General features: G+C 44.3%; 1 protein-coding gene across 5 annotated transcripts; it reads right to left on the bottom strand.

Moving 5' to 3' along the window:
• Nucleotides 1-11,793: 11,793 nt before the first annotated feature.
• Nucleotides 11,794-67,683, bottom strand: RPP40 (ribonuclease P/MRP subunit p40). 5 transcript variants are annotated; one of them, XM_075316479.1, is made up of 10 exons: nt 67,601-67,683; nt 57,426-57,570; nt 53,586-53,654; nt 52,127-52,222; nt 51,917-52,042; nt 43,729-43,921; nt 35,912-35,989; nt 25,884-26,018; nt 22,133-22,242; nt 11,794-12,238 (listed from the first exon to the last, which is right to left on the bottom strand). In XM_075316479.1, exons 1-10 carry the CDS (start codon nt 67,664-67,666, stop codon nt 12,069-12,071), a joined length of 1,188 nt encoding a protein of 395 aa, XP_075172594.1. In that variant the 5' UTR covers nt 67,667-67,683; the 3' UTR covers nt 11,794-12,068. The 5 variants fall into 5 exon arrangements, with proteins under 5 accessions (XP_075172594.1, XP_075172591.1, XP_075172595.1 ...); XM_075316476.1 differs by lacking the exon at nt 67,601-67,683 and adding an exon at nt 65,549-65,781; XM_075316480.1 differs by lacking the exons at nt 35,912-35,989; nt 67,601-67,683 and adding an exon at nt 65,549-65,781 and having other exon boundaries at nt 11,795-12,238.
• Nucleotides 67,684-72,089: the final 4,406 nt, after the last annotated feature.

Genomic DNA, 72,089 nt, shown 5'->3' with positions numbered 1-72,089 from the left:
AAATAATACAGTATTTGAAATAAATAGGTCGAGCTGTAATGTACGTAGCGATACCAATTTTATGTATTTTTTTATTTTGATGATTTGGAGACATTTTTTAAAGAAAAAACACTTTTTTCAGTTTTTTATTTTATCTTTTTAGGATAATTTATATTTCTATAGAGCTAACAATTTCACAGCACTTTACCATTTTTATATATTTTTTAACTTTTTTTTGTTTACGTTTTAGTTTACGCTTACGAGGGACCTTCAACTTCATTGAGCTTGATTGCTCATATAATACAGCACAACACTTGGGCCATGTGCACACTTTGAGTATTTGGTGAGTTTTTCCCCTCAGTACGTGTAGCCAAAACCAAGAGTGGGTAAAAATACAGAATTGGTGCTCATGTTTCCTTTATACTGTACTTTTCCTCTGATTGTTCCACTCATGTTTTTGGATACAAGTGGTGAGATGAAAAAAACAAAACAAAAAAAACCAACACAACACACCAACTACTCAACATATGCCGTGGCCTTAAAGGGAACATGTGCTGTCAATCTGTAGGTTAATAGTTTTCCAAAGCTGCCCTGTTCTGGCACCGAGAGCCTCCCTGCCATGAGGAAATTAACTTTATTCATCTTGGCAGCCTCGTTCTTTCAGCCAGTGGGGTGAAACCAGTGTGGTTTCAGTCACAGCTCTGGGTATAGTGAACAATGGCTATAATTGGGTCCCAGCTCTGACTGGCAACTGGATCTAATGAAAAGCCAGCTGTCAGTCAGTGATAGGAGCGCAGTTACATCCGCCACTCACTAAGCAAAGAGCGGTGACTGAAGCCACACTGGCATCACCCAGATGGCTAAAAAACTGAGGCTGCCAGGAGGAATAAAGTTAATTTCCTCATGGCAGCAAGGCTCTCAATGTCGACACAGGGAAGCTTCAGAATTCTATTAACCGCATATCTACAGGTTAAAAGCATTTTTTTTTAACCAGACAGGTTCCCTTTAAGCATTGCAGTGCATTAGGCTAGCCAACAAACCGCTGATAGCCATGCTTTTAGATCATAATTTTGCAATTTGTCTCTTCAGTGAGGAAGTAGACAAACTATAGTGCCACCTATTGGAGGTAGCAATCCTAAAAGTCAAAAGTGACCCTTTAATGTGCCTTGTCATATGACTTAGGATTTATGCCAGATCAGAACCTCAATTTGCAGGCGCGTTGTTTCAGGATAGTTGTCCCTCCTCAGTGCAAAGTATGACAGCTGATCTAGTTGTATAAGAGGCTAAGAAAGGGTCTAAAGGGAAAGCTATTCTCTTTACAGAGAATGACACTCCATTCCAGTATGGGAGTGGTAAGGAGACTAAGTTTCAATGCTCCTCTGGGAAATATGCAAACACAGACTTTTAAATAAAAAAAAATCAAGTGTTCGAGTTTGGGTGCTTTGCGTGTGCTGACCACTCGATCGAGTATCGCTGTGCTCGGGTACACTTGGTGCTTGGTCAAGTGCAAGCTGGTTGCAGTGTCTGAATGGCTCTCAGTTTATGTCTGGATGTATGTGCCCGGAGACCCGAACTTCTCAAAGTCTTACGTTGTATATCACTTCAAATCCAGGTCCTCAACTGAAATTATCTAAAGTACGGCTGAACCCGCCGAACCCAAACTTCAATAGGTCTGCTCATTGCTAATCAGAAGTATGTAACTTTAAAGACTTAAAATACTTCATTTTCTTGACGAGTTGAAAATTTGTTTGTTTTATTTTGTACTTTTGTTGTTTCCTCTCCTTCTTCCAAGACCCATACTTTGGTTTTACCTTTCATCTATGACAACATCTGAGAAAATCAAGGACAGGATCCCTACATAATAAAAGAGGGAGCCTCTCCAAAGCATCAGTGGTTTCCTGTCCTTGAAGAGGAAACCAGCACCCTGGGTAATTCGGGAGATTTTATTATCCCTGTTTGTTCCAGAGAGCCTTCTCTTGGCAGTCAGTGGCGGCTTACTGCTCTGAACTAAGTGGAGTAAGGTGTTGCACTGGTTCTGTGTCGGAAGTCCATGATGAGGACTATGAGGAAGTTCCCGATGTAGGTGCCTCAGTGAAGCAGGCTGGAAACTCCGTGTAAGCTGTGCACACAAACCGCTCTGGGAAGACTTCAGCAAGCTGATGGGAGGTAACGTCCTTGTGAAGTCAAAAGCTGGGCTGAAAAATGAAATATGGCAAGATGGGGTGGGAACAGTCAGGGCCAGCAACACATAAAAAGCTTCCCGGTTCCTTATTTCTTGGCTCTCTTGCTTTGGTGATGTTGAATAAGCTGTACTTCATTGGTTGGCTCCAGAGTGTAACCTTTTCAACTGGTAAGGATGAATGATCCATCAGACTCAAAAGGAGACGACTCAGAATATCCAAATCCTTCTATCTGCATGGATAGATGTTGGAAATCTGTCTTAGAAACGAAACATAAGGATTTGTAGCTCTGTAAAATGAAATTGCCCATATGATAAGCAATTATGTCAATTATACATTGAATCCCCTCAACACACACACAATCTGAAAAAACACCTGTCCTTTAATCATAAATTTAATATCCATGTGCAAAGCAGAAATGAGAAATTAATTTAGAAGGAATCTGTCAGCAGGTTTTTGCTACCTCATCTGAGAGAAACATACTATATTTTTCGCTTTATAAGACGCACTTTTGTTCCCCCAAATTTTGGGGGAAAGTAGGGGGTGCGTCTTATAATCCGAATATACAGATTATATACTGCAGGGCCCAGGGGAGGTGGGGGCAGCTCTGGAGCGGTGCTGGAGGCTGAGGCTTGCTGGTAGAGGCTGGTGAAGGCTGCAGGAGATCTCCTGCTTCCGCTCATATAATATGCACTGCCGCTGTCCATCACCGTGGTGCTGAAACCACACCGCGATAATGGGCTGGGGGAGCGGCGCATATGATATGTGCCTGCGCCCCCCTTTGATGGCACATGCCCCCCCTGTGTTAGATATGGCGCCCATGCTGCTGCCCATAGTAAAATAAAAAATTTTTTTACTTACCTACTCCAGCGTGTCTCCCCGCTGCCGCTGTGATCAGGCACGCAGAGATGATGTAACTCTGCTGTGCCGATCACATGCCCAGCACCGAGAACCAGGAAGTGCAGGAGCTCAGCAGCACGGATTGAGATACGAGGGAGGACAGCGCTGGAGAAGATAAGTAAAGAGTTTTTTATTTTACTATGGGCAGCAGCATGGGGGCCATATCAAACACAGGGAGATGTGTGCCATCCATAGGGGGCCATGGGCCATCCATAGGGGGCCACGGACAGCACAGGGGGACGTGTGCCAGCTGTAGGAGACGTGTGCCAGCACAGGGGAACGTGTGCCATAAATAAGGGACGTGTGCCAGCAATAGGGGGCTATATTCAATATAAGGGAGCCAGATCCAGATTAAAGGGGACTAATTTTAAGATGGGGGGCTATGAGGGACATATACCCTATATGATTTGTTAGACGGACACTGGCATTATAAGACGGACCCCATTTAACATTTAAAAAAAAATGTTTTCTCTTTTCTTCACCAAATTTGGGGGTGCGTCTTAGAAATCAGGTGCGTCTTATAAAGCTAAAAATACAGTAATGTGGGCTAAGAGACTCTGAATCCAACCTACAGCTGTTCAGATACAATTAAGGGCTTGTGCGCACGTTGCATAAATTCATGCATTTACGCTGCATTTAGCACTGCAGCATAAATGCATGCGTCCTGCGTCCCCAGCACAATCGATGTAGATTGTGCATAATCCATCCGCACGTTGCTTTTTTTTTTTTTTTTTTTTTTGAACGCAGCAATTTGGATGCTAAAATTTTGACCCAAATCCATGTGTTAAAAAAAGCAACATGTCAATTATTTTGTGCGCTTTGGATGCAGCGCCCACTCTGTCTATGGTGGGGGCAGCATACCGAGCACATGAACTCAGGATTTATTCTGCTGAAACACTGCATCCATTACACAATGTTTCTGCAGCGATTTGAAGCGCACATGTGCTGTCAAATCGCTTCAGAAATGTCAGCATTTACGTGCGCACAAAGTCTAAGGCTGAAGTAGAGCTGAGAGAGCTGTCCCGCCAACACCAGGATCTCAATAGAGATTGTACATGGACAGTGAGATGTCAATCACAGGACGGGGCGTGCCAGACTGCCTTAGGCCTCTGCCACACTCACGTGAATTTCACGCACGTGCCGAGAGACACGTATTTTCCCTGCGTGTTGCGTGCAGGTAAGTACGTGTCTCTGGTACGTGCGTGACACGTGTGTTCTACGTGTGCTATCCGCGATAGCACACGTAGAATCAGTAATTATTATACTCACCTGGTCCTTCCTGCTGTCCGCGCTGCTGTCCGTGGTGCTGATCCTCGGTCTCCAGCCCTCCCGTCTCCCCGCTGCTGCTGCTGCCAGGCAGTGAAGTGAATATTCTATGAGATTAATGAGCGGCGGTCGGCAGCAAGAGGCAGCAGCGGCAGAGACAGGAGGGCTGGAGAAGGTGAGTTAATGTTTTTTATTTTTTTCCCTGACATGTGTGTTTACTCCGGCGCGTGTCACACGGGACCGCATCCACACTACACCCGTGTGGTACGGGTGCGGGCCGTGTAACACCCGTGCTGCCGGAGAAAACACTGACATGTCAGCGCTTTGAAAATCGCACACACGTACAAACGCACACGGACACACGTTCCATGTGGTTTTACGTGTGTGTGCCTGCTACAATAGGGTAGCATTGGTTAAAGTGTCTCCGTGCCGCCGGGACGTGTAAAAAATGACAAACACGTACCGGAGGCACGGATGTGTGGCGCAGGCCTTAAGCTGGATAAGAGAGGCATAGTTGATTTTTGTTTTTTAACCCCCACAGCATGCTGTCTTCTGATTACAGAGCAAAAACCTATTGCCAGATTCCCTTTCATGCTCTTGTTTGTCCAAAGAATATATATTCACCTCAACCAGGCAGAAAATATGTATCTCTATTTTTCTGATGTGAAGAAAATGATGGAGGATTCTGTTGTGTTATACATCTCGCTACCTTCATCTTCAGATGATTGTGAGTCAGGCAGGTTTTGGATACCAATAGACGGTAGTTCGAATCACGTTGAAAAGTGTAAAAAAAAAAAAAAGTCCTTTCCCCTGCACAAAAAATGTTTTCTCTAATAAAAAGGAGAATGGTAGGAAGAAACTAGACAAAATAGGTATTATTCCTTCTGCCATTAAATGCAAATATACCATTGAAGAGGAAATAGTGCACCCAGTCTCAACAGTTTCCAGAGAATCATTACTTCCTTTTGAAAACATGAAGATGTTAAGGGAACCTTTAAACAGAAATGCTAATATGCGTATTTGAGGAAACTAGGAATCCACAGCGAGTACCTTCAAATTAACCACAGCAGCCACCTGCACAGAAAGGTCCTTAATTGTCTGGCTTAAACAACTTTAACTTGAACTGAAGCACAAGTAAAAGTAAAGTGCCAAAAGCAAATATTTTCCCATCTCTTCCTATGATTCAGAGAAGCAGACTCCTTAGCGGATGTCTCAGCAGATATAGTATGTCTAGCGGAGCCGTTCACAGTCTTGTCTATTGCAGCTTGTCAAGGCTTATGGGCTAGGAAGAGTATATTTAATTAAAGTGCAGATTGTGCTCTATACCATGCCAGGAAAAGTTCCCCTTTAGCTCTGTCCTAGATTAAATCTTACAGAAGGTGGGAGACAGGAAGAAAGATTTGCCTACTCTAGTCTTAACAACTTTTAAAAATTCTTCTTGGGCCAAAAGGAAGTATAACTAGGAAAAACTGCCAAAATATAAAGATAATAGGTGGTAGGACACTAGAAGGACATGTAGCGCCCCTGAAGCCATCAGGAGCTACAAAGAACTGCATCCTGTCCAAGATGCAGGGCCTATCCCCAGGGACCCAGAAGACCAGTGGCGGTAACACCAAAACATATATAATCCCTGTTTTTTCCCTTCCCCAAGGACTGGTGACAGGCTAGGGTTGGACCCAATGGATGCCCACCTTGGGGGTGGAGCCGATCCAGTGCACTAGACGGCAACATGGAGGAGGGGTCAGACAGTCAGTTAGTGGAAGTGAAAGGAGACGGACGTAACCGTACTGACGGGAGTGTGTAACAGTGACCTGTCATGCGCAGGCGTGTGGTTGCCGAAGGAGTACAGAACAGAACACCGACCCTACAGGGTTCAAACTGCCCGACGTACGGACTAAAGACTGAAAGACTACCAGGAGAGGACCCCCAGACTCTCCAAGTCACAAGGACCCACCAACCAGAGACAGGTGCAGGGGAAAGAAGCTATTAGGATACCACTAAGGGGACTGGTGGTGAGGACCAGCTGCCTTCTTCGGGTTGCAAGCCATAACACTGAGTAAAGAAACCAGTTACACTGCAATCCCTTGTGTGGCCTACCTTCTTTCCGCGCCTAACTCCATCACCTACCCCCTGGGGCCTGGCCCTACTTGTGGAGGACCCAACAGTCGGGCTGTCATTAACATCAGCCCTAGCTGTGAGAGACATTGCAGCGGCGGCTCCATCTACCTAGCCGCAACCCGCAAGTAGTGTCACGACAAAACCTTTATTATTACTCCACTGTACATAACCCCTTTCAAGCGACCCCCAGGATCATGGAACCGGGCAACAGCCACCCAGTGAACTGTCCCTGTAAATATACGGCCCGGGACAGAGTACCTCATAGCCCTGGGGTGAGTCAGAAGCACAGAGGTTTTATGACTTTTGAGAACAGAAAGCCATTAACCCACAGTGACGCACTAATCCGGGTAGGAGGAATATTAAAAAAACAACAAAAAAAAAACAAAAACCTTTTCTTCCTCCCTGGATAGCAATATCCTCAAACCCTCGAATCCGATACTATAAAAGTAAGGCCTAAAGCTAGAATTCCTCTCCATGCCCCCTCAAAAATGTATACTCACAAATAATCTGAGGTCTTGGGAAAGGCAATTAGAGCCAGAAAAGGAAGTATAAAAACTGGTCAAAGAAGACTGTATTAGTAGCAGCCCCCAAAAAAGGTGGCAGCATAGGTTTCTATACCTTTCGCTTTCTAATAAGAAAACCCAAAAGGCACTTATTGAATTATTATAAATCTAGAAATCCTAAAAGTATGCTTAGAATTCAAATTGTTCAGAATTGAGTACAAAATAAACTGCAAGTCTTCTTTATGAAGATTTTTATGGCAATAATAGATTTGGAAGACACTTATAATTACATTCCTATTTTTCAAGATCATCAAATATTCCTGAAAGTGGAAAGTTCTATTAGGAAGAAGTTTATCATTGTGAACTTCAAGCTCTCCCATTCAGGATTTCCATGGTGCTTCGAGGATTCACAAAGATAACATACAAAATGTCAGCTAGTGTGATTGGAAAAAAAAGATGTGATATTTATATTTTGCTTTGACAACTTCCTGGTAAGTAGGAAAGTAAAAGTTACAGTGTCAAGATGGACAAGACTGTTTTGATTTGTTTTTGGCAAATATGGGAATGGACAGTTGACCATAAATGTAAAGCTCATTTTGTGAAAGTACAAACATATTTTAATCACCTTTCATTCCAGTCACCAGAAATGTTTCTTTCCATGAGAAAAAAACTAGACCTACCGGAAAATGCATTTACATCTTTGAGGAAAGCAATGTTGGTGCTTGATACCCTGAGTCAGTTCAGTACCTTCTGTCTCCCAGCGGCCGCCTGGCCAAGAGATACTAATAAGTGGGAACAAGAAATCTGAAAAGGACACTTGGACCCAAAAAAATCCTATCCACCTCAACTCTCCAGTCTCCAGTCTCTTCAGTGGTGGTTGCAAGAGAAAAACTTATCTAACGCAGTCTCCTCTAAAAATACAAATCCAGTAATCATAATGACATATGCAAGTCCTTCAGGGTGAGGAGTGTACAGTATGTGTGAAGTCTTTTTCGTTGAGGGAGTTTGAAACCTAAAACACTTTCTGTAGCAAGATCAGTATTTTGGGAGATGCTTAATTTGGTCAAAAACTGTTGGTGTAAAAAATCCTATCAGACAACAAAACAGTAACTTCTTACATAAATCACCACCGGGGGGGGGGTAGGGAGGGGGGTGTGGGGGGAATCTAGGTCTTTCATGAGAGAAATTAAAATACTTCATTGCATAGTAGAAATTAAAGGGAGCCAAACACCAGGATTTCATATATACCGTATATACTGGCGTATAAGACGACTTTTTACCCCCTTAAAATAATGGCTACAGTGGGGGGTCGTCTTATACGCCGGATATACGGGGGGGGGGGGGGGGTGTGTGTGTGTATATATATATGCACACTGCAGCGTCCAGGGGAGGTGGGGGCAGCAGCTCTGGAGCACAGGGGAACGCTGCGGGCTGCAGCCTTTGATCTCCTGCACCCGCTCATATAATATGCACAGCCGCTGTCCATCTCCAATGGTGCTGAAATCGCACGCAGTGAGGGGCTGGGGCAGCGGTGCATATTATATGAGCCTGCGTCCCAGTGTGATGGCACATGCCCACCCCTGTGTTAGATTTGGCCCCCAGGCTGCTGCTCATTCTAAATAAAAAAGCTTTACTTACCCCTGCAGCGTTTCTCCCTGTGTCCCTGCTTCCACTGTGATCAGGCAGGCAGAGAGCTCAGCCTGCTGTGCCGATCACATGACCGCACTGAGAACCAGGAAGTGGAAGAACAGAAGCACGGAGGGAGACAGGAGGGAGCTCAGCGCTGGAGGAGATAAGGAAAGAGGGTTTTATTTTACTTTGGGCAGCAGCCTAGGGGCCATATCTGACACAGGGGGACTTGTGCGATCTATAGGGGCCATGGGCAGCACTATGGGGGCGATATCTGACACAGGGGGACTTGTGCGATCTATATAGGGGCCATGGGCAGCACTATGGGGGAGATATCTAACACAGGGGGACTTGTACGATCTATATAGGGGCCATGGGCAGCACTATGGGGGCGATATCTAACACAGGGGGACTTGTGCGATCTATAGGGACCATGGGCAGCACTATGGGGGAGATATCTAACACAGGGGGACTTGTGCGATCTATATAGGGGCCATGGGCAGCACTATGGGGGCGATATCTAACACAGGGGGACTTGTGCGATCTATAGGGACCATGGGCAGCACTATGGGGGCGATATATAACACAGGGGGACTTGTGCGATCTATATAGGAGCCATGGGCAGCACTATGGGGGCGATATCTAACACAGGGGGACTTGTGCGATCTATAGGGGCCATAGGCAGCACTATGGGGGCGATATCTAACACAGGGGGACTTGTGCGATCTATAGGGGCCATGGGCAGCAGCATGGGGGCGTTATCTAACACGGGAACGTGTGCAATCCATAGGGGACCATAGGCAGCACAGGGGAACGTGTGCCATCACAAGGGGGCTATATTCAATATAAGGGGGCCATATCCAGATTAAGGGGGCTAATTTTAGGATGGGGGGCTATGAGGGACATATACCCTATATGATTTGTTAGAGGGACACTGGCATTATAAGATGGACCCCATTTAACATTAAAAAAAAAAAAAATCTCTTTTCCTTCACCAAATTTGGGGGTGCGTCTTATAATCAGGTGCGTCTTATAAAGCGAAACATACGGTATATATCATACAGCAGGGGTCGGGAACCTATGGCTCGCGAGCCAGATATGGCTCTTTTGATGGCCGTATCTGGCTCGCAGACAGGGCTCCTACCTGTCTATGGGCAAATGCCGGGGCCCTGGAGAGCCGGGGGGGCCCACTCGGCCTCGTCAGTTCTCCTGTCCCTTGGCCGGGGCCCACTCGCCTTTATAGTTCTGCTGCCCCCGGCCGAGTTCCGGGGACCGCAGTCCTCGGCAGCAATCTGCGGCGCCGTCACTTTAAGGCGCGCAGACATCCTGTTTTGAATTTCATCTGTGGGCGGAGCTACCGCCTTCTCAGTCCCACAGATGAAGGAGGCGAGCTTCTGTCCGGCGCTGTGTGGGCCCCCTCTCCACCGTGACCTAATCGGGTAAATGCCCTCCCCGCCTCCCCATTGTGGGCCCCGGTGAGCTGCTTCTAACCCCCCAGATGTATGCCCTGCCAATCCCCCCCCCCCCGCCGATGCCGCGGGTGCTGTACCCGCCGAGCCGCGGGTGCAGGCCCCACAGAGCAGCAGAGTTGTGTGTATTTGTCTGTATGTAGCAGAGTTGTATGTGTTTGTCTGTATGTAGCAGAGTTGTATGTATTTGTCTGTATGTAGCAGAGTTGTATGTGTTTGTCTGTATGTAGCAGAGTTGTATGTGTTTGTCTGTATGTAGCAGAGTTGTGTGTGTGTGTTTGTCTGTATGTAGCAGAGTTGTGTGTGTTTGTCTGTTTGTAGCAGAGTTGTGTGTGTTTGTCTGTTTGTAGCAGAGTTGTGTGTGTTTGTCTGTTTGTAGCAGAGTTGTGTGTGTCTGTTTGTAGCAGAGTGTAGTACCATTGTTTCAGTCCAGTTGTGGCTTTATACAGCAGGGAGGAACATTCCTTGCTGTACTAAGTGAACATTGGAGCGATTGATCTGTCAGTGGCCCTTTAAAAACATATTGTACGGCTCTCGCGGAATTAAAATTAACATGTTGCAATCAAAGCAGACTTTTTTTCATTTGGGAGCGGGGTAGTCTTATACAGTGAGTATATCCCAAATTCTATATTTTTAGGGCAGAAGTTGGGGGTCGTCTTATACGCCCAGTCGTCTTATACGCCGGCATATACGGTAAGCTAAAGCCAGTGCTATACTGGCACCATCAGGCTGATTCTCTACATACCTGTAGTGTACACAAGAAGCCACAGCCACACCATGATTTACCAGATACATATACGACCATTAGGCACCATGTTATGCATAAGGAACTGGATGGGGACTGAGGATAAGTCGTAATAATTATAAATCAAAGAGAAAACACACGACCAAAAATCCAAAGTGCAAAGGTGAAATCTTTATTGACACAGGGGTAGGTGCGGGGCGGCACGTAACAAGTGGGGGCGTGGACACCAATCACTGATCAGAATATACATGCAGTTATCACAGATTCCTTATGAACTGATGTTTCAGTCAATCCATAATACAATAAAATCATGTACCATCAATTATTTCTTGTATATATATATATAGATTACACAATGGTAAATATATAATGGAACCATGAGCACCATTAACAACCAGGCAGGGCCATGTCACTATCTAATAGAGAGGAAAAATTTCCTTCACTTCCCATCCGAGTCCCTGATAATAGCTAGTGGGGAGGAAAATTTCCTCAAGATTCCCATCCATCAGGGTCCCTAATCAAATTAGGACAATGTCATGGCAATAAACGTAGCAATAGCATGTCAAGAAACTCAGAGGAATAAAGCTCCAAGGCTATGTATAGATATGATAGACCGGTGGCACGTTTTTACCTGGGAGGCAATGGTGGTCAGAGAGAGGTGTGTTTCCGCGTCCTTCCTGGTCAGCTCGGATGTATAGGTTTTGAAATCCAAAAAAGTAAACTTTATAAAATGAGCAGCTAGTTGAGTTACAGCAGCTGAGGATCAGATAATATATTCATAAATATCCCCTCTCCCTGTTAGAATTACCACTTTTGTCTGTGGGAGGACCTGTGAGGTCATACACATGTGACCAGAAGGGGCAGGGCCTCAGCCACTAAAGCTGGATACCAGGTCACATAAGTATGATCTCACAGGTCCTGCAACAAAGAGAATTAGCATAAGCATTATAAAAACAATTCAAACAGGGGGAGGGAATAATTATGAATATATTATCTGCTCCTATGCTCATGTTACTCAACTAGCGGCTCATTTTATAAACTTTACTTTTTTGGATTTCAAAACCTAAACATCAGAGCTGACCACTACAGGTATGCAGAGAATTAGCCTGATAGTGCCAGTATAGCACTGGCTTTAGCTTATATACAAAAATCTTGGTGATTGGTTCCCCTTAATCTCTTATCCCGGTCTCCTCTTCACATAAAAAAATAAAAACACTTTTTATATTGGTTTTAGCCATGAAAAGATGAATGGGCATTAAATAATCCATATTCAACCGAATTATGGACCAGTAGTGTATCCAAGAGACAGATTTATTTGCAAAAAAAGAATCAGGAAGGTGAAACTTTGTACCCAAAATCCCAGGGAGAAGCCGCATGTAGCGTACTCTTCTGCTAGAATGGAAATTCCACTTGGCCTACGCATTTTCATTAACACTAATTCAGGCGGTTCTGAAAGATATAATTAAAGAAAAAAAAATAAATAAAGGACCAGTGAAATTCAAGCAACAATAATCTTGGTTACCCCCATCTGGACAAAGAGACCCTGCTTCTTTTGTGTAAAGATTCTGTCAATCTACAAACTGTAGGTCCTTTCAGAGGTACAACAGCCATTATCTTAAAGACTTAGCTAGAGAAGGATCTTAAGATAATTGTCATGCTACAAGATGGAGGAGAGAGACTGACAGACCCACTGTTCCCAGAACCAGGCTTACCCCAAGAGGGGTGTGCCTAAGTGCCTACCCAGTTTTCACCAGAACCTCTGATGTTGACGTTGGACTTGTCTGATGATAGGCACCAGCTACCACTCCAGGGCAGCTCCTGGTCATTGTGCGCCATCAAGGTTGGACGGTGCAAGGCAAGATGGGAGAAAGATATACTGACACTAAGGAAGGATAGAAAGGGACAACGCCTGACACATTCCCTAAGCAGTCATAAGCTCCTTGACATCTTTAGATGGGTTATTTCACCCCGTGCAGTGATCTCGTTCCTATCCCTGTCTTTCCCTTAACACAACCCTGTCTAGTGCACACAGCAGCGGTTACAATAGTCCCACTCTAGGTTAGAGACAGAGGGGATAAGACAGACAGGGGTAAAAGTAACAGCAATCATACAAAGCACACTAAACTGCAGGAAGGACTAAAAGGAATGGATAAATGAGGCAAACTAAAAAAGGGATTAAAAGGAAAGGAAAATACCACACAAACTTCCACGCAGCAATCTTCGGCTACACCTCCAAAAACGATTTTAGTCCACAGCTCACAAGACAACTCCCTGAGCTGAAAGGAGAGTAATTACAGCTGAGGTCAGTGGGAAAATCAGAACAGCTGAGAAGACTTTTCATCCTAAGGAGACCAAACAAAACTGCTTAACCGTTGCAACACTAAACCAAGGAGAAGTTGCATAGCTATCAGATTTAACCCGTATAAAGGCCACGTCTCACTAAGCACCATCGCTAGCAACATCGCTGCTGAGGCACGACTTTTGTGACGCAACAGCGATGTTGCTAGCGATGTTGCTGTGTGTGACATCCAGCAACAACCCGGCCCCTGCTGTGAGGTCGTTGGTTGTTGCTGAATGTCCTAGACCATTTTTTAGTTGTTGCTCTCCCGCTGTGAAGCACACATCGCTGTGTGTGACAGCGAGAGAGCAACAACTGAATGTGCAGTGAGCAGGGAGCCGGCTTCTGCGGACGCTGGTAACCAATGTAATATCGGGTAACCAAGAAGCCCTTTCCTTGGTTACCCGATATTTACCTTCATTACCAGAGTCCGCCGCTCTCACGCGGCGAGTGCTGGCTCCCTGCACACATAGCCAGACTACATATCGGGTAATTAACCTGATGTGTACTGTGGCTAGGAGTGCAGGAAGCCAGCGCTAAGCGGTGTGCGCTGGTAACCAAGGTAAATATCGGGTAGGTTACCCGATATTTACCTCTGTTACCAAGCGCAGCATCGCTTCCACGCGTCGCTGCTGGCTGGGGGCTGGTCACTGGTTGCTGGTGAGATCTGCCTGTTTAACAGCTCACCAGCAACCCATGTAGCGACGCTCCAGCGATCCCTGCCGGGTCAGGTTGCTGGTGGGATCGCCAGAGCGTCGCTTAGTGTGACGGTACCTTAAGAGTGTGTGTAGTCATACGCTGCAATCTCCTGCTGCCTGAAACAAAGTCAACCATGCTCAGTTGTGCTACCACCGTAGTAACACCATACTACAGGAAAGTGAAAAAAACAGTTACTACAAAAATCTATGGCAAAATTTAGGAAAATTTCTCAAGCCAAGATCACAGTGGATAAAACTACATTCTTTTAAACCTTATTTCAGAAAATCTTTAAAGTGCATTTGAGTAGAGTTTGATTCGCAGAGCGCTAATATACCACTACTACCACAACTGCCGCAGATTTTAGGCAAAAAACCCTCTTTGCCAAGAGTAAAAATAGAATAAATTAATAAAGCTTTGCTGTTTGGAGTTTAAAATAAATAAAAAATGAAAGTTTAAACGGTAAGAGTATAGTAATATCTTAAATATCTAAAAGTATTGATCCCCTCCTCCTATCCAATTTAATGTCAGGAAGAGCGGCTAGTCTGCTCAGGATTGAATTATTAACTTGGGAGACTAGTTAATATTTAGAAATACATAACTAGATATAAAAGCATACAATTGGTTGGTTGCTCCGGCCGGTAGGAAACCACTCAAATAAAAAATCAATACAAAACAAGAGATAGGACAGAGAAAATGATGAAGATAAATGCAATAAATTAATTCATATAGGTTCATATAAGTTCACAAGGTCCGTGAGTTCAAATTAGTTCAGACAAGTACTGAAAACTGTATTGGATTATCCACTTGCGGAAAAAGCTCTGCAGCCACCGAATAAAACTCTGCAGCCACTGAATATAGCTTAGAGTTAGCTCCTATTAGAACCATCTAATATATAAAGCTAAATGTGTGTATGTATGAGTGTGTGTGTGTGTGTGTGTCCGGGATTGGCATCTGCACCGTCGCATTTACAGCCACAAAATTTTGCACACTCACAGGTCTGGACCCCAAGAGCGTTATAGGCTATGTTGTAAGGCGAAATTTTAACGCCACATGTTCCAATTTACCAATCAATTTTGCCCCTATCTACATAATGGGGAAAAAGTGAAACGAAAATTGTATCCGCACCGTCGCATTTACAATCACAAAATTTTGCACACATCATGTGACCCAGGGAACGTCATAGACTATGTTTTGACAGGAAAATTTAACCCCGCGCTTTACAGTTACTCTCCAAAAGACATGTCTTCATTAAAGTAAATGGAGCCTGGAACTACAGGTTATTAGTAGGAGCTGTGATTGGTTGCTATAGGAACAAAAGACACTCATAGTATAAGAAGCTTATATGTGAGGTAATAAGGTGTCGGTGGGGAGACAGAGACAGACGGGCAAAGAGACAGAGACGGGGAAAGAGACAGACAGACGGGGAAGGAGGAGACAGCCAGAGAGACAGACAAAGATAGATGGGGAAAGACACAGACCTAGATAGAGACAGACGGGGAAAGAGACCGGCAAAGACAGAAACAGGGAAAGAGACAGACCTGGAAAGAGACAGATGGGGAAAGAAACAGAGAGATAGAGACAGACAAGCAGACAGGGAGAGAGGCAGACAGACGGGGAAAGAGAAATATCTGGAAAGAGACAGACTGAGCACATTACTTGGCCAATTTAGTTAAATCTGTGTGGAATATCTGTGGTGTTAAAATATATGTTGTGAAATGCTTCTATTAGCTTAGTTTTTGCCTTTTAATAATTACCATTTCTATCTATATGTTTTGTGGTTTTTGTGTGCAGAATACATTTTTGTTAATACATTCTATTTTGTTAACAGCAGTTATTAACCCGGGCGAAGCCGGGTAGTACAGCTAGTTACTCTTAAAAACTGTTCTATTGCAAGCGAACTTCAGCCCATAGGGTTAGTGACACTCAATTCTCGTCAGCATTTCCTCCTTTTACTGGTTATCTTGATGACCAAGTAATAATGAAACCAGATCCATCTTACCTTGCAAAAGCATCCTTCTTCCTTCATACGGTGTTGATAATCACCATACTTTGCAGGATGGGAGATAATGCACAGTCATCAAACTGTGCTTGTGGAGGGTACTGTCAAACTGTGTTTGGAGACACTTGCATTGACATTCTTTAAGGAGTCACTTTAACCCCTTCACGACCAGCCGATTTTTCACTTTACGTTTTTTTTTCCCGCCATTTTCCGAGAGAAGTAACTTTTTTATTTTTCAGTCAATATGGTCATGCGAGGGCTCATTTTTTGCAGAACGAGCTGTACTATTAAATTAAACCATAATGTTTTACCATATAGTGTACTGGAAAAAAGCAAAAAATTCTAAATGCAGAAAAATTGCAAAAAAAAGTGCGATAGCACCATTGGTTTTGAGATATTTTATTCACTATATGGTAAAACGGAAGTGTGGGTGTGATGCCTCAGGTCAGTGCAAGTTCGTAGACACCAAACATTTATAGGTTTACTTTTATATAAGGGGTTAAAAAAAAAAAATGAATCCGAAGTTTGTCTGAAAAAAGTGGCACGTTTTATGCCATATTTTATGACCCGTAGCATTCTGATTTTTCGGGATCTATGGCTCAGTGACTGCTTATTTTTTGCGTCTCAAGCTGACATTTTTAACGGTACCATTTTTGTGCAGATGCTACATTTTGATCGCCTGTTATTGCATTTTGCGCAAAATTTGTGGAGACCAAAAATCGTAATTTTGGCATTTAGAATTTTTTTTCCCGCTACGCAGTTTACTGATCAGATTGATTGATTTTATATGTTGTTAGATCGGGCATTTCTGAATGCAGCGATACCAAATGTGTGTATATTTTTAAACTCTTTAATTTTCAACAAGGCAAAAGGGAGGTGATTTAAAAAATGTAGGTTTTTTTTAAAAAATTTTTATATTTTACTAGTCCCCCTAGGGGGCTATATGGATCAACAATCCGATCGCTCTGCCACATCTGCTGATCACTGCTATACAGCTGTAAACAGCAGATATGCTCACTTTCGGTTTCACTCGGCCTGGAGCTGAGTGAAGCAGAAAGTAATTCAGGTCAGCTACAGGAGTCATCACATGACCCTGTGCTACCATGACAACCACTGGAAGTCACGCGATCACGTCATGTGACTTCCGGTATCGGCCGGTAAACGTTTACCGCCGATGCCGTTATAATGGCGCTGTCACATATTGACAGTAAAAATTTAAGGGGTTAAACGGCACGAGCAGATAACGATTCTGCTCGTGCCTAGCAGGCACACATCTAAGCTGTGAAAATCAGCTGAGATGTGCGCCGATCGCTGCATGCTGCCGGCGGCAGACCGCGGGCAGTAACACTATGACCGTAATATTACTGCCCGCGGTCGTTAAGGGGTTAAATGTGATGTGGTGCCCTAAAATCAATTTGTACATTTTGTGGGAAAAAGGAGAAACTGGTGATGTCTAACTTCCTTGCAAAAAAAAATAAATAAATAAAATAAAGTTTCAAAATATTACTCTGATGCAAGGTAAACATGTGGGAAATATTTTAAATTGTCTTGTGTGCCATAACTCTCCGGTTTAACAACATAAAAATACAAAGTTTGAAAACTATGAAATTGTCAAATTTTCGCTAAATTTCCTATATTTTAATAAGTCAATGCAAAAAAAAAAAAAAAAATATTGTTCTAAAGTTAACACTAACCTGAAGTCTAATATGTAACAAAAAAAACCCAAAAAACTGGGATCCGTTGAAGCGTTCCAGACTATAATCTCTAAAAGTGACACTGGTCAGAATTTAACCCCTTCAGCCCCAAGCCTATTTTGACCCTAAAGACCAGGCCATTTTTTGCAATTTTGACCAGTGTCACTTTATGAGGTTATAACTCTGGAACGCTTCAACGGATCCCGGTGATTCTGAGACTGTTTTTTCGTGACATATTGGGCTTCCTGTTAGTGGTAAATTTATGCCGATATTTTTTGCGTTTCTTTGTGGAAAAAACGGAAATATCGCGAAAATTTTGAAAAATTTGTAATTTTCAAACTTTGAATTTTTATGCTCTAAAACCAAACGAGACATATGACACAAAATAATTAATAAATAACATTTCCCACATGTCTACTTTACATCAGAACAATTTTTGGGGAAGAAAAAAAAAATTAAGGAAGTTATAGGGGTTCAAAGTTTATGAGCAATTTCTCATTTTTACAACAAAATTTACAAAGCCACTTTTTTTTTTTTTTTTTTTTTTTTAGGGACCACATCACATTTGAAGCGATTTGGAAAGTTCTACATGACACAAAACACCCAAAAGTGACACCATTCCAAAAACGGCACCCCTCAGGCTACTCAAAACCACATTCAAGAAGGTTATTAACACTTCTGGTGCTTCACAGTAACTAAAGCAACGTGGAAGGAAAAAAAATGAACATTTTACTTTTTGCAACAAAAATGTTAATTTAGCCTCAAATATTGCATTTCACAAGGGTAGGATTAAATGAACCCCCAAAATTTGTTGGGCAATTTCTTCTGAGCACGCAGATACCTCATATGTGGCGAAAAACCACTGTTTTGGTGCACGGCAGGACTCGGAAGGAAAGGAGTGCCATTTGACTTTTTGAACAGAAAATTAGCTGGAATCGTTAGCCGCACCATGTTGCATTTGGAGAGCCCGCGAGGTGCTGAAACAGTGACCCCATTTTAGAAACTAGACCCCTCATGGAATTTATCTAGATGTTTAGTGAGCACTTTGATCCTCTGGGGGCTTCAAAAAAGTTAATAGAGTTGAGCCGTGAAAATAAAAAAAAAAAAAAAAATTTACCACCACAAAATTGTTACTTCAACCAGGTAGCTTTTTTTTTCACAAGGGTATCAGGAAAAATTGCACCATAAAATGTATGGTGCAATTTCTCCTGAGTACACAGATACCTCATATGTGGTGGAAATCAAATGTTTGCACGCACAGCAGGGCTCGGAATGCAAGGAGCGTCATTTGACTTTTCAAACGCAAAATTGTCTGGGATAATTAGCGTATTCCATGTTGTGTTTAAAGATCCCCTGAGGTGCCGAAACAGTGGAGCTCCCCAATATGTGTCCCCATTTTGGAAACTAGACCCCCAATGAACTAGAAAAAAAAAAAAACAAAAAAAAAAAAAAACAAACAACAACAGGGCGCACGCACGAATGTTCTGCAAAAAAAAAAGGGGGGGGAATGGAAAAAAGAAGTCCTGTCCAAAGTCGAGTACGACTGCAGGACGATTGCTGATCAGGTACCTAATTGTTCAAGTTTTTTTTTTTCTTTATTTGGGGTGCACAAAAAAAAAAAAAAAACTAGAGTAACAATTACGTACCTGATCAGCCAATCACGTAGCTGATCAGCACTTGGTGGCAAGCAGGTGTGGGAGGAGAGGGTGGGGGGGGAATGGGAGATGCGATTGGGGATAGGTAGAAAAGAGCCACGAACAATACTTACAGGATGAATCATAACAGCGGCAGATGGGGGGGCAGCGGCATATAAAGGAAGCATCTGTGATTGTGAGACGGAGGCGGCTGGGAGAGGGCGCAGTGGATGCAGGAGTGGCAGAGGATGGGGTGAAGGGGGATGGGAGGTGAGATTGGGGATAATTACCTTACAGGATGGATCTAGGCAGCAGGATCACAGGAGATGAAGGAGGCAGCAGATCGGGGAGGGTGAGAGGTGGGAGAGGGAGCGCATCGCAGAACACGGAGAAGACAAGTGAGCAGAGCACAGATCACGGGGGTGAGAGGTGGAGGGAGAGCGGAGCGCAGCTCGCGGGGGTGAGAGGTGAGGGAGCGCAGCTCGCGGGGGTGAGAGGTGAGGGAGCGCAGCTCGCGGGGGTGAGAGGTGAGGGAGCGCAGCTCGCGGGGGTGAGAGGTGAGGGAGCGCAGCTCGCGGGGGTGAGAGGTGAGGGAGCGCAGCTCGCGGGGGTGAGAGGTGAGGGAGCGCAGCTCGCGGGGGTGAGAGGTGAGGGAGCGCAGCTCGCGGGGGTGAGAGGTGAGGGAGCGCAGCTCGCGGGGGTGAGAGGTGAGGGAGCGCAGCTCGCGGGGGTGAGAGGTGAGGGAGCGCAGCTCACGGGGGTGAGAGGTGAGGGAGCGCAGCTCACGGGGGTGAGAGGTGAGGGAGCGCAGCTCACGGGGGTGAGAGGTGAGGGAGCGCAGCTCACGGGGGTGAGAGGTGAGGGAGCGCAGCTCACGGGGGTGAGAGGTGAGGGAGCGCAGCTCACGGGGGTGACAGGGGAGGGAGCACACATCGCGGGGGTGACAGGGGAGGGAGCACACATCGCGGGGGTGACAGGGGAGGGAGCACACATCACGGGGGTGACAGGGGAGGGAGCACACATCACGGGGGTGACAGGGGAGGGAGCACACATCACGGGGGTGACAGGGGAGGGAGCACACATCACGGGGGTGACAGGGGAGGGGGCGGGTAGCCGTTCACGGGGGTGAGAGGTGGGGGGGAGTGGGCAGCACATCACAGAGGGGAGGGGGCGCCAGCCGATCATGAGGGGGGAGCGGCGGGCAGCACATAACGGAGGGGAGGGGGCACGCAGCGCATAACGAAGGAGAGGGGGCACGCAGCGCATAACGGAGGAGAGGGAGCATGCAGCGCATAACGGAGGAGTGGGGGCGCGCAGCGCATAACGGAGGAGAGGGGGCGGGCAGCCGATCACGAGGGGGGAGGGGCCGGGCAGCAGATCTGGGAGAGCGGTGACACTGTGGCAGACGGAGGAGGGCAGCGGCGGATCGGGAGGGGTGGGGGTGGGGGTGCAGGCAGCAGATCACGAGGGGTGGGGGTGGGGGTAGCAGATCAGGGACACAGGTGGCAGATCGCGGAGGGCAGCGGCGAATCGGGAGGCTTTTCGCCGGTTTCATACAGTGCAATGGCAGCGTGGCAACTTCCGGGTCTCATGCTCCGGTCACATAACAGCATGGGACCGGAGCTTGTCGCCCTGCCATTGCACTGTATACACTCACTGTGCTGGCGTGCTGCAGGGACGACAAGTGACGGTGACAGGGGCGGTCACCGGCAACAGGTCCATGGTGATTGGAGAGATCGGTCACAAGGCCGGTCTCTCCAATCAGAGCTGCTGGAACTGGGGAAGGGTGATCCAGTGAGGTCACCCAGCTCCAGCCAATGGCCAGTGCTACAGCTGCACTGGTCAGGGCTGGATTTCAATGTTTCAGTCATTTTAAATGGCTGGAACATTACAGTGGCTGTGCCTGGCTGACGAACGCCGCTCAACCAATCACAGACTCCGTAGGTCCGGGGAGGAGGCACCACCCCTCCTGAGGTCCGGGTACAGGTCCCCTCCTCCCCGAATCTACGGTTTATGTTAACCGATCGCATTTACCGGAGGCTCCGGTGCCGCGATTACGCCATGACGAAAAGATCCGTCCTTGGTCTTTAAGGCCCAGGGCACCATGACGGAAAGATCCATCCATGGTCATGAAGAGGTTAAAAACAAATGGCCGGGTCATTAGGGTGAAAACAGGCCCCGGGGTAAGGGGGTTTAAAGGGGTTGTGCTTTACTGGACATCATTGCAGGAGCGGAAATCAAATAAAAATTGATATGCTCCTCCTACCATGCCTGATGAAGGGACCCGAGATGTCTCGAAAGCTTGCTTTGTAACATCACTTTATTTTAGTTAGCCATTAAAAGGTATCACAAGATTATAATTTTGTTCCTCTCACTGAGAGCATTCAATAATTTTTCAACTGGCTAACACGGTACCAAAACCTTTTCACCTGTAACCTGCTAAAAGTGGCACAGCTCCAGCGATGACACTGTTCTTGCAGCGTTAGAGGATTTGTGCCATGCGCTGGCTGCAGCTCATCAATATTCCATCAGGGTGGACGTCCGCTCTGACCAAATAGTAAAAGGATCAGCTGACGAATGGACCTTCACTGTCACCAGACAACTTGACTCATTGCTCTCCTGAAACGGCTTGTTCCTCACATCAAAGGCTTAATAACAATAGATCTCCAAATGTAACAACATCCTTTGGGCATTCTCACAGAAAAGAAACAAACACAACAGCAACCAAAGTCTTCTCTTTATTTGGAACAAAACAATGTGTGTCAGGGAAGTTTTTTTTATTTATATAAAAAAAAATATTTGCCATTTAGCTATTAATCCACAGAAAATATAAAAACTATATACATTTTCGTAAAATTTAAATCTATATTGCAATAAAGAATTGTGATCCTTATGGTGGACAGCCATCATGTGTTCCAACAGCCATTTGCAACCAATAATCCTCATTATTAAAAATGATAAAACTATACAAATTTTCACCTCCTTTAAAGTAACCGTGTTCGCTTTCTCTCCAGGATACAGGACTGTCTGCAAAACCATGTACCATAAGGGACACCCACTGACTCAGCTTCGGTTCATGGAAATATTCACTGCAATAAAAACAGAAAAGTAGTGAGAATACGGCGAGGTCTACAACACATGTAACCTCTAATAGACAGAACTATGTATACGTTAACCTCTTTCCAAGTGCCACAAACAAGGATCATTTCATGCCCATGTTTATGTCAATCTTAATGCACTTTTGGCATCTGAGGGCTGCACACTTCAATATACGTTCTGCCATCAACTGGACTGGGATGTCAAATGGAGCATTGGATTTCTAAATGCGGATGCAGTTGCCATAGAAACCTGTGATATCTTAACATTGCAGGATTTCTTCAGGCAGTGAGGGTCAGAAAAAATGCTTGCAAGACTAGATCATCATCTTCCAGTATTTCTCTGTATACAGAGGTGCAATAACACCAATCTAATGGAGCTGCTATTGTTTCACTGTCTATTTACATAAATCTGCCTCAGGTCTGATCCTAAATATTTTTTCACTACCATGGCCCTAGCTGTCTAAAATTTCCGCAATAAAAGATTCTGTTCCGTGAACAATTTAGACAGTTGGAAATAAAGAAGTGATTGTATCTTCTCATAACTGATTAAATGCTAAACTTGTTTTACCCAAGTTGGGCTTTCATCAGGATCAACAACAACTAAAACTGACTGTCAGCAGAATGACTGTTCAAACCAAGCACTCGCTCGGTGCATCATGATAAGGCCATCTATCTCTGCCCTTCTTTGGCTCTATGAAGCCTGAGCTGTCAATCTGCACCAATCTTCTTTTGATTGACAGCTTTGGCTAGATAGAGCTAGTGAAGGGCAGTGGTCAAACAAGTAGGTGGGCTGCTGCACTAATTATTTGGCCACGCCAAGGGTGCAGAGAGCGCATGTATTTGATTTGAAAAGTCATACAGGTGGTGACAGGCTTCCTTTAATATATGAATTGCTCATCAGTTGCAAAAGGTTTGGGGGTTGTTGTCTTTCAGTAAATCCCAGTCCCAGGAGATTTTTTTAACGGCTTTACTCAATGTCACGAAATCCAGCAGAGTCTCCACCGCTGCTCCCAAAATGTAATATTAAATAGACAGTAACAGCCAATCAGTGCGCTGCACTGCTCTAAGCAGATTGTTCTGTCTACACTGTTGGATGACGTCAGCGCTATAGCCAATGTCAGATACTGGGAGTAAAGCTGGGTTTACACACTGCAACATCTCAAACGACATCGCTGTAACGTCACCGGTTTTGTGACGCAATAGCGATGTTGTTTGCGATGTTGCAGTGTGTGAAACCTATCAGCGACCTGGCCCCTGCTGTGAAGTTGCTGGAAGTTGCTGATCACTACAAGTCGTTCAGGACCATTCCTAGGTCCTTTGTTTCCCGCTGTGCCGCATGAAGTTTCAGTGTGTGAATCCTTTTCAGCGACTTTGTTAGCAACTTCCCTTTCAAAAGGCTGCTTATCAACGTCCCCAACAACCAGCTAGGTCGCTCTGCAGGTCCGGATCGCTGGTAAGTTGTTGGCCAGGTTTGCCGGTTTGAATGCTCACCAGAGACTTAGCAGAGACTTAGGGAGGTCGCTATTGCGTCACCAAACCGGTGACGTTACAGCGATGTCCTTTGCGATGTTGCAGCGTGTAAACCCAGCTTAAGAGCCGAGAATCAACAGCTGACGATTAGTAAAGCATGGTTATATATCCATCTGTATCTACCATCTACAGTATATATTTATATCTATTTTAGCACGATTACGGCGATATCATTATACACACACACACACACACACACACACACACACACACACACACACACACACACACACCATATTTTTGTAAATATTTTGTTATATCTTTTCATTGGCCAACAATAAAGATCTGACACTGATATAATGTAAAGTAGTCAGTGTACAGTTTGTATAGCAGTGCAAATTTGGTGTGCCCACTAAATAACACAGCCACTATATCTAAACTACTGACAATAAAAGGGAGTACACCCCAAAATGAAAAATGGCCAAATTGTGCCCAATTAGCAATTTTCCCTCCCAGTGTCATGTGACTCATTAGTGCTACAAATTTTCAGGTGTGAAAGGGGATCAGGTGGGTTAAATATGGCATGGTCGCTCACACACTCTCTCATACTGGTCACTGGAAGTTCAACATGGCACCTCATGGCAAAGAATTCTCTCAGTATCTGAACAAAAAGAATTATTGCTCTTCATAAAGATGGTCTGGGTTACCAGAAGTTTGCCAACACACTGAAACTGAGTTGCAGCACGGTGGCCAAGACTATACAGCGGTTTAACAAGAGGCCTGTCCTGATTTGAACCTTTTGCCATGGTAGACCAATATAATGTAGTGCACATGCTTAGAATTATATCCAGAGGTTGTCTTTTTAAAAATAGACGTATGAGTGATGCCAGCATTGCATCACTCATACGCAGAGGTTACAGTTGTGAGGGGTAAGCCTGTCAGTGTTCAGATTGTAAGGCCAACCAGTGCATCAAATTGGTCTGCATGGCTGTTGACATTGAAGGAAGCCTCTTCTAAAGATTATTCCCAAGAATGCCAGCAAACAGTTTGCTTAAGACAAGCAGACTAAAGACATGGGTCACTGGAATCATGTCCTGTAGTCTGATGAGACTAAGAAACTAATTTTTATTCAGAAGGTGTCAACTGTGTGTGGTGGCAACCAGGTGAGGACTACAACAAGTGTGTCTTGCCTACAGTCACGTATGGTGGTGAGGGGGTCATGGTTTGGGGCTGTTTGAGTGCTGCCGGCTGTAGTGAGATGCAGATCATTGAGGGAACCACGAAAGCCAACATGTACTGTGACGTACTGAAGCAGAGCATGATCCTCTCCATATGGAAACTGAGCCGCAGGTCAGTATTCTAACATAACCCAAACACTAAAGAAACACAGTAGAGGTGCTGGACTGGCAAAGCATCTCTCCAGACCTAAACAGTCTTGAGCATCTGTGGGGCATCCTCAAATGGAAGTTGGAGTAACACAAGGTCTCCAACATCCATCACCTCCGTGATGTCATCTTGGAAGATTAAGTGGATTCCTGTGGCTCCTGTAAAGCTTTAGGTAAAAGGCAAAGCTTTAAATAATGGTGTCCATGAAAAATATTGACACTTTGGGCACAAACAAAAGAACAAAAAAAAAAAAGACAAGGCCATGCTTTTTTTTGGTCAAAAATTGGTGGGTCCATAAAGAATTAAACTGTTTTTCAAGCATTTTAAAAAAACTTGATGCCAGTCAACAATAGTAATAAAATACCTCTGAGATGGGCACTTAACCATTTATTCACCACCACCGCTCCAGTACCGTGTCCCAACTTCTCTGCCCATCTTCTCTTTACCTGACTACACGAACGTCCTGTATACTTTCCGACAGCTGCAGCCCATAACCAACATTAGCAGTCTACCCTTGAGACCAGTGATTGGCTTTAGCCATCACAAGGTTTACAGAACATGGTCCCTGCAGTCAGGTGAAAAGATCAATCAATCAATCTCAAAATATGCTGTTTAATATGTAACTAAAATAAATAGTTAACAGCAATGTTATTATCGTGTTTCACTTGCTATAACATTTTTTCCCACATACACTATGGAAAATTAAAAGCAGCAAGAAAATGTAATATTAAAAACTTGCTTTAGAAAGGGTAAAAAAGTAAAAATGTGTGTCATACCGTAACTGATTCATCAGCTGCTGGATGGTCACTGGGGTTATAAATCCAGTAATTGTGCATAAATGTGCCTGTCCCACTAGACTGTTTGGCTCTGGACAGCAAAAACTTGATATGAAGCTGGAAGATTCATTGTTGCTGAAAGAAAAACATCAGTTTGAGGATACACTTGTTAAACTGTATGGAAATACTGATATTGTGATGAACCATTTTTACAGTAATACTCCTAAGCCTGGTACTATTTTATAATGAGTTGTGATAGAGATATTACCAAATGTGTGTGTCATTTACTCATGGTGTAAAGACTTTAAAAAAACAAAACACCTTATAATAACCTGCAGTTATAAAGTTTTTTTAATTTTAAAATTTTACATTTGTAACTTAAATCATAGGGTGTCCCAATGCGGAGACCCCAAGATATCAGAATTTTAATGCACAGGAGGCGTTAAGTGCTGCAGACTTTAGATCACTTCTGGAGCCTCTGCCACATGAGGCTGTTTCCCCGCCTAACACCACCCTCCTTAGCAGGATTGAGATCTCACCATCTGTGTGACGTCAAGCAAGGAAATCAGACAGAGCCATGAAGCAAGAAGAAATCAATAGGATGCGGATGTGCAGCACCCAGCCGCAGCCACTATCAGAAGACAGGGCACCTCCGGAACTGTGCATATTTGTCTGCCTGCTGCTGCCGCTGGGACAGAGAACAGCTGATCGCCGGGAGTGGAGATGATCTCAATCTGTGCGTGTGCTGCCTCCACAGCCATTATCCTGTAGCCCAACAAATTCACTGAAAAAACAATCAATGGAGCCCGTATCACGCCGCCACAAAACCCCTCCAACCAACCTCGGGCCCACGGCATGCCGTGCGGTCAACTTTTCAGCTGTGCCCTTACTCCACCACGCCCCCAGTAAGCTATATCCGGATTATAAAACGCACCCCCATTTCCCCCCCCAATTTGGGGGAAGTGTGTCTTATAATTCGAATAATCAGAAAAATAAGGTAAATAAAATAGAAAGTAGACATTGTTTGCGTTTAGAAGGACAAAAATTGGCGCAAAAAAAAAAAAAAAAAAAAAAAAAAAAAAAAACCCTACTTATAGTAACTCAAATGAAAAGGGAGGAGACTACATAATATTTTGAGATTTTAGTCTGATTAGAGACAAGAATTTAGATACCACAGCAAAAGCAGGAGTCTGATAACCACGAAGAAAATGGGCTGCTGGAGGCAAATCTTTGACGCCTTGAAATGTCTAAATACTTTGAGAATTTACCTTTTACTCAGGCAGGCATAAGTCAAATTCAAGGATGGATTTACTGCTGACAGATGTATGTGCACTGCAAGAAATTACTACTGTTGACATAGGAACTATCAAGGTTGGATCATGCCCCGCTGACCTTTACAATTGAAGCCACTAGTAGGACAGAATATATTCAGCTGGAGACACAATAAATCATCTCCTCCAATTACCATAAAATAAGGAAATAATAGAGAAGGCTCTATATACTTTATAGAAAATGATGAAAGGCAATGTATTGCCACAATTGTTTTTGGAACGCCCACATAGCGGTTCTCAGAGGTCATTTGATGCAAGTAGCTGCTCGATTCAAAAAAGAAAAAAAAAATATGAAAATAAATTGGAGATTACTACTACTAATATACACATGGTCCACCAATCTAACCCTTACCCCCCTCTACATAACCAAATTCTGGACCCAACAATAAAGCTAAAAACCCACCTACCCAGTGAATACAATAAGATCATGAAAAATGTCAAAAACTAAAATCAGAATTCAAACAAGCAACCGAGTAAAATGATGAAGAGTAAGGCCTTGTGCCCACGGTGCTTTTTTTTCAGCACAAAAAAAGCTGCTTTTTTCTGTGCTTCTTTTCATGCTTTCATGCTTTTTTTCATGCTTCTTTTCATGCTTTCATGCTTATTTTCTTGCTTCTTTTCATGCTTTTTTTCATGCTTTCTTTCCTGCTTTTTTTCATGCTTATTTTCATGCTTTTTTGTTACTATTGAATGCTTGTTTCAGCTCATTAAAGTTGGATGTGAAAAAAAGGTGTTCTGATATCATTTCCTTGTTCAGCCCATTTTTTTCAATCTCCATTTTGGAATAAAAGTGACAGGAAAATGATGATCTATTAGATCGTTTACCAGCACCGCTATTTACCGGCTCATGCAGGTGAATAGCGGTGCCGGGAATCAGGTGCTCGGAGATCACCGTTGCTATAGCAACCTGCTCATTAGGTTACTATGGCAACGGTGGTAGCGGTGATGTCACCGCTTACCAACCTGCAGTCTCTGCTAACTCATTGAGTGATTAGACAGCACGGGGATTTGAAGCGTTCTTCCTCCCCCGTGCTTTCTGATATAGCAGAGCTAGATCGGTGACAGAAGACCAGGATTGAGGAGGGGTGAGAGGGAGTAATAAAGATGGAGTCCCTAAGTGTGTCTGTGTATTTATTTTTAATAAAGTATTTTTTGTGTGGTGTTTTTTTTTAACCCTTTATTGGAGATTCTTAATATCCAAGTCAAACTTGGCTTCACATTAAGAATCTCGGGCTTAATACCAGCTGGTAAAACAAAGCTGGTATTAACCCCTTATTACCCAGCGTGCCACCTGGCACCATGTCCACTGGAAGAGTTGGATACAGCGCCAAAAGATGGCGCTTCTATGAAAGCACCATTTTCTGGGGCAGCTGCGGACTGCAATACACAGCGGGTGGCCCAGAAAGCTTGGGCCACTCAGCATTGCGGTTTCCAGTCCCCAGCTGTCTGGTTGTACCTGGCTGGACACAAAAATTGGGCTAAGCCCATGGAATTTTTTTTTTAATTTTTTGGCAAAAAAACTCAAGAAAAAAGGGCTTAACTGGATTTTTCATTGCCAGTGAAGGTAACACCAAGCAGGAGGGGTTAGCAGCCAGTAGCTGTTTAAGTTACCCTAGCAATAGAAAATGCAGCGAGAGCCTAAGCATTTTTTTTTACCCCTAACCCTTTTGGGTTATGTGTTTGTTTTTTTTGTTCTTTTTTTAATGAATAAAAAAAAAAAAAAAAAAAAAAAAAAATCGACATGGGCTTCGCCATATTTTTGTATGCCAGCCAGGTACAGCAGGCAGGTACGGGTGGCCTCCAACCCCCAGCTGCCTATTTGTACCCAGCTGGGAACCAAAAATATAGGGAAGCCCTTTTTTTAATTATTTCATGAATTTCATAAAATAATAATAAAAAAAAAAAACGACATGGGCTTCGCCCAATTTATGTGTCCAGCCAGGTACAACTAGGCAGCTGGGGACTGGAATCCGCAGTACAGGGTGGACCAAGCTATCTGCCCCCCCCCCCACTGCGAATTGCAGTCCGCAGCTGTCCCAGAAAATGGCGCATTCATAGGAAGCGCCATCTTCTGGTGCTGTATCCAACTCTTCTAGCGGCCCTGGTATCTGGTGGCTCACTGGGTAATAATGGGGTTAGGGCCAGCTTTGTATTATCAGCTGGCCCTAAGCCTGAAATTCATGGTGTCACGCCAATATTAGACATAGCCGCCATGAATTTCTAGTAAAGATAAAAAAAACACAACAGAGAGAAAAATATTTTTTATTAGAAATAAAACACAACACAATTAGTGACTCCATCTTTATTGAACTAAAGAACCCCCCTCCGCCGTAGTCCTGGGTCGAGGGTCCCGCGGTGTCCAATCCGGATCCAATATCATCTGATTGAAAGGCAAACGGATCAGATGATGACACATCATCTGATCGGTTTGCCTTCTGATCAGATGATATTGGATTCAGGTCTTTGAACCTGACATCAGCTGATTGTCTAAAAGTCCCATGGGCTCCAGGACCCGCTGGTAAGTAGCTGATGCTATCACCTGATAGCATCACCCGATCGTTTACGTCCAGGGAAGATCAGCGGATTCATCATCTGTTTATTAAAAAGCCGGCAGGCTTTTCACCGATGGACGTAATCAGCTGCTTACCGGCGGGTCCTGGAGCCCATGGGACGTGACCCAGGAGACTGCAGAGAGGTGAGTAAGGGGAAGAGTTCATCCCAGCAGCGGATCTCCAGGAAACCCCGGTGATCCTCCTACATGAACTGTATTCACCTTGTGACATCCCCGGACCTCCCTGTAGAGTGGTGTTGGTAAAACACTGCAAGAACACTGAATGTCTGGTGCACGGCACAAGGTGAACACAGTTCATGCAGGAGGATCACCGGGGTTTTTCGGGGTTCACCTTGACGTCAGCGGGGGTTGCCTGCCTTTATGTGGCATAGGCTGTGCACCAGGCATTCAGTATTCTTGCGGTGTTTTACCGCGACATCTCTTTGCAGGGAAGTCCGGTGATGTCAGGAGGTGAATTCAATTCATGCCGGAGAATTACCGGAGGCTTTCCTGGAGATCCCCCGCTGGGATGAACTATTCACCTTGTGACGTCAGCGGGGGTCCCTGCATTGTTTACTGCTACACGTCGCTGCAGAGAAGTTCCGGATGTCACAAGGTGAATACAATTCATGCAGGGGGATTACCGAGCAATGCCCCCCGCATTCCTGGAGATCCCCGCTGGGATGAACTCTTTACCTTGTGACATCAGCAGCAGTCCCTGCATTGTTTACCGCAACACCTCGCTGTACAAGTTCGGGGATGTCAGGAGGTGAATACAATTCATGCAGGAGGATTACTGTGGTATTCCCTGGAGATCCCCCGCTGTGATGAACTCTTTACCTTGTGACGTCAGCGGGGGTCCCTGCAGAGGTGTCGCGGTAAACAATGGGAGATAAGATAACAGCTGCCGACGCTGGCTATGTGGCTTTCTTCTATGAAGGAATCTACATAGCCTGCAGAATGGACTGTATTACGATCTGCTGCTACACACGGTCCGGGACAAGTGAATTCAGCCCTCTGAAATGTACTGCGCCAGAACAGAGGATGGAAGCGGCCAATCCGAATGCAGCAGCGATCACCAATCGGAACAGAGAGGGTGCGTAAAACAACGAAGATGCACGGCTACGTGAGTCGCGAACGAGGTCGTTGGGTAAGGTGTCAAACACACCGATGCGTGCTGCACTGCGGGAGCCCGACGACCAAAAAAATAAACCAGTAGAGTGTGTAACGATCAACGATTTCACAGCAGGGGCCAGGTCGCTGCTCAGTGTCACACACAGCGAGCTGATGGTCACTGGTACGTCACAAAACCTGTGACTCAGCAGCAATCTCGCTATGTGAGAAGTACCCCTAAGAGCGCAACCCCCTCAAAAAAAAAAAAAAAAAAAAAAAGGGTTGGGGTGGGGGGGGGGACTGGGCAAGAATGTATCCATCCTAAAAGATATTTCAAATGCCTTTATAGAATTCTATAGTAAGCTTTACAGTCTCAAAAATGACTTCCAACAACCAAATATTTATGATACTGAAACTTCACAAAATATCAATCTCCAAAGATTAAAAACCAGACCAATTTATTTCTTAAACAACCCCTTTTCAATCTCAAAAATAGAAAATATCATAAAACACCTACAAAAAAAAATAAAAAATTGAATTAGAGTCCTGATGGCTTAACCAATGAATATTACCAACTATTTTTTCCCGCCCTACAAAAATAAAAGGTCTGTAAAAAAAAAAAAAAAAAAAAAAAAAAATCCAGAAAATCACATTAATGACTTAAATAAAATTAAAATTTGCATTTTATTACATGAGTATTTGATTACCTACCAACCAGCAAAAAAAATAAATAAATAATTCTGACTGAGACAGCTCTATAACTTTTTTTTTTAAGAATCCCTCATTACCTGAATTGCAACTTTTTTTGAACTAGTTACCTGTACAAAAGAACCTGTCCACACACCGAATAACACTCCAACCTCTCCACCTTGGCTAAGACCAAAGAGCTGTCGAAGCACACCAGGGACAAAATTGTAGACCTGCACATGGCTGGGTTGGGCTACAGGACAATAGCCAAACAACTTGGTGAGAAGCCAACAACTGTTCGCGCAATTAGAACATGGAAGAAACACAAAATGACTGGTCAATCTTACTCATGTTTGGCTTCCAAACAAGATCTCGCCTTGTGGGATAAGGAACATTCTCAGAAAGGACTGGAATCCGCCCAGACTTACTCAGGACCTGGTCAATGACCTGAAGAGAGCTGGGACCACAGTCTCACAGATTACTATTAGTAACACTACACCAACATGGATTAAAATCCTGCAGGGCACGCATGGTCTCCATGATCACGCCAGCACATGTCCAGGCCCATTTGAAGTTCACCAATGACCATCTGGATAATATAGAGGCAAGCAAATGGGAAGGTTATGTGGTCAAATGAAACAAAAGTAAAACTTTTTGGTATCAACTCCACAAGCTGTGTTTGGAGGAAGAAGGATTAGTACAACCCCAAGAACAATGTCTCATCCGTGAAGCATGGGGGTGGAAACCTCATACTTTGGTGGTGCTTTTCTGCAAAGGGGACAGGACGACTGCTATGTATTGAAATTTGCAAATGAGAAAGCCGCGGAGACACCATCACATGTTTCTCAACGCTGGCAGGAAACTAGCCAGGTCTTTCACCGGGAAGGAACAACCACGGGAAGGGCAGTCTCCAGTCAAGGAGACCACCTATACCAAACATGGTATCCATCCACAGACAGCCGTTTCGGGGTATTTGCCCCTCATCAGTGTGGAGTAGGAATCTGGCTAGTGGGGGCAATGCCTAGTAAAAGACTACTTAAGCAAGCATTGTTGACCTTAGGGAGATCAACATTTCCACTGCGGAGACACCATCACGTGTTTCTCAACGCAGTGATTCTAGAGCAAAGCCCCCTGGGAAGCACTGAAGATGGGTCGTGGCTGGGTCTTCCAGCATAAATCATGACAAAAAAAAAAAAAAACAGCCAGGGCAACTAAGGAGTGGTTCTAAAAGCAGCATTTCAATGTCCTGGAATACCCTAGCCAGTCTCCAGACCTGAACCCAATAGAAAAATCTTTGGAAGGAGCTGAAACTTCATATTACCGAGCAACAGACCCGAAACCTGAAAGCTCTGGAGAAGGTATATATGGAGGAGTAGCACAAAATCCCTGCTGCAGTGTGTGCAAACTTGGTCAAGAACTACAGGAAACGTCCAAACTCTAATTGCAAACAAAAGGTGTCTGAACCGAATATTAAGTTCTGTTTTTCTATTGTATCAAATACGTATTTCATGCAATCAAATGCAAGATAACTATTTCAAAATCATAAAATGTGATTTTTTTTTTATTATTCTGTCATTGTTGAAGTGTACCTATGATAAAAATTACAGGACTTCTCCATTCTTTGAAGCTGGGAAAACTTGCAAAATTGGCAAATACTTATTTTCCCCACTGTAGGTTGATCTAATGATAACTATAAAACAACAAGCAGAGAAGAAACCACAGAAGGAGGGATCATATATATAAAAAAAACAAAAAAAAAAAAAACTAAAATACATCATAAAAAGGTATATTAACAAAAACATTCATGGTGAGAAAAAGCAGACTTGGCATTATGCAAAAAGTGGTGAGCACTATTTAAGTATATACAGAAAACAGATGTGGGAAGAGGTAACGTATGCAATAATAGTGTGAGATTTACTAATACAGTGGAACCTTGGTTTAAGAGTAACTTGGTTTGAGAGCGTTTTGCAAGACAAGGAAAGCTTTTTACAAATTTGTAACTTGGTTTAAGAGCAATGCTTTGCAAGAAGAGCAAATATTCACCGTGCACACGTCTGGTTCTGTCCTTTCACCGCGCTCTGACCCGCTCTGGAGGTAACTTTCCATACATATGTACTTTATACAGTATACTTTTGTACAGTACTATATAGCATGTCTATCAATTTGCATTTGTAAATCCAGTACTGTACTTTATTGATAACCAGTACAGCACATTGCTTATATTGTACCTCTCGCACACCAGCAATTTTATTGCATGCTAAAGTGTAGTTTAATGTTTTGTTTTTTACTGCACAGTATTTTGTATCAGTGTACTGTAATAATTTTATATTAATACAGGACATTATGTTGTATTACTGTAATAAGTTTGTATACATACAGCAAATATTTTTGGGTTGTGGAACGAGTTGTCTGTGTTTGAATTATTTCCTATGGGAAAATTCGCTTTGATATAAAGAGTAACTTGGTTTAAGAGCTCACTCCAGGAACCAATTATGCTCGTAATCAGAGGTTCCACTGTATAGGATTTAATCCCACTATGTGTATATCATTCCCTATACATTAAAAAAACAGTACAAAAATCATGGGACAAAAAGTTGCAATAAATTAAATGCAAAAAATGGGTTATATCTGTAGTAAGAGGACAAACCAAAATAAAAAAAAAAACAAAAACAAAAACAAAAAAAAAACAAAACACATGAGCACCCTGGACCACCAATGTTTTTCGCTTTGAGGCTTTTTCAAGGAGTCAAAAAAAATCTACCAAGCAAAATGTAAGTTGGAGGTGGTCGTATTGTTTCTATTATTTTAGTATGTTATTAAATGTCATTTTTTCACATGTTACTTGCTCTACCTTTTTGCCACATGATATTTGCACTAACGTATTGGGACTGAAATACACATAGCAGGACTAATACATATATTAGTAAATCTCACAACTAGAGCTGATCGAACGCCCAAAAAAACGGGGTCGGCGGATGACTGACAGACTTAAAAATAAGTCCGATCCGCTCCGAAATCCGGAAATTAAAAACGTTTGTGGAGGGGATGGGGAAGGGGGGGGTAGGAGCGCGTACGGTATACTCACCTAGGCTGTGTCATGGCGGCACACTTCAGGGTCACGTTTTTCCCTTCCAGAGCCGACAAATCAATATTCATTGTTTTGCCCGCCCACCGGCGCGTGTCATTGGTTGCAGTTAGACACGCCCCCACCCTGAATGGCGGCGTGTCAGCTGACTGCAACCAATCACAGGCGGCAAGACGGCTGGTGGGGAGCAGTGTATCCGTCACAAGTGTGACTCCGTTTTTTTTCTTTTTTTTTTAATTTAAATAAAAATAAAAATTAATTAAAAAACCCGACGTGTGATCCCCCCCTTCATCCCAAGCCATGGCAATGCCGGCTGGGGGCTGGTATTTCAGCCCGCAGCCGCCCGGTATTGCCGCATCTATTAGATGTGGCAATCCCGGTACATTACCAGCTCTTCCCTGAGGCGTGATGCGGTGCCAGTCGGAGTAATAGGTTTGTGATAGCACGGGCGTCTGTGAGATACCCACATCACAAACCTGTAAATGAATGTAAATAAACACACAGAGAAAAATCCTTTATTTAGAATAACTTACAAACGCACCCTCATTCACCATTTTATTACCACAACACAGCCCTCCAGCTCCGGCGTAATCCACACGAGATCAAGCGAAGACACATCCAGCTCTGCTACATGTCAAAGCGAGCAGCCATAGAGCACGGCTGCCCGCTCTGAGTGCAGCCTATTACTGAGCCGCGATAAGCGATGATTGCATGGCAGAGCTGTCACAGGCTGGGAGCGCGTCAGCCAGGAACCAATCACAGATGAGAGGACGGCCGGTGGGCGAGGAAAACACGGAAAGCTGTGTGATTGCGTGCACACAACAGGAAGTGAAAGCGCGACTCGGAAGCAGTGTGCCGCCATGATACCGAGTCTCGGTAAGTATGAAACGCTCATTTATTTCTGATTTTCTTCATTTTTATTAATTGCCGAATCCGGATCACGCACCCGGAATCCTGTGCCCGGGTGCGGCACAGATAGCGCTGAAACCGCGCGGATCCAGACTTTTACAGTCCGGGTCCGCTCAGCACTACTCACACCACCATTTATTGTACACCCTTACCACACTCCCACATCTGATGTTTTATGTATATACTTTAAATAGTGCTCACCACTTTTTACATTATCCTAATTTACCTTTTAATTATTAAATTTTTTTTTTTTTTTTTTTTTAAGGATCCCTCCTTCTGGTCGATTTTTCTCCGCTTGTCGTCTTCACACGTTTTTTTTTTTTTTTTTTTAATACACTTTCGCCTACATTACCAAGATTTGTAATAGAGGTTTTTCTTTAAATCAGGCACTTTACCAGCCGAAATGATTGAAGCAAATATAATTGTGATCCTGAAACAAAAATGAGATGTTTTATCAACACAAGAATTAATTGCCAAAAATAAATCCCTTCTCAACTCAAGATATAAAAATATATGCAAAAGCCATTGCAAATAGATTGATAGTTCCTGTCTTGGTTCATGAGGACAAATGGGAGTTATCAAAATTTAGACAAACTTCAGATGCTACCGATAGACTTTGTAATCTACTCAAAACGTGGACCTAGATAAATCCCAATCCGTACTCCGCTTATTAGATGCAGAAAAAGCATTCAACAGGATATAGGGTATTCTGGGAAAAGTATTGGAGAAATTCGGCTTTACTGCCACATTTTTATTTTAAAGGGTGTATTAGCCCTATATGGTAATCCTTCCAAAAGAGTTATTTCCATTAACCAGGATTTAGATTTAATTTGAATTCCCAATAGAACTAGACAAGGATGTCAATTGTCGCCTCTTGTTTTTGCACTATGAAGCCTTTTTTGGAAACAATACAATGCTAACATCAAGGACATTCCATGTGAAATTAGGAATTCTAACGTTAGCTTCTTCGTGGTTGACATCATATTGTCATTAACAGACCCCTTCATGGTCATTAAGAGAAATTTCCAATTTCACAAAAGTGTCTTACTACAAAATAAACAATCTCAGTGTTTAGGTTTGAATCTAGATAAAGATCTGAGATGTAACATTCAGGAAGAGTTTGACTACAAATGGGAAAAGAAACACACCATACATTTGGAGATTAAGATCCCCAAGAAGCTCGGTACATCAAGAAAAGTAAATCTACAAAATTCTTTAAAAAGACACCAGAGACGACAAATATTTTCTAACATGATTGGTCATGGTTAGGAAGAATAATAACTTACAAGAGATTTGTTCTGCCAAAACTGCTAATTATATTAATATACTGTATATATTTATTTATGACTGCCAGTTATAAAGGGGCTGTTATCTAAATTTCAGATTCAGCTCTCAAAAAGTTTATTTGGAAGAAAAAAAAAAAGAGACCAAGAGTGGAGAATAAAACTCTTCAAAGAGGGAGCATTTCGCGGAAACATCCTACTACTCCGCGAAACGCGCGTTGGACGGTCTTTTCTGTTGCTGTGAGACGCCTGGGCAACCACCTTAGCTATGTGTAAGTCTTAGGACTATAACCCTAATAATTTTTATGCTGACTTGTTTGTTGCCTTCTGCATAGAAATAGCCTGCATGTGTTGAAGGCTCATTACTTGTCAGCCATGACATGATCATAGTTTTATTGAGTCCTTTCCTTTTGGACTTCCCATCCCTTTGGTGACCCTGCCTCGGTTCTCTCACTACCATGTGAGTTTTCACCCATTTCCCAGCACCATGATATTGTAATTGTATAAACTGAATTTTTTTTTTAACTTTTTCACACGAAATAAAGTTGTTACATTTTATACTCTGCCTCAAAACTCCTGTTTTCAATTTTTTCTGGAAGTCCTTTATGGAGTGGCATATGCATTAAACATGAGATGTGCACTGCTCAATTGTTTATGTGTCTCATCGGAGAGCAGCATAATGTAGAGACAGACTGATTCCAGCGATGTGTCACTTACTGAGCTGTTTCCTGTCATTTTGATAAAAATCAATGTTTCCTCTGCTGCAGATTTAGCAGTTATACAGAGCTCATTAATATGCTGGACTACCTGGCAGCACGCAAAGTAGTCCTCTAATGATAATCTACTGCTGATTAAACTGTGATTTTATCAAAACCTATACTAAGCAGCCCAGTTTTAAACCAATAATTGCCAACCAAGGGTGTATAACGTGTCAACAATAGACTTAAGCGGGCTTTACATGCTGCGACATCGCTAGCCGATGCTAGCGATGGCGAGCGTGATAGCACCCGCCCCTATCGTTATGCCGATATTTGGTGATCGCTGCCGCAGCGAACATTATCGCTACGGCAGGGTCACACGCACTTACCTAGTCGTCGGTGTCGCTGTGACTGCCGAACAATCCCTCCCTCAAGGGGGAGGGACGTTCGGCATCACAGCGACGTCACTAAGCGGCCGGCCAATCATAGCGGAGGGGTGGAGATGAGCGGGACGAACATCCCGCCCACCTCCTTCCTTCCTCATTGCTGGCGTGTGGCAGGTAAGGAGAGGTTCCTCGTTCCTGCGGCATCACACGTAGCGATGTGTGCTGCCGCAGGGACGAGGATCAACTTCGCCCACGTGACAGCAGCGATATTTGAGAATGGACCCCCATGTCAACGAGGAGCTATTTGACGTTTTTGCAACGATCCAAAAATCGCTCCTAGGAGTCACACACTCACACACACACACACACACAGAGATCGCTACAGCGGCCGAATGTGCGTCACAAAATCAGTGACCCCAACGAGATCGCTGTAGCGATCTCGTAGCGTCTAAAGCCAGCTTTACAGTATCAAATTTCACGCAAATTATTCCTATGGACGGGCTATTCAAAAATTCAAAAAACTGACAGGTACACCAATTCACAAAAATAGCCACAACTTAAACACAACACATATAATCTTTATTGAATCAAAAAATTATAAAATAGTAAAAATAAAATGAGCAAGGAAAAAATGACAACACAAAGGGAATGGGTCCAGCACAGCAAGGTGATTATACAAAATTGTGACAAGATGTAAACCAGCAACATACAATAGATCATAATGTTGATTCTATACTTGGAAAAAACCATATTAAAACATACAGATTGCAGATCGGACACATAACTGAGGTATGTCATCAAATAATAGCCATACATCAAATATCATTATATAGGTTAAATAGTAGCGTCAGTATGATTTATGTCCAAAGTGTAAGTAGTGCCAATAGCTACTGAAGTGCGATACTGCCAAATCAAGTAATTATCAATACATCAAATAGCAATTGTACTAGATGTGATATACACCTAAAGCGCAAATTGTGCCAAAAATACATGCAAGTACAATTTGTTTAAAAAAACATAAAACAGCTATAGGAATAAAAAAAAAAAAAAATACCAATTAATGCATTATATATAAAGTGCAAAAAGGTGCAAAAGTGCCCAACAGTGCAAAAATTCAAAATCGTACAAATTGCAGCTAATTGATCCATATATTAAACTAGCAGCAGCAACAATATTAAGTGCAGATATCAAATTGTAGCCTGTGCTTTCTGTTAAACAAAAAGGAAAACACCAATACATACACATTTTACAGGTAGTGCTCGGGTTCCGACGGTCTCGAGTTATGTAGTTACGACGCTATATACAACACTTTATTCCGACTTACGCGTCACAAGTCGAACTACGAGCAACTACGTGAAGCAGCGGAAGAATAGAGTCCAGTGCTATACACTGTACCCGGTTACAGAGGAAAACGAGTCTTCTGCATGCCATAACACCCTTCATTATGGCTTCCAAACGTAAGCCAGACTCATCTGATACAGTACAGTATTTCATTAAAGGTACTGTACAATATTTTACTGTACCTGCATATTGATAATTATGTAGGGTACTGTGTTAGAAAAGGTGTAGGGATAGGCTAAGTGTTTGCAGTACTGTGCTGTTATTATGGTACAGTACTGTATGAACGTTTGGTCCGACTTACGTCGAAATTCGGTTTACGACGACGCATAAGAACGGATCAACGTCGTAAGTCGAGGACTACCTGTGCTAATGGTAATTACCTGTAGTCATGTCAGGTCAGGACCGCAGCTTTGCCAGCACCAAGTCCCAGGTCCTTACGCGTGTTTCGGCGTACCTTCGTCAGGGGGTGTGCCTTAATATTGTTGTTTTTTTTTTTCAAAGTATAGAATGTACATTATAATCTATTATATGTTGCTGGTTTACGTCTTATGTCACAATTTTGTATAACCATCTTGCTGTGCTGGACCCATTCTCATCGTGTTGTATTTTTTTCCTTGCTCATTTTAATTATTATTTTTTTTTTATTCAATAAAGATTATATGTGTTAGGTAATTTATGTTGTGGCTATTTTTGTGAATAGGTCTACTAGGCAGCCCAGTAAGTGACATCGCTGGAATCAGGAACTCTGTCCCTACATTATAATGCTCTCAGGCAGTTATCAAATTGACCTCTCCCGACATGAAATAAGATGCTTTCTCCAGGAGAATCGAACCTATTTAAAATCAATAAATAAATATCTAAATATCTAATTCGAGAACACTTCATAGACAACAATGTGACTTTTCCAAAACTTTCCATCAGTGGCAGCTACTATACGCATGGAAAGCAGTACAAAATGCTTTGAAATCACCCCCCTATTGCTAGCATATGTAAATTCTGAAAGAAATCTCAGAACTAATCTTACCACTTCCCACCCCCCCAAAAAAGTAAAAAAAACAGTAAATCAGATATATCGCAAACGTTTTTTGGGACAACAACAATGAGTTAAACCACATCCTATCCTGCAAAAGAGTTTAGCCTGGATGATATGCACTTTGTTCCTTACGAAGACAAAGACATACCTGTCCAACTTTCAAAAAATCTACCATAGCAAAACAGATACAGATATACGCTCTTCTGATGGAACCTCACAGTTTAGCCATTTAGAAATATATATATTTCCATCAATCTTGCCATATAAGGGCTTATTTTATGCGGGACGAGTTGTAATTTTAAATGCAACCCTGAGTTTTACCATATAGTGAACTCTAAAACTGCAAAAAAATGTGGAAAAATTGAAAAAAAAAAAAGTGCCATTGCACAATTGTTTTTGGGATATTATATTCACAGTGTTCCCTATATGGTAAAATTGATGTGTTGGTGTGATGCCTCAGGTCAGTATGAGTTCATAGACACCAAACATGTACAGGTTTACTTTTATCTAAGGGGTTAAGAAAAAGTCACAATTTTGTCCAAAAAAAAAGTGGTGCACTTTTTGCGCCATTTTCCAAAAACGTAGCCTTCTAATTTTTAGGGATCTCGGGCTCAGTGACTGCTTATTTTTTTGGGTCTCAGGCTGGCATTTTTAACAGTACCATTTCTGCGCAGATGCTACGTTTTGATCTTCTGTCATTGCATTTTGCGATGACCAAAAAAACCCCTAATTTTGGAGTTTGGAATTCTTTTGCCGCTATGCTGTTTACCAATCAGATTAATTGATTTTATACTTTGATAGATCGGGTGTTTCTGAAGGCGGCGATACCAAAATGTGTATATTTTTTTAATTTTTTTAATCCTTTAATTTTAAATAAGACGAATGGGGGGGGGGTGATTTGAACTTTTAGGTTTCTTTCTTTCTTTTTTTTTTAACTTTTTATATTACTAGTCCCCCTAGGGGACTATAAGGCTCAGCAGTCTGATCGCTTGTTAATTTCTGTAGATCAGAGCAGCATAGCTCTGATCTGCAGAAAAGCTGCTGTCCTCTCATACACAGTGCTCTGCCGGGTGTAAGAGGAAGTGACTCATGATAGTTACAGGAGTCATCGCATGTTCCTGTGCTACCATGGCAACCATCGGCTCCAGTTGATCACATCATGTGACTTTCGATGGCGCCGGGTAAGTGAATGCTTACCGCGGCACGCTGTTACAGGACGCTGTCAGATTTTGACAGCAAGATGTAACGGGGTCAATAGGCGTGGGTGGATCGCGGATACACTTCGTGCCTGGGAAGCACACATGTCAGCTGTTCAAAATCAGCTGACATGTGCGGGGATCGCCGCCAGCTGGCGGGGATCACAGTGACACGATCCACGACGAACCGGGTATGTCATGTATATCGTGAAGAGGTTAAATACAAACCAATTAATAGCAATATTTTGGAACGAAAAGAGAAAAAAAAAAAAAAAAAAAGACACCACACAAAGATCCTGACAAAAGGAAATATTACTGAGAACACAGGGGCACACAATATCTACAAATATAAACATACTTCAAAAACAGGCAGTATTGCCAAACACTAAAAGAATTTGTCACTTAGGAACAAGAAACTTCCACTTGTTTTGTAGTTATTAAATTCGATGGTATCTCTCAGGAGACTGGCAAGACATCTAGTTAACTTAAGGATAGAGTTCACCAAGTTTATTTATCCTAAAAGTCCTCAAAACTTAACTGAATCAAATGATTATTATATGGGCTATCAGTCAACTTTTGCTTTCTTTACATTTTTTCATTACTTATTTTTTTCTCTGTTCCTATCCTTTATATCCATATTTTACCCCATCCTGTACCCAACATTAGTTTTTCTGTGCCTCCCTGACTGATCCTGGTTTTAGTTTGCTTTTATTTTAGTAAAGGTTTTATTTATATTGTACAAAATTCTTTTTAAAACCGAGAAAATGTTCAAATTAAAATTATTTGTTCAAAAGGTCATTATGGTAAAGCCTACACCGCACCGATATTGCACCAAATTCGATTAAGGCTATGTGCGCACGTGTGCGCTCTGCACTGCACCTAAAAGGTGCGCTTCAGAGCGCAGCTGAAAAGCTCCGTTCTGAAGCGCATGGTGCCGGCAGAGAACGTGCGCTCTGCATGCTGCCTCTCCCTATAGACAGCATGCAAACCGCACCACTGCGTTCTAATATGCCACGTGCGCACGGCTCCTGCACAATCTCCATAGACTGTGCAGGGGACGCAGGACGCATGCAGTTACGCTGCGCTGCAGATCGCAGCGTAACTGCATGTAATAAGCACACGTGCGCACATAGCCTAACTGGAAATAACTATTTTTCCAATCAAGTTATTCAGTGGGTACGGAAAGTCTGAGCAAAGGGTCTGAATACTTATGTGATATTTCAGTTTTTATTGTTTAATAAATTAGCAAACATTTCTACATGTCTGGGGTTTTTTTCTGTCAAGATGGGGTGCAGAGTGTACATTAATGAGGAAAAAAAAAAAAACAAAAAAAACTTTTGAATTTACCAAACGGCTACAATGAAACAAAGTGAAACATTTAAAGGGGTCTGAATACTTTCCGTACCCAATGTACTTTTGAATGACACCATTCTTTGATCATACAATGTTCTGGCAAGCAGGAAAAGAAAAAAAAATTCAAGTGTGGTGAAATAGCAAAAAAAGTGAAATTATGCAATTTTTTTTTTTTTTTTTATTTACAGCGTTCATTTTACCATAAAATTGACCTAGTGATATAATTCCCCAAGTCAATAGAATTTACGTAGATATCAAACATGTATTAGTTCTTGTTTTGTTGTAGGGAAGAAAAAAAAAAAATTAAAAAAATTTTAAAAAATAAAATCTTGCTTGTGTAACAACTTTCCGAGAGCCACAATGTTTTACATTTTTGTGCGAATGCTTGTTTTTTGTGCCTTGAGCTGCTATTTTCATTGACATTTTGTGGTATAGATGAGGTTTTGACTGCCTGTTATTACATTATTTTCTGTTGCAGGCAATTCTGGCCCTTTTTTTGTCTTGTTATTGCAGTATGTGTACTGAGCCGATTAACAATATTTTGATACATCAGACTTTCATGAAGGTAGCAACACCAATTGTGCATTTGAATATTTTTTTAATGTGGTAAAAAAAAAATAAAAAAACCAAAAACAAAACAAAGTTCTTCCACTGAAACATAAAAGTTGTAATAGTAATACTATTATTAATAATACATTCTTGGAGCTATGAATTGAAACCGATACATTTTCTGAACGGACATGAGCATTTTGCAAGTCATGGACATTCATCTTGTTCACTTTTAGTAAGTGTTGTGTACTTTTAATAGCATTTGCTATATATGAAATATATGTCATGAAAGTTGTATTCTAGATTGAAATCTACAGATACTTCACCTACCAGTCAATATTATTGCTGATGGCTCCAAGCCATTCAAAAACTTCAGGGGCACCACATGACACTCCTCCTTTACCATGCAGCTCGTCACTCTTCAGCACCGGACAGGGCAGATCTCTGGAAACACTAGAAGTTATCTTATATGGATACTCCTTAACGATATACTTTGAAAAATAAGATGATATAGATGGTTCTTCTAAGAAATGAAAGAAAAATAAAATAAGTATAAGCACATCATCCTCCAACAATAATTTTCTGGATGCATCAGATATATAAACAGAATATATGCAGCTCAGCTGTCTCTACAGGACCCACAAAATATCTCTTTGATCAGTTATGATCTTTCCCTCCTCCACAAACTTATATATAAATAAATAAATATTATTATTATTATTATTATTATTATTAATAATAATAATAGACAAGTCAGGGTTTTGATCATTTTATTTTTTTAATATTTTTTTTACTTGTGCACATTCCATTGTTATCTGTGTACTGTCTATTCATATACAAATATAAAATAGAAGTAAATTATTTTTAAAATGTACTAAATGTTCTATTCTGATAAGAATAGCATATTTGTGCTAACACACTATAAAACAGCTGCTTTCCTTACCACAAAATTGCATATATCCAAATTAATATCTGCCAGTTACAAGTCAAGTTAAGTCAAGGACTGACATTTCTGACCCCGTGGTCCCTATTCTTAGCTATAAAAATAATAGATGTTCAGAACTTTGGCCTCACAGAGTACTGCTCAATCCATCATCAAAAATGGAAGGATTATGGTACAACTACAAACCTACCAAGACATGGCCGTCCACCTAAACTGACATCCCCATCAGATGCATGGTGTGTTGGGCGAAGTGTCAGTGCTGTGAATGCAGCACTGACAGATCTAATCCACTGCAGTGATCAAGCATTACAGTGGAATAGATCAGTGATTAGACCACCGAAGTTAGGTCCCATAAAAGGGATCAAGTAAAAAAAGTTCGACATTAATATTAACAAATATTTTTTAACATTAAAAAACGAACCTGAAGGAAAAAATAAAAAATTCCAATAAATAAGGAATTTTTTCTGAAAAACAAAAAAACAAAAAACACACACTACCAACAAAAGTACACATACAGCATTTGGTATCACCACATCCATAACAACCCAATCTGTAAAACAGTCAAGCTAGTTAATCCCTTCAGTGAACACCGTAAAAGAAGAGAAAAAAAAAAAAACCACCACACCAATTCTGGATCTGCTGTTTCTTTTTGATTCTGCCTAAGGTCTGTTTCACATGACAGTGAAAAACAGACGTTTTTCACTGATGTGTAAAAAACGCATATGTCCCTCCGTGTGGGTTATCCATGTGCTATCCAGGTCAGAAATCCGTGACAGCACATGGATGTATACTCACCTGTCCCTGCTCCTGCTGTCCATGGCACTCTTCGGCTCTGTGTAGCCAGCCGCCGCAAACCCCCGCTGCAGCTACTTCTGGGTCGGCTGCTCCATGCATAAATGAATATGCATGAGAATAAGCAGCCGGGCTGGAAGGAAGAGGCAGTAGAGGCTGAAGACAGCGTCATTGGAGAAGGAGAGTATAAAAAAAAGAGAATTTTGTTACTTACCGTAAATTCTCTTATAGTTCCGTATTGGGAGACCCAGACCATGGGTGTTTAGCTTCTGCCTCCGGAGGACACACAAAGTACTACACTTAAAAGTGTAGCTCCTCCCTCTGAGCTTATACACCCCCTGGTAGCCAGTCCTAGCCAGTTTAGTGCAAAAGCTGAAGGAGAATAGCCACCCACAAGTGAACCGAGTAAGAAGCGGAACAACCGGAGACTCTGTCCACGACAACAGCCGGTGATAACACACGGAACAAGAAAATTGCCAACAGGCAACAGGGAGGGAGCTGGGTCTCCCAATACGGAACTATAAGAAAAAGAATTTACGGTAAGTAACAAAATTCTCTTTTTCTTTATCGTTCCTTTGGGAGACCCAGACCATGGGACGTTCCAAAGCTGTCCCTGGGTGGGAATAAACAGAAAAAACTAAGAAGTAGGCGGAGACTAACTTCACAAGTGGGCGACAGCCGCCTGAAGGATGAGTCTGCCCAAGCTCGCATCTGCCGAAGCATGAGCATGCACTTGGTAGTGCTTCGAAAAGGTATGCAGGCTAGTCCAAGTGGCAGCCTGACAGACTTGTTGAGCCGTAGCCTGGTGCCTAAATGCCCAAGAGGCACCGACAGCTCTGGTCGAGTGTGCTTTGATCCCCGGCGGGGGGAGGCACCTGAGTACTCTGGTAGGCGTCCGAAATGGTCGATCTAATCCAACGGGCCAAGGTCGGCTTAGAAGCAGAGAGACCCTTGCGCCGCCCTGTGGTTAGCACAAAAAGAGAGGTGCACCGCCTAAGCGCAGCGGTGCGAGACACATAGATCCGGAGAGCACGCACCAGATCTAGAGTATGCAGCGCTCTCTCAAAGCGATGAGCAGGGGCCGGACAGAAGGAAGGCAAGGAAATATCCTGGTTAACGTGGAAGGGAGAGACCACCTTAGGAAGAAAGTCCGGGGTCGGACGGAGAACTACCTTGTCTTGGTGAAAAACCAAAAAAAGGTGACTCCGAGGAGAGCGCAGCCAAATCAGAGACTCTGAGAGAAGTTATGGCAACTAGAAAGGCCACCTTTTGAGAAAGACGATACAAAGAAACCTCCCTAAGGGGCTCGAAAGGGGGTTTCTGCAATACCGTGAGGACCAAGTTAAGGTCCCAGGGATCCAAGGGCCGCCGATAAGGCGGAATGATGTGAGACGCACCTTGCATGAAGGTGCGGATCTGAGCCAGCCGGGCGAGACGCCGCTGGAACAGCACTGATAGAGCTGAGACTTGTCCCTTGAGAGAGTTGAGGGACAGTCCTAGCTGCAGACCGGACTGTAAAAAAGACAGAAGGGTCGGCAACGAGAATGGCCAAGGAGAATGGCCGGAAGAGCGACACCAGGACAGGAAAATTTCCCAAGTCCTGTGATAGATCTTGACGGAGGAAGACTTACGGGCCCGAGTCATAGTGGAGATGATTTCAGGAGGAATACCAGAAGCCGTCAAAATCCAGGACTCAAGAGCCACGCCGTCAATTTGAGTGCCGCAGAATTCGGGCGGAAAAACGGACCTTGCGAGAGCAGGTCTGGACGGTCCGGAAGATGCCACGGCATCTCCATGGACAGTTGGAGCAGGTCCGGATACCAAGCTCGCCTGGGCCAGTCCGGTGCAATGAGGATGACTCGACGGCCCTCCATTCTGATCTTGCGCAGGACTCTGGGCAAGAGAGCTAGAGGGGGAAACACGTAGGACAGACGAAACTGGGACCAGTCTTGAACCAGAGCGTCCGCGGCGAAGGCCTGAGGATCGTGGGAGCGAGCCACGTAAACCGGAACCTTGTTGTTGTGACGGGATGCCATTAGGTCCACGTCCGGAGTGCCCCACTTGCGGCAGATTGACTGAAACACCGCTGGGTGCAGGGACCACTCGCCACCGTCCACGGATTGACGGCTGAGATAATCTGCCTCCCAGTTTTCTACGCCAGGGATGTGGACTGCGGATATGGTGGACTTTGAGTCCTCCGCCCATTAAAGAATGCGTTGGACCTCCAACATTGCCAGGCGGCTGCGTGTCCCGCCTTGGTGATTGATGTAGGCAACCACTGTCGCGTTGTCTGACTGGACTCGAATGTGCCTGCCCGCCAACAGGTAGTGAAAGGCTAGGAGAGCTAGAAGCACAGCTCTGGTTTCCAGCACATTGATTGAAAGGGCTGACTTGGACGGAGTCCAAGTGCCCTGTGCTCTGCGGTGGAGATGTACCGCTCCCCAGCCGGATAGGCTGGCATCCGTGGTGAGAATCACCCAGGACGGAGTCAGAAAGGAGCGCCCTTGGGACAGGGAGAGGGGTCGAAGCCACCACTGAAGAGAGCTCCTGGTCCGTGGCGACAAAGCCACTAACCTCTGTAAGGAGGAAGGCCGCTTGTCCCAACAGCGGAGAATGTCCAGCTGCAGAGGACGCAGATGGAACTGGGCAAAGGGAACCGCCTCCATGGAGGCCACCATTTGACCCAGCACCTGCATCAGACGCCTGAGGGTATAACGGCGGGGCCTCAGGAGAGAGCGCACCGCCAACCGGAGTGACAGCTGTTTGTCTAAGGGCAACTTCACTAGTGCCGGCAAAGTCTCGAACTGCATCCCTAGGTACGTGAGACTCTGGGTCGGAGTCAGAGTGGATTTGGGAAGATTGACAATCCACCCGAATTCGGCTAGGGTGGCGAGAGTGAGCGAAACACTCCGCTGACAGTCTGCGCTGGATGTACCCTTGACCAGAAGGTCGTCCAGATAAGGAAGCACTGCTAACCCCTGGAGGTGCAGGACCGCAATCACTGCCGCCATGACCTTGGTGAATACCCGAGGGGCCGTGGCTAACCCGAATGGGAGAGCCACAAATTGGAAATGATCCTCTCCTATCGCCAAACGTAATCAACGCTGATGTGACACTGCGATTGGCACATGTAGATAGGCATCTCTGATGTCGATGGACGCCAGGAACTCCCCTTGGGTCATAGAGGCAATGACTGATCGCAGAGACTGAATGCGAAAATGCCACACCCGGACATGCTTGTTGAGAAGCTTGAGATCCAGGATGGGCCGGAAGGTACCGTCCTTTTTCGGAACTAGGAAGAGATTTGAGTAAAATCCTCTGAACCGTTCCTGAGCGGGAACTGGGACAAATCACTCCGTTTGCCTGCAAGGACGCCACGGCCTGCGAGAAGGCAGCGGCCTTGGAGCAGGGGGGAGTTGAGAGAAAAAAAATCTGTTTGGTGGGCTGGAAGAGAATTCTATCCTGTAGCCGTGAGATATGATGTCTCTCACCCACTGATCGGAGACTTGCTTTAACCAAGCGTCGCCAAAGTGGGAGAGCCTGCCACCGACTAAGGACGTGGCTGGAGCGGGCCGAGAGTCATGAGGAAGCTGCCTTAGTGGCAGAACCTCCTGCGGTCTTCTGCGGACGCGCTTTTGGGCGCCAGTTGGATTTCTGATCCTTGGCTGAGTTAGCGGACGAAGCGGAAGGCTTAGAGGATGACCAGTTGGAGGAACGAAAGGAACAAAACCTCGATAGATTCCTACCCTGGGCGGGTTTCCTGGTCTTGGTTTGTGGCATGGAAGTACTCTTCCCGCCAGTAGCTTCTTTAATGATTTCATCCAGCTGTTCACCAAACAGCCGTGAACCAGCAAAAGGGAGCCCAGCAAGAAACTTCTTGGAAGAAGCATCTGCCTTCCACTCTCGAAGCCACAAGATCCTGCGGATAACAAGAGAATTAGCTGAAGCCACCGCAGTGCGGTGAGCAGCCTCTAGCATGGCAGACATGGCATAGGATGAAAAAGCTGAAGCCTGAGCAGTTAAGGTAACCATCTCAGGCATAGATTCCTTGGTGAGGGAATGCATCTCCTCTAGAGAAGCAGAGATGGCTTTGAGAGCCCACACTGCTGCAAAAGTCGGGGAAAACGCGGCCCCCGCAGCTTCATACACAGATTTGGCCAGAAAGTCAATCTGACGGTCAGTGGAATCCTTAAGTGAGGTGCTGTCAGCCACCGACAGCCTCAGGATGTTCTGCTTCACCTCAATTGAGAGTTCCTTAGACCGCATGTTGTCTGGTCACAGCAACAGCTTCCAAATGCAAAACCACACACCTGTAATCAACCCCAGACCTTTTAACTACTTCATTGATTACAGGTTAACGAGGGAGACGCCTTCAGAGTTAATTGCAGCCCTTAGAGTCCCTTGTCCAATTACTTTTGGTCCCTTGAAAAAGAGGAGGCTATGCATTACAGAGCTATGATTCCTAAACCCTTTCTCCGATTTGGATGTGAAAACTCTCATATTGCAGCTAGGAGTGTGCACTTTCAGCCCATATTTATATATAATTGTATTTCTGAACATGTTTTTGTAAACAGCTAAAATAACAAAACTTGTGTCACTGTCCAAATATTTCTGGACCTAACTATGTGTTTTTGTGGTAAGTGTTTCACGGATCACACCATAGTGATGCTAGAAAAAAAAAAAAAAAAAAAAAAAAAACCACAACGGATATGTCTCCGTGCGGAGCACACGTACACACGTTTACGCCGCACGGAGACACGGTCAGGAGAAAAAAAATAAATAAATATTCACTGATGCGTGCAGAGACCCATCGATTATTAACCCCTTCAGCCCCAGAGCACTTTCAGTTTTTGTTTTTTGCTCCCCTTCTTCCGAGAGCCGTAACTTTATTTTTCCGTCAATCTTGCCATATGAGGGCTTGTTTTTTTTGCAGGAAGAGTTGTAATTTTAAATGAAACCATAAGTTTTACCATATGGTGTACTGGAAAAACTGCAAAAAAAAAAAAAAGTGTGATGGCACAATAGTTTTTGGGATGTTTTATTCACGGTGTTCACTATATGGTAAAACTGATGTGTGGGTATGATGCCTGAGGTCGGTGAGAATTTGTAGACACCAAACATGTATAAGTTAACTTGTATCTACGGGGTTAAAAATTTCACAAGCTTGTCCAATAAAAGTGGCGTACGTTTTGCGCCATTTTCCGAAACTCGTAGCGTTCTCATTTTTTTGGGATCAATGGCTCAGTGACTGCTTATTTTTTGAGTCTCAAGCTGACGTTTCTAATGGTACCATTTTTACGCAGATGCTACATTTTGATCACCTGTGATTACATTTGCGTAAAAGTTGCGGCGACCAAAAAAAAACGTAATTTTGGCGTTTGGAATTTTTTTGCCACTACGCCGTTTACCAATCAGATTAATAGATTGTATATTTTGCTAGATCGGGCATTTCTGAACGCGGCGATACCCAATGTGTATATTTATTTTTTTAACCCTTTAATTTTCAATGGGGTGAAAGGGGGGGGGTGATTTGAAACCTTTAGTTTTTTTTTTTTTAATTTAAAACTTTTTTTTTTTCACTTTTTTTATTTTACTAGTCCCCCTAGGGGGCTATATGGATCAGCAATCCGATCGCTCTGATCTATCTGCTGATCACAGCTATACAGCTGTAAACAGCAGATACGGTCACTTCCCGCTTCACTGGCCTCCGGGCCGGGTGAAAATGAAAGTGACTCGTCATAGCTGCAGGCGTCATCATATGACTCTGTGCTACCATGGCAACCACCGGAAGTCACGTGATCACACACGTGCCTTCCGGTGGGGGCGGCAGCAAGTGAAAATCTTCACCGCGCGTATATACATCTCGCTGCCAGACTTTGGGAGCGAGATGTAAGGGGTTAATGTTACAGGTGGAATGCGATTCCACTCGTAACATGCAGGCACACGTCAGCTGTTGTAAACAGCTGATATGTGCGCCGAGAGCCGCACCCTGCCCGCGGCAGGGGGCGGGGCTTAATGTGACACGCTCCATGACGGATATATCCGTCCATGGTCGTGAAGGGGTTAAAGGGAACCGGTCCCCACTTTTTTGGCATATAAGCTGCAGCCACCACTGCCGGGCTCTCATATACAGCATTCTAACATGCTGTATAAGAGCCCAGGCCGCTGTGAGAACATAAAAAAAAAACCACTTTATAATACTTACCTAACGGTCGCTCGGTTGGCCATATGGGCGCCTCCGTTGTCCGGTGCTGGCGCCGCCTCTTTCGGCCATCTTCGTCCTCTTTCTGAAGCCTGTATACATGATGCGTCTACATCATACACACCGGCCTCATTGTTCTTGTAGTTTGCCGCTACAGGATGTTTATCGGCAAGCATCGCGACGAGGGAGGAACGTCCGCTGTCAGCTGCTACTCAAAAGAAAGTGGCCCCTGCCTTTGACGTCAGCACGCTAGGAGTGGAAGGTCCAGCATCGGTCGCGATGGTTACCCGATACACATCCTGTTCGGGCGAACTACAAGTTCCAGGAGGCGGCGAGGGAATGGAAGGTAAGGTGAGCATAATGTGTGTGTGCGTGCGTGTGTGTTTGTGTGGCCTGCAAGAGCAGGTTAGAGCACAGTGGATGTACTGAACCGGAAGTGTGTGCGGTGAGTATTTTGCTCGTACAGCAAAGCTTGCTCATAAACAGTTACAAATTTACAAGCAGCTTTGCTCATTAAGCGAAATACTCGCTAACCGAGGTTCCACTGTATCTGGAATTTGTATGTAAGAGGAGTGAACTACCTGAATTATCCCGAGCAACCAAGAAATCAAAACTCAGAGGCTTTTTCTCAGTCAGGGCCCACCTCACACGCTGGAACTTTTTGCCATCTGGTGACATGGCACTGTCTGTCAGATCAATTGTAATAACTGAAAAATCAAGGTAAATAGTCACTAATAAAGCAGATTAAATGCACAGGGCTCAAAGACAGTAAGCATACGCCTGAAACTTACTATATCGCATGACATGTTTCCCTGAATATAGAGAGGACTTGCCCTGCAGTCCCAACTCTTCATAGGTGTCTTTATTTACAGATATAATCAGCTTTCCTAAGAAAAACAAAATATCACTGATATGCAGATTGTACACAATGCAGTTTTATATTTAGAAAGCTTTATAATAGCTATCCAGCAATAAGTTCTGTTTCATGGATGGTCATATGAACATTGAAACTTACACGATTTAGAACAGAACAGCAACAACATCTGCTACTACTTCTTGGGATGGGATTATGGAGACGGAAAAACCCTTTAAGTCCAAGTGGTTGTTATCACTGGGGGTGTATACTTCTTCCTCCTGAATGATGTTGCCCAATCATAAACAGGCAGCAACACACAGGAGAGAAAGAACACAGGCCAAAACAGCTTACTCCTGTGTGAGATGTAATGGCAGTCTGCTCTGCTTTCACTATAGACAGATTACAAGTTGCTGTGAGCACAACAGACACCTTTGAGCTCATCTCCAAAAAGGCAATGTGGGGGAGGGGCTGTACAGCAGACTTCACTGTGCTATGAAAGGGCAAGAGTTCCTAGAAGGGTTTGTAAAGATACACAGCTAAACTCAGCTGCACTGACTGCTGTGACCTAATTCTGCTAAGGCTGCTTTCACACTGTTTTTTTTTAACATGCGTCCTGAATGTTTTTTTAACGCAAAAACGGATCCAGTGCAAATGCGTTTTCATTTCAATGCATTGGCAATGGACTCGCGTCAACATGCGTTTGCGTGCATTATAGTGAGGATCCAGCGACTTGCAGTTTTTTAACATTTTTCAAAAACGCTACTTGTAGCGTTTTTGAGCTGCGTCCAAATACTGCATCCGGACTATACTGCATGCAATTGCATGTGAACGCTGGCATGCTGATAGACAGGATCCTGCTTGCTCTACTGAGCATGCACAAAAACCAGCCTCGGGTGATCAGTCCCTCTCTCCCCCTCCCTCGCTCTCCCCCGCCTGAGAGCTGCGGACACTCGTAACCAAGATAAATATTGGGTAACCAAGCAAAACGCTTTTCTTCGTTACCCGATGTTTACGTTGGTTACGTGTGCAGGGAGCAGGCAGCCCGGCTCCTAGCACCTGCGGATGCTCGTAACCAAGGTAAATATCGGGTATCCAAGCAAGTTACCCGATGTTTACCTTGGTTACGAACCTCCGCAGCTGTCAGAAGCCGGCTTCCAGTCTATCATGTTCAGTTCCACTGACTCCCGATCACATGACTCCAATGCCCGCCCATAAACTTCAAGTGACAGGATCCTGCAAAATAACACATGCGTTTGTAAACGTTCATGACGCATGTTAAAAAAAAAAAAAACGTAGTGTGAGAGCAGCCCAAGAAGCCGCTCTTACATTAATTCTCCTCTTTAAATACTATGAGTTCCTAAACTTTGTGGGGAAAAAAAAAAATGAATAGATACCTGTAGGCAGAACTGCAGCAACGTTATCTTGATCAATTCTTGTGTTATATGAAAGTGCATAAAACAAGCCTAGAAAAAAAAAAAATTAAAATATATATATTCAATGAAACGTTAAAGCGGTCAGCACTTATTGTAAGGCTCCATTAACAACTTTGTTTTGTGTGTCAGTCTGTAAGTCAAAGACCGGCTGCAGGACTCCCAACCCAAAGACAACAGTCTCGTGTGAATACATGAGGCCGTTTGGTTCGGGTCAGGAGATCCACAGCTAGTCTATGAATCACCATTCATACTTCGACATGGATGTGTGATTCAGATACAACACATTCATTTTAATAAGATTGGATGCTACAAACTGTAATAATTAGAAGTGCCCCATTGTCCGGATTTAAGGGGGTCCCAGCACACAAAATCCTACAATATTTATTTATGAAATTTTGGTATTTCTATAGCACTAACATATGCCAACACACTTTACAAGTCAAAAGGCGACAAGTGCAGACAATATCTGACATTACAGAGTAAATCTATAATTCAAACAATTTAAAACATGAGGAGAAAGTTCATGAAAGATTGCAATCTACAAGAAGGTAAGGGATGAGATGAAAGGCTATACATGTGTATGTTTATGCTGGCAGTGTATGGTCCATCTTTGAGAATAATAAGGCTATTATTGTAAAACTGTATGCATTTCCTTCCCCAGAATAGTCTGAGATTTCATTCTTGCTGTACACACGTTGCAGCTTTTTTGGCTGCATCTTTCTGGTGACTACAAAGATGCAGCATGTCAATTCTTTTTGCATTTTTCCCCTGCGTTTCTCATTAGTGATGGAGGACTCGCAGATCAATCCCCCGCCGAATTGGGTCAGCGGGGGATTGATCCCTGGTATCTGGCCGGAAGCTGGTCCCCATATAATCTATTGGGGCCAGAATCCGTCAAAAAGAGATAATAGCAAGCACTTCATACTTACAAAGTCACCGGCTCAATTGTCCACTTCCACGCATTACCTTCATTACATATGCACTGCTTCCCCCGCCAACCGGCGTCCTATGTTGAGTGACTGTGTTTGACACTTCCAATCACAGACACTGGTGGGCGGTTCCATATCGTACATCAAAATAAAATACATTGGCCCAGATGATAGCCAGCACAGATAACGCCATGGCTACAGGCTGCAACCCCCAGCTGTGTACTTATCTTGGCCGTGTACCAAAATAGGAAGAACGGCATGTGGCGTTTTTTTTATTAATAAATAATTTTAAAAACTGGAGTGCGGTCCCCCCCCCCCCCAATTTAAAGCCCTGACCGCTGGGGGCTGGTATTCTCAGGCTGGGGAGGGCCATGCTTATTGTGCTACCCCCAGCCTAAATGTAGCAGCTTGCATCCTTATATGCGACAAGTGCCGAACTTTACCCAGCTCTGCCCAATTGCCCTGGTGCGGTGGAAAACGGGGTAATAAGAGGTTAATGTCAGCTCCCAGCTGTCACTAAGCCTTAGATTAATAATGGGAGGCACCTATGAGACCACCCATTACTAATCTGTACGTGAAAAGAAAAAACAAACACCCAAAAAATCCTTTATTTGAAAGAAAATACAAAAAAACCTCTAACACCCAAAACACCCCTGTAGGTTCGACATAATCCACACGAGGTCCCACAACAATTTCAGCTCTGCAACATCTGAATTTAGATTGAGTACCCGCTGTGAGGTTCAGGCAGAGACTGAGTAAGCCGCACAATCAGCAGTGAAGTCACTCAGGTTAGCCGTGGACACAGCTGGAGGTTCCCACGGTCCTCCACCTGTGACCGCAGGTAACCTGACCTCAGGGGACCTCAATGAACTCAGGCGAGGTCACCGAAGTCACCTGAGGTCAAGTTACCTGCAGTCACAGGTGGAGGACCGTGGGAACCTCCAGCTGTGGCCGCAGATAACCTGAGTGACGTCCCCACTGAGGCTCAGTCTCTGCCAGAATTTACAATGTGCAGTTATATGGCATGATCGCACGCTGTGATTCATTTCTAGCAGAGCTGGAATCGTAAGGAGCCTCATGTGGATTATGTCGGACCTGTAAGGGTATTTGGGGGGGGTTAATAAAGTGGTTTTAAGAGGGCGTTTAAGATTTTATTTCAAATAATGGATTTTTTGGGAGTTTGTTTCTTTTCACTTACAGATTAATAATTTGGGGGGGGTCTCAGACGCCTTCCATTACTAATCTAGGGCTTAGCAGCAGCTGTGAGCTGACATTAACCCCTTATTACCCAGACTGCCACCACACCAGGGCAATCGGGAAGAGTGAGGTAAAGCTCCGAGCTTGTCGCATCTAATGGGCAATGCGGCAATCCTGGGTGGCTGCAGGCTGTTTTTTTATAGGTTGGTAAGCGGGTGGGGGGGGGGTAAGTTGGAGGGGAGCCCAATAACCATGGGTCTCATACAAGCCTGCAGCTGTCAGGCTGTGTCATGGCTGGTTAGTAAAAATGGGGGGGGGGGGGAGAAACAGCACGTCAGGTTTTTAAATTTATTTAGCTAATGGGGAAAAAAAAAAAAAAAAAAAGACAGCTGCATGTAGTTCCTCCTATTTTCATACACAACCAAGATAGGCGGATGTCCTGGGGCTGTTGCCTGTAGCCGTATGCTTTATCTGTGCTGGCTCTCATATGGGGGGACCCCGAGTTGGAATAAGAAATAAGAACATTTTACAGTAAGAAAGTGACTTGTGGACCGGGTCTGTGATTGGAAGCGTCAGACAGGCTGTCACTCAGTGTGGGGGCGTGTCTCAGAAGTCACTGCAACCAATCACAGATGCTCATGGGCGGGGAAAGCAGTGAAAATGAATTAAGCTAATGAGCGGCCTCGGAAGTGAATAAGAGTCGCGGGAGCAGTTGCAGCCGCACCGGTGACTTGGTAATAGATTTTAAAGATGACAACTGTCATAAATAAGTGTGCACTCAGCCTAGATTTCAGAGGACACTCAGATCAGGCTGCATAAAGAACATCTGTGGAGACATATGTCAGGTCAGAGCAGTGTCCCGTTAGGCATCGTGAGCTCACATTCTTCTGTCCAGTCAACCTAACAGGACACTAAGCGTGGTGGAATAAAGACGAAGATAAGCACCTTTCTTTAGCTGACTGCATGCAGTTACGCTGCGATCTGCACCGCAGCGTAACTGCATGCGTCCTGCGTCTCCAGCACAATCTATGAAGATTATGCATGAGACGTGCGCACGTGGCGTATTAGAACGCAGCGATTCGGCTGCTGCCTGAAGCGCGCGTTCTAAGGAGTGACATGTCACTTCTTTCCTGCGCTCTGCATGCATCCCCCGCTCTGTCTATGGGAGGGGCTGCACTCAGAGCGCATGAAATCGGCTTTTTTTTTCATTACGGACTCTTTCTGCAGCGATTTGAAGCGCACATGTGCTGTTCAAATCGCTGCAGAAATTTCTGCAGGGACAGACGCTACGTGCGCACATAGCCTAATAATCCTGACAGAGTGGACTAGATAAAGCAATTTGCTTAAGAGATATTTAGAAAAATGTTCAAGTATTTTATTTATTTTATCAGATTTCTCATAGAACCACCTTTATAAAGGGGGTCATCTTCTGAGGGCATTTATGGTATATTGACCAAATTTACCACAAATGTCTGTTAGGTTCAACACACATCTATCAGACATTTATGGCATGTCAAGAATTTACCGTAAATATCGCGCTAGAAATCCCATGCAACAGGTTAAAAGCCCTGACTTTAAAATAATGAAAATTCTACATATTATACACTGTACGTGTGCATTTTATACCCCCAACATAATGAAGGTGGGGAAATACCTGTGGTTTGGCTTTTCTTACCTTTCTTTATAAACCCATCATTAAATTCCTGATTTAGAAATTCATGTAGAGGCAGGTTTTTTACCAAATAATAGGTCCCCATTCCATCAATGATCTGCTTTAGTTTTTCGGGTAAGTGTCTACATTCAGGTAACAAAACAGACACCTGGATTAATAAAATAAGATTAATGTAAGAGTTGTGTCAGGATTCTGGAAATAGCGAGCGACTTTTCCGTCCTGTTCTTTTTTCAAAAGGGCTGACATGAAAGTTACCCACAAATGATAAAACAATCAATAAAAAAGCAGATCATCAGATAAAGCTTTAAAACAAGAAATCACATGCTTCATAAGCTGGTATGTGAACTTATCGGTCCTCTTCAGATCCCCTGTCCAAGGTACTGACAAGTATCAAAATATAAGCAGAGCTGGTCCATTCCTTACTGAATAATTAGAAAAAGGACCAAATTTAAAAGGAAACTAAGCTAGGGTTCAGCATTCTGTACAAATACAGACTGCACACAAAAGGTTAGGGATATTTGGCTTTTGGGTGAAATTTCAGGAATATCCTAAAAAAAAAACAAAAAAAAAAAAAAACCACGGAAGGGGAGTTACATACTCTCCACATGCTCATCCCCATATAAAGTCTATAAGTCTATGGGGAACAGAATCTGGCGTAATGGGATAGGACCAAGCGCTATATACGCCCCGGTCACCGGGAAGGCTTACACTGCTCCCGCGGCGGCAGCTCTTGTTCTTCCCGAGCCGGCCGCTCATTAGGCTCATACCTATTCACTGCTTACCTCGCTCACCGGCATCTGTCATTGGTTGCAGTCAGACTCTCCCCCATGCTGAGTGACAACTGTGACTGCAATTAATCACAGCCGCCGGTGGGCAAGTCTATATCATACAGTAAAATAAATAAATAATTAAAACAAAAACAGCATTCGATACCCCCTTATTTTGATACTCAGTTAAGATAAAGCATCACAGCTGGGGGCTGGAAGTCTCATGCTGGTGAGACCCATGTTATTGGGAGCCCCCCCAGCCTAAAAATATCAGCCAATAGCCGCCTGGAATTGCCACATCCATTAAAAGCAACAGTTCTGGGACTTTACCTAGCTCTTACTGACTGCCCTGGTGTGGTGGCAATCGAGGTAATATATGGGGTTGATATCAGCTGTGTAAAGTGCTTCCGTGTGGCTTCCGGGGATTTTGCGGACCCATTGACTTGTATTGCGTCACGGTCTGCAATTACGAAACAGAATAGGGCATGTTCCATAATTACGGAACGGACATACAGCATCCGATGTGTTTTTTTTGTAGGAACTGATGCACATGGAAGTGCTTCCGTGTGCCATCCAATCCTACACAATAGACATTGAAAAGATGGTCTTGTCAGTAGGCCCGCAAAAACACAGGAACTGAACAGGACAAACGGAACGGTCACGTGAATGAGCCTTAAAGATACAATAACGAAAGCAAAAAGTAAAGACAACCCTGCTCGTAAGAGCTTACAATGGGGTAAGGTGCAGGTGACAACGTACAAGTGCTTATTTTCAACAATGGTCCAGCCATCTCGAAAAAAATGGAGGATAGATAGAGGCTGCATGAGCCAGTTACCAGACAATCTTTGTGCTGCTTTTGTTGGGTGTGGTGAAGTTTACGGAGAGTTATGTTCTGAGAAATAGTGGAGGGGCTCTATATTAATTCATCAATAGTACCTCGCCATTACGAGGCTTCAAGCAGGATGTTTTTAGACGGACGTGGCCACAGAGCTTAGTGTCATCAGCAGGTAGCAACAGAGACTGGAAGAGTCACAAAAAAGGTATAGAACAGAGAACAATAGAGGAAAATAGGGTTTATTTGAGCTGCGCCAATGATCACTTCTCAGGTATTCAGATTAATGGATCTTTATTTTGCACAGGTCTACGCGTTTCTGGAGTCTCAGCTCCCTTCCTCAGGACCATCAGGCATAAGAACACATCAAATAGAGATTTTCCTCTATTGTTCTCTGTTATCTGCCGTCTGGGTTGCTGCTGCCTTGATCAAAACTTTCCATGCCTGCATAGTAGTTGTGACTTTCACAACTTCACTTGGTGAGTATTACTGCTCCCTGTCTCTACCCCGTGTATTATTGGGGTAAAACCCTATTGCGCTTCTTCTCCACAGCTTTTTACTCATCAACAAAAAGGTATAGAAGTAGACGTCCTATGGCTACATCTCACATCAATGACTGCTTCATTGTGAACAATGCCCTTCGAAACCGGATGATGAATGCCACACAACTCCAGGCACATTTAAGGAAGGTGAGAGTCACCCAAGGATACCTGACCACACCACCAGGCACATGCAGCATCACCTTGCTGGATAAGGGACCAGTGGGCCTCAGCGCTGTTCACTAATGAAAGCCGATTCACGCATAGCAGAAATAATGGCTGCCAATAACATTGGAGACATCAAGGAGAGCGCTATGCATCAGACTGGAGCGGGGGTCAGTAAAAGGTAAACATGCCAGAAACTTAGATTTAAAGCACCAATACAGAGTTTGGGGGGGGGGGGGGTGCTGGGTGGTGTTTTCCACAGCTGAGCTGTCACTGAGGTTACTCGCGGCCAACGCTGAATACAGCTGATCGCGCTATTCCCTTCATTAGCTGCGTGGAGCTGACAGGAGCGGCGGTGTCTTCTGCTGCTCCGGTCACCTTCATGCAGCACAGCTGGAAGCGACGCTGGACCATCCTGGATTACGCCGGACATGGAGGGCTTTTTCGGGCTTATAAAATTGGTGAACAAGGCAATTTGTTAGTGGTTTTTTTTTCTAATAAAGGATTGTTTGGGTGTGTGTGTTTATTTACTGTAATTTACAGATTAATCATGGAAGGTATCTCGGGGAGACGCCTGACATGATTAATCTAGGACTTATTGGAAGCTATGGGCTGCCAACAACTCCTTATTACCCCGAATGGCAATGCACCAGGGCAAATCGGGAAGAGCCGGGTATAGTCCCAGAACTGTCGCATATAATGTATGCGGCAATTCTGGGCGGCTGCTGACTGATATTGTTAGGCTGGGGGGCTCCCCATAACATGGGGCTTCCCATCCTGAAAATACCAGCCTTCAGCCATATGGCTTTATCTGGCTGGTATTAAAATTGGGAGGGACCGCACGCCGGTTTTTTTAATTATTTATTTATTTTACTGCACAGTATAGACACGCCCACCGGCTGCTGTGATTGGGTGCAGTGAGACAGCTGTCACTCAGCGTGGGGGGCATGTCTGACTGCAACCAATCACAGGCGCCTGAGGGTGGGGAAAGCAGAGAATACGAGATTGATTAATAAGCGGCCGGCATATTCAAAGTAATTGTTGCCGCGCATTCTCTGCACAGCTGTTCCTCGCCGCGCTGGTGATTGGGGAGCGGTATGAGCCGGGGGAAGAAAAAAAAAAAAAAACGAGCGCCAATGTACGTATGACTGAGAACAGCAGAAAAAAAAAGGTAAGTATACTGAATTTAATTTAAAAAAAAAATAGAAATAAGATCGCTAGTGTAAAAACGCACACGCACGAAACGTGCTGAACACGGACATACTCCGTGTGCGGTCCGTGCAGGCACGGACCCATAGACTTTAGCGGGTCCGTGCCTGCGTGCTGCCGGCCAAAAACGGACATATCGTCTGTGCAGAAAAGCGCACACACGTACTTACCACACGGACACACGTTCCGTGTGATTTTACGTGTGTGTGCCATCTACCATTGAATAACATGGGTCTCCGTGTGTACGTGTCTCCGGTACGTGCAAATACGTACCGCACACGTACAAAAAAAACGGATGTGTGTTGCGGGTCTAAAAAGCAGCGTGTCACATCTTTCTGCGTTTTTGTTGCTTTTTTTCACCATTGAAAGCAACGATAGTGAAAAAAACTGCATCAGTGCATTTTTTGGGGGAAGAAACTAGCTATAGGCCTTGTGCGCACGCTGCTTTTTTTTTTTGCTGCAGTTTGTTGTCCTAAACTGCATGTATGACCTTCGCCAAAGTCTATGAGAAATCAGAAAAGGCTGTGTGCACGTGGCTTCTTTTTTGCCTGCAGTTTTTGTTGCAGAAAAAAGCAGCATGTCACTTCTTTTGTGTTTTTCCCTGCGTTTTGCCATTGACAAGGTTAAAAAAAAAAACGCAGGGGCAAAAACGCATGTGTTTTTCGGCTAGAGGGTGCGTTTTTCGGTGGAGAAAAAAAAAAAATGCAGTCTAGGTTTTGTTTCTGTAGCGAAACACCCACCCTTGGCCAAAAAACGCATAAAATGCATGCTTTTTGGGTGCGTTTTTGCCCCTGCAGTTTTTTTTTTGTTTTTTTTTTTTTTTTTAACATTGTCAATGGCAAAACACAGAAAAGAAGTGACATGCGGATATAGAGGGGCTCTATATCAATTGATCAATAGTACCTCGCCATTACGAGGCTTCAAGCAGGATGTTTTCAGACTGACGTGGCCACAGAGCTCAGTGTCATCAGCAGGTTGCAACAGAGACTGGAAGAGTCACAAAAAGGTACAGAATGAAAGGAATGATCATACATGCAGTTTAGGACCACAAACTGCACCGAAAAAGGCACCGAAAAAAAGCAGCGCGTACACAAGGCCTTAGGCCCTGTGCGCACTAGAAAAAAAAATGCAGCAAACCGCACCCAAAAACCGCATGCGGTTTTACTGCAGGTTGGTACCTGTGTTTTTATGCCTTCAATGCAAAAAAGCAGGTTGGAAAAAAAAAAATTGTCGTCATTTCTTTCTTCATAGATAGATAGAGGATGGATAGATAGATAGATAGAAATGGTTGATAGATATTACAGCTTTTATTTCTGATATTTGTGTCCCCTTCCACAACAGTATTTGTGATACAGCAGTGACCCTGCGGGACCTTGGATCTGAGTTCTCTATTAAAATCCCCAAATACCCCTCCAGGTCCGGCGTAATCCACACGAGGTCCCATGACGCTTGCACACTGATCCAGCGGCGTCTGAGACATAGTACTCAATGCAGCCTCGTTCCGTGAACGAGACTTGCAGGGGTAACTCCAGGACATGTCTCACGGTCGGTGATGTTAACACATTACCGCTCGCGAGAACTTCAGGGCCTCACAAGCGGTAATAGTGACATCCCCTACGGGCAGTGACCCTGCGAGAACTCAGATCCAAGGTCCCGCAGGGTCACTGCTGTATCACAAATACTGTTGGGGGGGGGGTGGGACGACACATATCAGAAATAGATATTACAGCTTTTATTTCTGATATTTGTGTCGTCCCCCCCAACAGTATTTGTGATACAGAAGTGGCATGCAATTCTTTTTGCTGCAGAAAACATGCAGCAAAACCTGTTGGTAAAAACCAAAAAAACGTGCAAAGAGTGCGCACAGCATTTTATTTTTGTTTACCATAGGTTTTGCTGGGGAAGGACTGCAGCAAGGTTCTGAACATTTTATGCAGCAAAACCGTGGTAAAAACGGCAGCGTGCGCACAAGGACTTAAACATGTAACACCAAAAAACACAGCTTTTTTTTACTGCCAAAAGATCAGGTTTTGCTGCAGAAAAAAAAAAAACCACAGCAAAGACTCCCTGTGTGAACATAGCCATACAGTCTCCTCAGTTACTTTCTAGGACTGGTTCTCACAGCACTCCACCATTGATGACCATAAGCTATATCAGGCATTATGGCTTTCCCTAAGAACATGTGCTCAGTAGTTTGCTCCTTCTACACTCAGTGTAATGACACTGGCCAATGTCAGTCCGGCTGTGGAGCACCGAGCCTCATATATGGGGTCAGTAATCACTTCACACTTGTTTTGACGATGCTGAAGTTGGTTTCTTATTTGTCAAGTTTCTTATTCGGCAATTTAGTTTTTTCAGTTTTTTATTCATTTAAGAACAAACATAACACATCACAATAATAAAATACAATGCACTGAGGTGCCCTAATATAAATACACTCAAAACCAGCTGCAAAAATTATAAAACTGGCAAAAAATGGGCATCAAAGTGGGCACCAAAGTATGTTAGTGAAAGGGTTAAATGCCCTTGGGCCACTGATCTAACACCACAATTGCATATCTAGTGATGCCTCTAATCAAACTCGAGTGACTCCAGCCTGGCCCAAAGGGGTTCTGGGCATCAAAACTGGCATCAAAGTGGGCACACAGCCAATTTTCACAGATTTGAATAAGTAACCAGTGTTTTTGAGGGGTTAAATGGCTTTGGGCCACTGATCTCACACCAGATTTACATACCTAGTGATGCTACACATCAAATTCAGATCACTCCAGCCTGGCCCAAACAGGTTCTGGGCATCAGAACTGGCATCAAAATGGGCAAATGGTTAGTTTTCACAGATTTGAATAAGTAACTGGTGTTTTTGATGGGTTAAGTGGCTTTGGGCCACTGATCTCACACCACATTTATATACCTAGTGATGCCACACATCAAATTCAGATCACTCCAGCCTGGCCCAATGATGTAAATGTGGTGTGAGATCAGTGGCCCAAAGCCATTTAGCCCCTCAAAAACACCAGTTACTTATTCAAATCTGTGAAAACTAACCATATGCCCACTTTGATGCCAGTTCTGATGCCCAGAACCTGTTTGGGCCAGGCTGAAGTGATCTGAATTTGATGTGTGGCATCACTATTTATGTAAATGTGGTGTGAGATCAGTGGCCCAAAGCCACTTAACCCCTCAAAAACACCAGTTACTTATTCAAATCTGTGAAAATTAGCTGTGTGCCCACTTTGATGCCAGTTATGATGCCCAGAACCCCTTTGGGCCAGGCTGGAGTCACTTGAGTTTGATTAGAGGCATCACTAGATATGCAATTGTGGTGTTAGATCAGTGGCCCAAAGCTATTTAAGGCTGGTTTCACACTACGTCTTTTTAACATCCGTTGAAAACGTTATTTTAGTGGAAGTACGGATCCAGTGCAAATGCGTTTTCATTTCAATGCATTTGCAATGGACTCGCGTTAACATCCGTTCACCTGCGTTTGCGTGCGTTATAATGCGGATCCGGTGACTTGCAGTTTTTTAACATGTTTCAAAAACGCTACTTGTAGCGTTTTTGAGCTGCGTCAAAATACTGCAAGTCACCGGATCCTGACTAAACAGCACGCGAACGCAGGTGAACGCTGGCGTGCTGATAGACAGGATCCTGTTTTTGTACTGAGCATGCCCAGAACCAGTCTCGTGTGATCTGTCTCTCCTCCTCCCTCACCCTCTCTATCTCTGTCTTTCCCCCTTCCTCTCCTCCCTCTCTCTCCCACCTGAGAGCTGCGGACACTCGTAACCAAGGTAAATATCGGGTAACCACTTCTCTTAGTTACCCGATGTTTACGTTGGTTACGCGTGCAGGCAGCCCTGCTCCTAGCAGCTGCAGACACTCGTAACCAAGATAAATATCGGGTATCCAAGGCCGATGTTTACCTTGGTTACCAGCGTCTGCAGCTGTCAGAAGCCGGCTCCCAGTCTAGTTCCCCTCACTCCCGATCACATGACTCCAATGCCCGCCCCTAAACATCCAGTGCAGGATCCTGCAAAATAACAGATGCGTTTGCATACGTTTATTTGCTGTAAAAGCAGGATCCGTACTTCCGCTAAAAAAACGTTTTCAACGGATGTTAAAAAGACGTAGTGTGAAACCACCTTAACCCTTTCACTAACATACTTTGGTGCCCACTTTGGTGCCCACTTTGATGCCCATTTTATAATTTTTGCAGCTGATTTTGAGTGTATGTATATTAGGGCACATCAGTGCATTGTATTTTATTATTGTCATGTGTTATTTTTGTTGTTAAATGCATAAAAAAACTGAAAAAACTAAACTGCCGAATAAGAAACTGACGAAGACGAAACCAACTTCAGCATCGTCTTGTTTTGCTTGTACAAGTCACCGTGTACAGATATCAGCCTATGCTGCTCATTAGTAACCAATCAGACTGCAGTTTTCACTCTGCATTGAAAAAGTAAGGCACGGGCTCCGATTGGCTCTAGTGGGTGAACGCCACTTTCCTGCCATGTTGTACCTAGGTGTTGTCACTGATACACGTGCTATGCGCTGGTCAGCCTGTGAGTGACGTCACACACACCGGGTGCCGCAATGGCCGCGCACTGTACTCACACTGTAGTTGTAGTGATGAGTCTCCACGTGGGAGCCGTGCCGGGACTTCTCCTGCAGGAAGCTGGACTTCTCACATACCAGCAGATGGCGAGGACTCGCCTGCAGCGCGGACAGCATGGTGACTGCCCCGTCCACACAGATTATTATGAGGACGACAGTAGATTAATTGTAAAAAGCTATAAACTGCCGAGGAAGGGGCGGCGATCACACGCCATTTCCTGCCTGCTGTGTGTAACATACTGCCACCTGCTGGCGCACAGTCTATAGTGCAGATAAGGTAAGGCTCATGCTACCAATAGAGAAGTCTGATGCTGAGGTGTACCACACTGCCACCTGGTGGCGGAAAGTTCATAGTGCAGCTAAGGTAAGGCTCATGCTGGCAATAGAGAAGTCTGATGCTGAAGGTGTACCACACTGCCACCTGCTGGCGGAAAGTCCATAGTGCAGCTAAGGTTAGGCTCATGCTACCAATAGAGAAGTCTGATGCTGAAGGTGTACCACACTGCCACCTGCTGGCGCACAGTCCATAGTGCAGCTAAGGTAAGGCTCATGCTACCAATAGAGAAGTCTGATGCTGAAGGTGTACCACACTGCCACCTGGTGGCGGAAAGTCCATAGTGCAGCTAAGGTTAGGCTCATGCTACCAATAGAGAAGTCTGATGCTGAAGGTGTACCACACTGCCACCTGCTGGCGCACAGTCCATAGTGCAGCTAAGGTAAGGCTCATACTGCCAATAGAGAAGTCTGATGCTGAAGGTGTACCACACTGCCACCTGGTGGCGGACAGTCCATAGTGCAGCTAAGGTTAGGCTCATGCTACCAATAGAGAAGTCTGATGCTGAAGATCTACTACACTGCCACCTGGTGGCGTACAGACCATAGTGCAGCTAAGGTAAGGCTCATGCTGGCAATAGAGAAGTCTGATGCTGAAGGTGTACCACACTGCTACCTGGTGGCGGACAGTCCATAGTGCAGCTAAGGTAAGGCTCATGCTACCAATAGAGAAGTCTGATGGTGAAGGTGTACCACACTGCCACCTGGTGGCGGACAGTCTATAGTGCAGCTAAGGTAAGGCTCATGCTGGCAATAGAGAAGTCTGATGGTGAAGGTGTACCACACTGCCACCTGGTGGCGCACAGTCCATAGTGCAGCTAAGGTAAGGCTCATGCTACCAATAGAGAAGTATGATGGTGAAGGTGTACCACACTGCCACCTGCTGGCGGACAGTCCATAGTGCAGCGATCATAGTTATATAGTGAGCAGTGAGCACTCATGGTGCCAATGACTAGTGATGAGCGAGCACAAAAATGCTCTGATGCTCGTTACTCGAGTCCAGCAGGTCGTACACTCAGATGCTCATCTCAAGTAATGAGTATAATGGAAGTCAACTGGAAATTCAAGCATTTTCCTGGAAGACCCTCCCAGGAGTCCTGGCGGTGCCGTAAAATCTCTGAAATGAGTGGAAACACTCTGAAATCAAATGAAAACAGCATGGAGAAGATCCCTGGCCATATTTCTGACTGCCTGATCGCTGCTGGTAACAATGTAGTCAGAGTTTTACGCCACTTTTACGGAGTGACAATAAAACAACACCAAAGATAAAATGGATTTTACAGGAAAAAAATGCTAAGAAACATTATTTCCTGTATAATGACTTGTGTATACAGCAAAATAAAAAGAGGAAGAAAAACCTCCTCCACCTCTTAGTCTATGTTCACATGTAGCATTTTTGCAGTTTCATTGCTTTCAATGGTGAAAAAACGCTGTAAAATCGCTGAAAGCTTTGATATACTTCTTTCCATTTCAGTCAGGAAAAAGGGAATTGTGTATATAGGATTTCTGACAATTTTTCCCATTTGTAAGGACTGGGACTCATAGACTGGAAAAGCCTGTGCACTAAGCGTAAGGCCTATCAAAATCTCAAAGGATGCTGTAGCGCCTGGTCCCACCAGACCCCGTGGGGGGCGCGCTCCCTGACATGTGCCCAGTCCCAGCATGGCTCCCACTAGCACTCCCAGTCATAGCCCCAGGCAGCGACGGCCTTCCTCTTACCAGTCCCATGGCTCTGCAGGCGCTGCCCCTGCTCCGGGTCCTGATGTACGTCCTGCTCCCAGCCATGCTGCAGCCTCTTCCTGTCTCCCTTCCTTACACAGAGCTGCAGTAAGTGACTCTAGGCTGCGTGCGAGGCCACGCCCCCTTTCTTAAAGCGGTATGCCCTGTTTTCTGGAAGTGACCTCAGAGGTCACCTGTTACCTAATGGGTATTTAGGTTCACCTCCCCCCAGCAGCAGGCGCCCGAGCAACGCTTCCATTAGAGCCTTGCCAGTGTCCAGACCCCTTGTGCTGTTATCTGTGCTTTGATACCTGGTTCTAATCCCTTGTCTCACTGTAGTGCCATCCGTACCATTCTGGCTAGGGACGTCACCACTCATACTGACAGTGGACGTCACCGTGCCCTACCTACCGTGGACATTATCTGTGCCGTACCTGCTGTGGACGTCACCGCTCATACCGACAGTGGACGTCACCGTGCCCTACCTGCCGTTGACATTATCCGTGCCGTACCTGCGGCGGACGTCACCTGCTGTGAACATTTCCGGTGCAGTTTCCGTGTCCTGCCGGCTGTGGACGTCACAACCTTGCTACACCTGGCCTTACAGAGACTCCTACTACCGGTTCCTGGCTGCTGTGCATTTAGGCCTCCTGAGGAGGCGCCGCACAGTCCCTGTATAGGGGTTCGCTGCTGGTCGCCTTCTCAGGGGAGTCCGGTGCACGGTCCAGTGGGTCCACCTCCGGACGCTCGCCGCTCCTCGGTGAGCGTAACAGATGCACTCCAATACACCCTGGAAGACACATAGAGTAGGGCCCCAGAAAACATCTACATTTAGAAGGAGTGGGACTTCTGTGAACAACAACGAGGAGTCCTGGATTCGAGGCCACTGCTTAGGGTACAATTGTCACAAGGACCTTCAGGCAACCGACTGATTTTGCACCAGCTAAGTTGGGCGGCAGTGTCTCCTATGCTGGCTCAGGCAGCCTCAAGGCTTCAAAGAGATTGACGTTTCCAAACTTTTTTTACCTCCTTGGAGACCTTTACCAATGAAAATTCATGAACCATGTGGGGGGAACTACTGCAACCTGTCCCAGGGAAAGAACACCACAAGTCCTTTGTCCATTTTTTCCACAGAAGAGGTGCCTTTGGGCCTTTCTTCCATTGTATGAATGCTTCTTTATTTTTTATTTACACGAATTTGAGGCAAATCAGCATCTTGCAGGCCACAGTCACTGCTCCCTCCTTGCTTTAGTTTATTCCATGGGTTATTAGTACCTCTGGAGCATAATAACTAATAAACGCATCTGACAGGCCCGCTGTTCTCAAAATGAACAAGACATGGATTGGCCAAGACGTCTCAACTCAAGCGGATGACAGCAGCGGAACATAATGTCAATTCAATTGTCCCTGTTGTTTTCTGGTGTATTCCAATGCACCCATTTCCACCTCAAAAAGGGCATATAGTTCATGGTTTATTATTTTTCTTGTTCTCCTCCCTCTAATACTACACCATATCATTAGGTTTATCCTGCGGCCCTCGCTCTAAATTTTTACAGGGCCATCAGGCGGCCATTACTCATAAATTTTACTTTCCACAGACGAGCCAAATCAGAGCCTTGCAGGCCGCATTCACAGCTCCCTCTGAGCTTAAGTCGATTCCGTGGGTTTTTTGTGTCACCGGGGGCATAATAACTGATAGGCGTCAATTGAACTATTTATCAACTTATAGGCACCTGTCAATTGAAAATGCTGAGACTTGACTGTCCTCAAAATGAGCAAGAGTGTAAAGGAACACAATAATTATATATGTATAACACAGTGTATGTTAATAGGTGGAGGTATAGAGATATGTATAACGTATACAGTATATAGGACACGTGTTGCCAATGGTAAGCAAGGGCGGGAGAATCTCTGAGAGCACCGACATGAAGTTATGAATAGATTTGGATAAAAACAATTATATAATTTATTGAAAAGGTAGATTAAAATAAGAGCACATGGTATGTGTACAGCAGGAACAAAAATGGCATACCACGCAAATCGATTGTAATAGCATCAATTTATTTGCACATGCCATTGCACTAATACCTATGTGCTATTTATTAATTGTATCCATATTATTGTATATTTTAATTCTACTATAACACTTATTAACACTTATTGTGATTCCCTTACAATCTATTTGCATGGTATGCCCTTTTATTCTGCTGTAAGCACACCATGTGCTCTAATTTTAATTTTCTTTTTCAATAAAATATATATATATATTGTTTTTATCCAAATCTTTACACAGCTTCATGACCGTGTTTTTAGTGGCTCTCCCCCTCAAATGAACAAAGCCTGGATTGGTCCTGATTTCTCAACAACAGCAGATTAACATAATCTTCTTTCTTTTTCTAGTATATTTCCATGCGCCCCTTCAAACCCAAAACAAGTATACTGTTCATGGTTTTCTCTTTTTCTTCTCCTCCTGCACCATATCCACAGACTCATCATGTGGCACTCGATCATCATTTTTAGACAGCTAACAGGCGGCCCTCACTCATAATTTTTAAAGGGGCCAGCAGGCGGCTTTTACTCATAATTTTTAGATGGCTAGCAGGTGTCACGCACTTCATTTTTATGGGGGGGCCACCAGACAGCCCTCATTTTTAATTTTTAGAGGCCCAGCAGGCACCCCTCACTCAATTTTTAGATGGCCAGCAGATGGCCCTCACTCATAATTTTTACAGAACCAGCAGGCATCCCTCACTAAATTTTTAGAGGGCAATTAGGCAGGCCTCACTCATAATTTTTTAGAGGGTCAGCGGGTGGCCCTCAATCAATTTTTAAGGGGCTAGCAGCTGGCCCTGATTTTTACTTTTTATAAGGCCAGCAGTCGGTTCTCAATCAATTTTCAGAGGGCCAGTAGTCAGCCATCATCTCTTTATTTTAAAAGGGCCAGCAGTCGGCTCTCACTCATAATTTTAAGAGGTCCAGCAGACGGCCTCCACTCAATTTTTAGAGTGCTAGCAGATGGCCCTTACTCCTAATTTTTAGATGTCTAGGAGGTGGCCTTCACTTCATTTTTAGGGGGGGCAGCAGACAGCCCTCATAATATTTAGAGAACCAGCAGGTGCTCCTCACTCAATTTTTATGTGGCCAACAGATGACCCTCACTGTTAGTTTTTATAGGGTCTGCAGGTAGCCCTCACTCAATTTTGTGAGGTTCTACATAAATTTGAGGAATCAACCAACATGGTGAGTGGCAATGACGCCATAATCAACGCAAGCATCTTGCTTTGGTGTCTACTCAAACACGGTGCTCACAATTATAGAGGAAGATTTTCATGTGGACCACGTAGTTATTGAGAAGTTACACACGGTTGTTACGTCACCGCCGGAGTCTGCTCCAGCGACTTCTGCTCTAATCGCCAGGTGACGCCGTGTTCCTGCCGTGGATGGTGCTGGTGATGGGAGAGAAGTCGATGCCAGCGGCACCAGTGGGCGCAGGCTCCGATCATCCACTGGGCTGGGTTAGCTTGGGATCTGCAGTACCGCTGGCTGACTGTGGGTGGCATGTGTCTTCCAGCTGAAGTTGCCAGCGTTTAGCTACAGCCAATGGGAAGACACCACACCCTTCTTATTTCCCCTCCTGTCACATGATACCTGCCAGATATAGTTCTGATTTTCCTGGCTCCTGTTACGTCCTATTCTGTTGGTGATTCCTGTGTTGACTTCTGCGTGTTTTTGACTACCCTTCTGCCTACTGTTTTTGTACCTTGCTGCCCGACCCAGATCTGACCTCTGCTACGTTTGCTGACTACGTCACTGCCTGCCGATTCTGTCCCTGTTCCGCAATTCCTGGTTTGACCCTGCCTGACTACTACTCTCATCGGACTGCAGCCTTCCACAGGTAGTGATCTCCAGGTTCCTGTGTAATTCCAAATCCCTGTATAGGGGTTAAAGGGTTTCAGGGTTCTGGGGGTCCTACTTGGTGAGTGGCTTCCCTCTAGCCGCCCCTTTACAGCCCATCTGAGTCTGTGGATCCAGGCAGGCGTTACAACGGTGCTATGTGCTTGCATATCCTTACTACTTGAGCTGGAAATGTTGCCATTTAGGCTTGAGGACTCTGAGGCTTTCTTCAACCTCATGCTGGTGGCCGTTACGCGGTACTTGGTCCCCAGCCACCACTATATTTCCCTGTGTGTCATTCCCACCTTACACCAGCACGTGTCCCATAACATCATCATGCTCTGACCAACACAGTTAGGCTGCAGCACCAGTATACCTATAGGGGGACTGTAAAGCAATAGGCCCTGCCTATATGCTTTTAATCTAAAACTACTCCCCCAATGTAGCTATCCTTACAATGAATCAGTTAACATCTATACCATACTGTGTACCATATACTGATCTATACCAGTTCTGTGTTGCACTGGGCTTGTGTTTCAGATCACTAGCTACTATCAAGTTCTCCAGTGTCTCTTTCTCCCCTGATGAACTGAAA

Source organism: Anomaloglossus baeobatrachus, chromosome 6 (genome assembly GCF_048569485.1).
Source record: "Anomaloglossus baeobatrachus isolate aAnoBae1 chromosome 6, aAnoBae1.hap1, whole genome shotgun sequence".
NCBI lineage: Eukaryota > Metazoa > Chordata > Amphibia > Anura > Aromobatidae > Anomaloglossus > Anomaloglossus baeobatrachus.
This window is presented reverse-complemented; position numbering and strand designations above follow the sequence as displayed.

Coding starts and splice junctions, on each gene's coding strand:
- RPP40 (XM_075316476.1), bottom strand. CDS start 65,665: ATGCTGTCCGCGCTGCAGGCGAGTCCTCGCCATCTGCTGGTATGTGAG. Junction 53,655..57,425: donor TGATGGGTTTATAAAGAAAG/GTAAGAAAAGCC, acceptor TTTTTTTTCTAG/GCTTGTTTTATGCACTTTCA. Junction 52,223..53,585: donor TGCTGCAGTTCTGCCTACAG/GTATCTATTCAT, acceptor TGTTTTTCTTAG/GAAAGCTGATTATATCTGTA.